We start from the raw sequence: 72,089 nt of genomic DNA on the forward strand, positions 1-72,089 counted from the left end.
CGTCGTCAGCATACATCTGTACATTGAGATCAGGGCATATGTCCGGCAGGTCATTGATGTACAGGGAGAACAGTAGTGGTCCAAGGATCGATCCTTGCGGCACACCGACTGGATTGTCAAGATAGGGGGATTTGACACCGTCAACCATAACACACTGAATTGGAAATGCTTGTAAAAAGAAAAATGTACTTTATAAATTGTTTCTAAAACACAGATCTAAGGAAACAGAAGTCAGATACAAAACTTATAAGAATAAATTAATACGTATAATTAGAACAAATAAAAAAGATTATTACCAAACGCTACTAGAACAACATAGGAGTAATATTCAAGGAACCTGGAGAGTAATAAACACTATAATTAAAAGGGGCTCTGAAAAAGCAGAATACCCTAACTGCTTCCTAAAAGACAAAACAATCATAGAACAAACAAAAGAATTTGTTAATGAATTCAATAAGTACTTTACTAGTGTTGGCCCAAATCTAGCAAACAAGATTGTGGAGCCGAGAGATAAAAATGGCTTGGATGAAACTCTAATAAAACTTAACACTCATTCAATATTTATTAATGGCGTAATTGAAGAGGACATCATTGATATTGTTAGTAAATTCAAGAATAAAAAATCCACTGACTGGATGGAATTCGACATGTCACTTGTAAAAAATATAATAGAATGCATTTCAGCTCCATTGACACACATCTGTAATCAATCCTTTCTAACCGGCATCTTCCCTACCAAAATGAAAACTGCAAAAGTCATTCCCATATTCAAAAGTGGAGACAGGCACCAATTCTCCAACTACAGACCGATCTCTCTACTCCCACAATTCTCAAAAATACTAGAAAAACTATTTATACAAAGGCTGGACAATTTCCTCAACAAACACAATATATTGACCGACCATCAGTATGGATTCAGATCCAATAGGTCCACCTCGATGGCTGTGTCCGAACTGGTCGAAGAAATTTCAACTGCAGTTGATAATAAAGAATTCATGGTTGGGGTCTTCATCGATCTCAAAAAAGCTTTTGACACCATTGACCACAGCCTTCTAATGAAAAAAATTGAGCGTTATGGCATCAGAGGAATAGCCTCGACATGGCTACATAGCTACCTGGAAGACCGATTTCAATATGTCCATATGAACAATGTTGATTCAAATCTATTAAAAGTGACTCACGGCGTTCCACAAGGATCTGTACTGGGCCCAATACTGTTTATTTTGTATATAAATGATATTTGTGATGTGTCAAATCTGTTAAAATTTGTTTTGTTTGCCGATGACACCAGTATATATTGTTCTGGGAAACATCTGGAACAGCTCTTGATTGCAGTGGGAAGAGAGTTAAACGTCCTTAAAAGCTGGTTCGATGTCAATAAATTATCTTTAAATCTGAGCAAAACAAAATTCATACTCTTTGGTAACCGCAAAATAAATTGTGAAGTCAAGTTAAAAATTAATGATGTTGAGATTGAACGTGTTTTTGAAAATAAATTCCTAGGTGTGACTATTGATGACAAACTCAATTGGAAAGCACACATTAATAATATTAAATCCAAACTGGCCAAAACTACCGCAATACTTTACAAGACAAAAGAACTTCTAAACCAAAAATCATCTTATTTATTGTACTGCTCGCTCATAGTTCCATACATCAGCTACTGTGTGGAAGTCTGGGGGAACACCTACAAAACAAATATCGATCCAATCATCAAGCTACAAAAGAGAGCCATCCGAATTGTCAACCATTCCAAATACTGCGACCCAACAAACCCACTCTTTATTAAATTAAATACCCTTAAATTTGTAGATTTAGTTGAACTCAGAACCTCCATTATACTTTACAAGGCACATAATAACCTTCTTCCCAACTGCATTCAGAAATTGTTTTCACCCCGAGTCAGCCGGTACGAACTAAGGGGAACCTGCATGTTCAAACAAATGAAAGTAAGAACAAACTTTAAAAGTAGATGCATCTCTGTCAAAGGTGTATAACTATGGAATAGTCTCTGTGATGAGTTAAAATTGTGTAATTCTATATGTAAATTCAAAAAAATGTTTAAACTAAGAGTACTTAACAAATACAAAACCCTAGTACAATCATGTACTTAAAAGCTATCATTATTATTATTATTATTTCCAAGATCTATTGAAAACTTTCCTTCTCGCTGTCAACTGATTCTTGCAACTATCTTATTTTTTTTGTTTTTGAATTTTGATGTAATAAAATGTAAAAAAGGGTAGGCATTTATAAGCTACGGCTTCAGCCTACACCTTTTCGGTCTCCTATATATAAACGCACATTATTACTGTAATGCATTCATGTGAAACTGAAAAATTGACCGAAATAAATTATTTACTTACTTACTTACTTACTTACTTACTTTTCTGTTTGTTAAGTAGGACCTGAACCATTGTATGGTGGCTGCCGAGAAATTGAAGTGAGACAGCTTAGCCAGGAGTACTTGATGGTTGACGGTGTCAAATGCCTTCCTGAGATCCAGGAACACAGCACCTACATATGGATTTTTGTCAAGCATGTACTTAACCTTTTCTATAAAAACACAGTTTGCTGACTCAGTGGAGTGATTAGCACGGAAACCAAATTGTAATGGGTGGAGTGGGGTGTGACCTTTGTCCAGGTGAGTGATCATGAGTTTCGACACCCATTTTTCAACAACCTTCGATAAGGTGGGTAAAATGCTGATTGGCCTGTAGTTGGCCACCGCTACCTTGCTACCAGATTTAAATATTGGTGTCACAATCGCCACCTTCCAGGATGCAGGCACCTCTTTTGACCTGATGGATTGGTTCACTAATATGGTGATGGGTTTTACTAAAGCGTCAGAGTGTGTTTTCATAAAGTCAGTGTCAAGGCCATGAGTGTCCTTGGCCTTGGAACGTTTCAGCGCCACAAGGATTTTTCTTACCTCAGCCTCTGTTATTTCCTCCAGCTCAAAGAGGGGCCCGTCGACCACCGTTGGGCTGGATGGAACACCAGAGGGGGCGAAGAGTTTGGTTATTTCAAATACACTATTTAAAAAATAATTATTAAACGTACAGGCCAGTGCAGAGGGGTCATTAATCAGAACATCGTTGACTTTTAGTTCTAGGGTGTTGTTTACCTGTTTGTTCTGTTTACCTAGTAGTTTGTTCATGATGTCCCATACTTTTTTACCGTTTCCTTTTGCACCTTCTATTATACTGATAAAAAAGTTGGCTTTGGCCTTCCTGAGGGTCCGAGTCACCTTATTACGGGCATGGGTGAATTTCTGCCTATCTGTCGGCAGCCCAGATTTCAGGCTTTGTTTGAGGAGAGAGTCCCTAGACCGCAGACCTCACAAGAGGAAGTCTTTAGTTTTCATTACTGGAGAATGTTCTTTCCAGGTCTTTGTTTTATTTTGTTCAATGTACATTACTGTTACTGTAGCAAAGGGGTTTCTCTGTGGATTAAGGAAGATAGGAGAATGATGCAAAGCAGATCACATGGAAAAGAATGGCGACACAAAAAAATGGGATTAAGTTAGCTTCATATAATGTAAATGGAGTGCTCAATCCAACTAAAAGAAGCAAGATATTAAGTAAGATGAAAAAGGATAGGGTGGGGGTAATTTTTTTGCAAGAGACTCACTTAACAGAGAAGGAATATGAAAAGCTTAAGAGAAATGGATATAATCAAATATTTTCAGCATCCTATAAATCAGGGCATAGAAGAGGAGTGGCTATAGTAATATCAGGGGGGATATCATTTGAGAAAATATCAGAGACTGGAGACAAAGAAGGCAGATATATATTGGTCAAGGGGAGATTAGAGGGAGAGCTGGTTACCCTTCTCAACATTTATGCACCACCGGGGTCAAATTGGATTTTCTACAGGCAGATGTTTGACTTGATGGCATCGGAGGTGGAGGGTGTCTTGATTGCTGGAGGGGATTTGAATCAAAGACTTAACTCACAGCTGGATTCTACAGCCGGAGGATTGCAAAACACTGCAATTAGTAAAAAAATTAAGGGTCTAATGTCTGATTTGGGTATTATTGATATGTGGAGGGAATTGAATCCCACAAGCAAAGACTATACATTTTTTTCCTTACCACACTCGACATACTCTAGGATTGATTATTTTCTGATGTACAATAAGGACAGATATAGAGTGGAGAAATGTGATATAGGGATAATGGATCTGTCAGACCACAGCCCATTGTATTTAACCATACATTTGACAAATGAAAAAAAAACAACGCTTTGGAGACTGAACTCAAATGTATTGAAGGGACACAGGAAGGAGGAGATTATAAAAGATATCCAGACATACATAGAGGAGAATGACAATGGGGAGGTGTCCCCACCTGTGCTGTGGGATGCGTGCAAGGCCGTTATGCGAGGGAAAATAATCGCCAAATCAGCATACTTAAAAAAAATATTACAACAAAAACTAACTACACTACAATCAGACTTGAAAAGATTAGAGAGAGAACATAAAGATAATATAGATGAAAACATAAACCGGGAAATCAAAAGGAAGAAAGCAGAGATAAATGACATTTATGCACAAGAGACCCAAAATAAATTAATGTTTATGAAACAAAGATATTATGAGGCTGGGAGTAAATCAATGAAACTATTGGCTTATAGATTGAAAAAAGAACAGGCGAGAAATAATATTTACAAGATAAGAGACTCACAAACCAAATCAACAAAGTATAAGACAGAAGATATACATAAGTGTTTTGAATCTTACTATAAGAAACTATATACTCAACCAAAAATTGATGATAAAGATCAGATCGATCAATTTCTAGGGAATCTGAATTTACCAAAAGTAACGGAGGAACAGAATAGGGGGTTAAAGGCGGTAATTACAGCAGAGGAAATAATTGCGGCGATTTCAAATCTCAAGGCCAACAAGTCCCCGGGCACGGATGGGTACACCTCGGAGTGGTACAAGGCACTTAGGGGTACTATAATTCCGATGCTAGAGAACACGTGTTGAAAGGGGGAGAAGTCCCATATTCCTGGAGGGAAGCCATCATCTCGGTGATCCCTAAGGAAGGAAAGGATAAAACAACATGTTCCAGCTACAGACCCATAAGTGTCCTTAATCAAGATTACAGACTATTCACAGCTATCCTAGCCAGACGTTTAGAATTTTTTTTACCGGACATAATCCATTTGGATCAGACAGGTTTCATAACACAGAGACAGACACAAGACAACATTAGACGTACATTACATGTAATGCAAAATATAATTGAGAAGCGGGTAGAATCAGTGGTGGTGGGGATGGATGCGGAGAAAGCGTTCGACTCTGTTAGGTGGGATTTTTTGTATAGCGTATTAGAACGATTTGGTTTTCATGAAGGGTTTATAAAAACTATACAGGCTCTATACAATAGACCAACAGCTAGGATCAAGGTAAATGGGAGCATCTCAAAGTCTATCATGCTAGAACGTGGTTGCCGTCAAGGGTGCGCGGCTAGTCCTCTCCTCTTCGCGATTTTCCTGGAACCGCTGAGCCAATGGATTAAACAAAATGAAAACATACAGGGTATAAACATGGAGGGGGGAGTACAGAAAATAGCACTGTTTGCAGATGATGTCTTGATATACCTGTCTCAGTCAAATAAATCCATCCCAGCACTTATGTCGACCTTGGCAGACTATGGTCTGTTATCAGGCTACAAGGTAAATGTACAAAAAACACAGGTTATCCCATTTAATTATAGGCCAGACCAAGCCATTAGAGAAAGATATGATGTTAATTGGGAGCTGAAATCAATGAGGTATCTGGGAATCAATTTGCCACAAGATCTAGGTCAACTAAAAGCTGTTAACTATGACCCCCTGCTTAGTAAAATTAAAAATGATATTAGGAGATGGAATCTTATTCCTTTTATGGGCATTAATGCCAGAGCAGAAGTGATTAAGATGAACATACTTCCGAGGCTACTTTATTTATTTCAGACATTACCTGTGGAAGTAACCGACAGGGAATTCATAGAATGGGACAAAATTATTTCACGATATATTTGGCAAGGGAAGAGACCGAGAATCAGGTATAGGACATTGCAGTTATCTAAGAAAAAGGGAGGGTTAGCTTTACCGTGTTTGAAGAGTTACTATCAAGCAGCGCAAATAAAAACATTGCTGAATCTGTGCAATCCCTCTTATAAAGCGAGGTGGAAAGAAATTGAGGTTAGGACAACAGATGGGGTTCCTATCCAGGCTATAATAGCCGATAAAAAATTGAGGAGACACCTCCGAGAGGAGGTCAATCCATGGTTCGATGTATCAATTAAAATTTGGAATACAATAATAACAAAAAATAATTTGACAATACATATTGGCAAATTATTGGCAAATTATTATGGCACCCACTCTATCCCCTCCAATATTCCGCCACTATTTAAAGCATGGCATAGCATGGCAATATTCTGCCACTATTTAAAGCATGGCACCCATGCTCTTAGTATTTTGCCACTATTCAAAGCATGGCACCCACTCTTCCCTAAAGCAAGGCACCCATAAGCTCTATATGTGAACATGTGCTTATTTGGCAAAACGACTCACTACTAAAGGCTTGCAGCCAATTAAATTAGGCATAGTTTGGTTGCTTAGAAATTGACATATGTCCGTTTGCAAGATGTGCGTCTATATTTCTCATTCTCTCCCCACCTCCTCCCTCCCCCTGCTCTCTTCTCCCCCACACCCCCCCCCCCTTCCCCTCTCCTGCTCTCTCCTCTTGCTCCTTCCCCACCTCCTATACCCTCCAACATCTCCCATTCCCTCCCCACCCCATCACTCTCTCACATTCCCCCTGCTCTTCCCCCTTCTCCTGCTCTCTCCTCTGCTCTCTCTTCATTTCTATATTTTCTATATTATCAATTGTTCAAATGTTATTGTAGAAAATCCCCTCATTTCCTATTCCTCCAATTGCCTCCTCACTGATTCCCTTCACTGCTCTCTGGATGGGCGGAGCCCGAGAGCTAATAAGGCCAGTCACATAACCTGTGGCAAATCCCTTCTGCTGCAAACCATAGTAGCACAAGCTGGCTGGCCTCCACTGGATTCCACACCTTCACCTTTGCTGTGTAAATGATTACGAACCAGCAGCATCAACAACATATGGTGTCAAAATAAATATTACTGGTGTTGGAATCCAAGCCTCTGCTGTCTTCTGTCCTCGCCGACAGGCCATTGTGTTGGGCCCTACCTGGAACCAGGCCTTAGACCTGAGCTGCACCCACCCTCACCACCATTCCATACAATTGATATTTTTCAGTTATCTTTATTCTGTATATTCTTGTTACTGTTGTGTTAGCTAGAATCAGCTAGACATACTTTCTGTGAAGCCCTCTGAGACATGCTTGTGAATTAGGGCTATATAAATAAACTTGACTTGACTTGACTTGACTTGACTTGACATAGTAGGTTGGTGAGATGGATTGCACATGATTCAGAATTCATACCAAATAGAACAGACAGGAGGTTCAAAACATGGGAGCGGGGACCCAAGATACACTGGGAGTTACTGAAGAATGGGAATATTAAAAGTTTTCAAGAAGTGACGGATCAATTTGGCTTGGCTATTCAGGACTTTTATAGGTATTTGCAATTGAGACATTACATAGAGCAAACAATGAGACAGTGGAATCTAGTTGGATCAGAATTGGGAATAATTAATATGTTTACCTTGGCACATGAATCAAACTTGGGAAGAAAATTAATTTCGAATTTATATATGAGAGTGGAAGATTTGAAGGGCAGTGACACAATATATATAAAAGAGAAATGGGAGAGAGAAGCAAATATTGAGATGACAGGGGAGGAATGGGAAGAGGTCTTTGAACAACAGTGGAAAACAACATGCTCCTCATCTTGGAGAGAACATGGATGGAAAAATATCACAAGATACTTTTTAACTCCTGCACAGAAAAAAATATCAAAACACAAGGTGCTGGAGAATGTGTGGAGCAGACAGAGCTGACCATTTCCATATATTCTGGGACTGCCCTATTCTAAAAGGTTACTGGCAAGAATTAAAGAAATGTATGGATGAAATAACCAAAGTGAATCTTCCACTCTCATTTGAGGTATTATACTTGGGGAAAGTAGACCAAGGGCTTGTGCGATTAGGAGACAAACATATATTTAGAATGATGTTAATTGCAAGTAAGAAAGCGATTACAAGGAAATGGCTGAAGGCCGAAGCACCTAGGGTGGATGATTGGATTGAAGTAATGCATGATATATATGTGATGGAGAAGCTGACTTATGCTATCAGACTGCAACAGGATAAGTTTAAAGGAATTTGGGAGAATTGGATCGAGTATATAGCGCCAATTAGAGCAGACTTTGTATAAGAGATTGTGCAGGGCAAGGAATCCCTTAGTTCAAGGTTTAATAGCTACAGATATGTACATGTTATGATTTTTTTTTTGATTTTTTTTGTTAATGAATGTAAAAAACAGAGCTGATATAGAGATTAGTAAGTCGATGTATGGAGAGGAGCATAAAGAAATGTGTGGTACTGAATACAAGTGTAAATAAGCATACATGGGAATTGAGAGAGAGGGGGGAGTGGGGCAGGGAACGCAGGGATATGATTGTATGTATGTATGTAATGTATGAATGATATAACACTATGTATGACACAAGAAAATAATAGTAATGATGTATCAGATGCTCTGTATTCCATGCTGAAGAACAATAAAAAAAGAATAAAAAAAAAAAAGATCAACAATCGTGATAATAATAAATAGATTGTAAATGAGTTTCATGGGCTCCACAGTCAGCACTCAAGAAGAAAACTAAGCTACTTTCGAGGGTGCCATGGCACGAGTCCGATACCTCACGAGTCCGACACCTCACGAGTCCGAAAAAAGAGGCTAACTTCCCCCAGACCCTAACCCAAAACCTAACCTCTCCCACCCCCACGCCTAAACCTAACCTCCCCCAGACCCTAACCCAAAACCTAACCTCTCCCACCCCCACGCCTAAACCTAACCTCCCCCAGACCCTAACCCAAAACCATGAGGTGTCGGACTCGTGAGGTATCGGACTCGTGAGGTATCGGACTAGGGGGCAGTCCCCCTTTCGAGACCTAGTCTCCAGCTACTGCATTGATAATCACTCTCTTTTCTTTTACTTCAGAATAAGATCATTATATCGGGTTCCCTGGGGGTCAGAGTTGAAAGAACATCCTATTCTAGACTGGGTAAGAATGGCTCCAAAAATTATAGTGTATATATGATAATTTTAATTCCCATAAGTATACACCCACTTGTGGTATGCAGGCATGGGATAGAGAACTAGGACAAGAGTTAAACTGGGATGCAATTTGGGATAATGTTACTGGTGCTTCGAAGAATCCAAACCATCAATATATACATCTGAAATTTTGTCATAGAGCGTATCTAACACCGAGAATTAGGCATAGGATGGTATTGGTAACTGACCCATTTTGTACGTTCTGCCACCCGGGAACTATTGGCTCTTTTATGCATGTTGTATGGGAGTGTCCAGGGGTGTTGGAGTTTTGGGGGAAGGTTATTAATACGCTGTCAGATCTGCTGGAGGTGCAACTCCTGGTGGACCCGGCAGTACATTTGTTGAATGATGACTCGCATATCTTCTTCACCGGAAAATCACGTAATATCTGGCTAGCAGGTCTAACGGCCGCCAAGAAGATTGTTGCTCAACGTTGGAATCCTCCGCATGATATCTCACATACTCATTGGCTTCGGAGCTTTTTGGACATTTCATACCTGGAACTATCTTCAGCAAGAATTAACAATGCAAAACCAAACACGATTTTAGTATGGACAGATTTAATTTCGAAGTTAAAAGGTCTTCTGATTAGGTGATTATTTTTATTTGATGTCTGCCTGTTTTTGTTTTTGTTTTTGTTTTTGTTTTAATTTATATGGTCAGTTGCAATATCCGGATTGGTGGTGGGGGGTGGGGAGGGCATTGGGGGGTAGAGGGATAAGTGGGTTTATAATAATTATTCATAATTGTATGGTAATCGTAGGATAATGTATGTAATGTATGTATGTATGGTTTGCCTACAAAATAAAAAATGAATGATAAAAAAAAAGAAGAAAACTAAGCTCAAAAATAAAATAAAAAAGGAAGGTCAACTTTGCTTTGTTTAAGGCCTGCACTATACCGTCACTGATGACATGTCTCAGACCCCCGCTGACTCTGTTCCTGTTTTATGTCACCAAGACAAAAGCATGTGGACAAAACTAGTGTCAAATAAGATCACACATGCTGTAAATGTCAGTCACTGTGCTGGATTAAATGGATAGATCACACTGACTAGGCAGACTGCATGTTTCATCCCCCTCTATCAGACAAAGCATGGTGTAACTGCCTCTGTTTAGTTGAATCAACTTAGCTGTCTGATTACTTGACTTGATGTCGGCATTATACACTATAGTAAGGATGCACCGATACCACTTTTTTTGCAGACCGAGTGTGAATATGAGTACTTAAATTTGGGTACTTGGCTTGCCAATATCGAGTACCGATAAGTACTTAACACATTGACTGCCAGCCCTTTTTTCAATGCTGTAGGTAGGTTCTGCCAGGTTTTTTTTTGAGGATTCTGGCTCATTTTACAAGAGCCGAGGATTATTTTCTGTTAAGACTTCGTGAACACCAATCATCTAAAAAGAACTAATAGAATGTGTGCTTTCTCTGTCTAAAAGAGTTAGTTTGTAGAGTTAGTAGTTATGTAGATATTAGCCGTTGAGTACAGCATGGTTTCAGAGATTTTCAGAGAGTTTTGAGATAAATGGATTTTTAGAACCACCTCACGTGCCTGTGATTATGGGGGCAAGTCTGTATACTGTATTGTGTGTGTGTGTGTGTGTGTGTGTGTGTGTGTGTGTGTGCGCGCTCTCGGGCAGTCTGGATTACTGTAAAACGGGCTCGTTCGTTTCTTGAGGTGTCGGCTGAGAGCTTTGAAGAAGCTTTTGCGATTCTGGTCTTATTTATGCTCAAAGGTACTCGAGTGTGTGTGTGTGCGCGCGCGCGCGTGTGTGTGTGTGTGTGTGTTTGTGTGTGTGTATGTGTGTGTGTGTGTGTGTGAAATCGAAAGCGTTTTCGCCCAGCTATTTCCTTGAAAATTAGAATGGCTTTCTCCCGCGGACCCGCGGCTGTGGCTTTCTCTCTGTCTGGAGAGCACTGTCGCCACCAGCTGGTCGGTAAAATAGATTATACACATTCTCTTCCTCCAATATTGGTATAGGAGACGTAAAAGGGGTTGATCGATGTCCCACCGTCAAAAAAAAAAATGTTTATGTAAGCCGAGATATCTCGTCCTTGGCACTCAACGGTTGGATTATGTAAGCCGAGATATCTCGTCCTTGGCACTCAACGTGTTAATTAGGGGGTGATGGATTTTTTTTATGCCGTTAAGTATTATGTTTAATTAAAAGAGAACATTTCCACATTGTGGGTTTTAGTCGTTGTCTTTAGTTTAGTTTATTTATATTTTACAATATTACATTTTATTTGTACAAGATTACATTTGAACACATCATTTTAAATGCACCATGGTGTCTGGAGTCAGGACCTTGAATGTACCACGGCTTGTGTAACGTTAGTGGGGAAACCTAGACAGTCGATGGGGGAAATAGGATATTTATGTTAACGTTACTGTAGACTAGAGGCTGTGGGCTCTATCGTTGCATCGGCCTAAAGACTGCGCCCAGCGCAGCGCAGATTAGTGGGCGTGGACCAGCCCACTCGATATTTTGGTGTCGGCGCTACAGGTGGCCTTAAGCATTACAGCCTTTTAAGCGTAAAATTATGCACAGTCTGCTCATTGGAGAAGTGCAGTATACGAATCACAAGCTGGCCTTTTAAGCTCCAATTCCAGGGAGCGATCCAGTCCGGTCAGAAAGCCAAGCGCTCTGATCTCCCCCCCTCCCTTTCATCCCCGTCTGTCTCATATAAACCAATCTGACTGCAGTTTAAATACGGCAAGCATGTAAATACACTACACCAGCGATCCTCAAAGTCCGGACTCCGGTCCGCATCCGGACCCAGACGCTGTCCTGTCCGGACCGAGCGCTATAACCTACAAATCATTGAGAATTGTTACATTTTCACGGAGCGTTTCTATTTTAACCGGCACATGCTTTTCTAGCCTTTACGGTACTGGTTTATCTGCCAGGAAGCTCACAGACCAATGCATGCGCTGTAAATCATCACATGTGATGCTCAGCCAATCAACAAGCAAATCGATTCTGCCCGTGGCTTCCCTGTGCTGCTGCGAGAGAGTGACACACGGACGGAGGAGAGGCGAGACTCGGAGAAATGGGAGAGATCAAAGTAATTTCACATGGCGTGCTCAAAAGAAACAGGTAGACCGCGAAAAAAGCTTTAGTTTTAAGCCAGAGCAGACAGACTCTTACATGTTCATTCATTGGTCTCACGAGCAGTTCAAAACCAGTATGTCTCATGTGAAGTGTGATGCGATCCTGACCTGTCTATGAAAGCGCCACACATGAGCAAACACACACACTCAAATCCAGACTGAGGGCACACACATTCACTGCCCAACGGCATCCTAAGTTTGCATTGCGATTGATAGAGAGGTTTGTTGGCTGAGACTGATAAAAAAGCGTTAACAAAAGGAAGAAAAGGGGAAACTTATTTTTCTAAAATTAAAGCACTTCATTTTAAGATGCACAATTTTCCAAAGCACTCTGTTGTATGTTATTTTTAAATGCAGCCATTATTTTACTTGAAATGAGAAAATAACATGTATTTATTATTATAATAGGCTAGTTATTTATAATTAATCCAGTTAAATATGAAAACGGTAAATAAACATTGTTGATGTTTATTTTGATTTAACAGTCAGTCGTTGACTACATACAGACATTGTACCATTAGGCTACTGCAATCATTGCAGTAGCCTAAGTTCAATGGCACTGAATCATAATGCAAGCTACGTTACAATGTTCCGGACCTTTGCTTGACGACATTTTCTTTGACTGGGCCTCTTTGAATTTTAATTGAGTGCCCCTGCGCTACACTATAGCAAGATCAAAGTGAAAAGAATGTTCTAAATGCATTGGCTAGAAAAATATAGCCTATCCCTATGTCATGATGAGATTAGATTGGTGAAAGTTTGTCCAGAATGATATCGTTTTGCTACCTTTTCTTCTCCCCTGCTGCACAGGTAGGATGATGCACATAAATATAGCCTTATGTAAAGTCATTGCATAAATGTGTTTTTATTGTAAAAGTAAATGTGAAGTAAGCCTAATCTTATTGGAGCGGAGCGGACATCACAGGACATCACAGTAGAACCGTATTACGGCTGTCACTCATCTAAATCCCGTTGTATCTGCAAGGGATATATATACCACCTGGGGTACATATATGTTTCACATAGGGTTGTATTTGGATTTCTATGTTTTATTTTGGCCAATATTGAAATGTTCGAGAATTGCATGTTGTGTGAACAGAAACATTATCTATCTACCACTTTAGGCAATTTAGGCTGATTTGGTTGATATTTATTCTCGAAATGTATTAGTCTCAATGCATGCTGGTAGATTTGAGGGAGTGAGAGAGAGAGGGGGAGAGAACAGCTTTTTTCCATTTGTGCTGCGCAGGGAGTGAGAGAGAGAGGGGGAGAGAACTACGGTATATGACAGGGGCTCAAAACTACGATATAACTACTTTTTTCCCATCGCGCGCAAGAGAGGGGGGGAGGGGGGAGAGTGTGAGATGGCAGAGGAGAGCTGTGCGTAAATACGCACAATATCCGCGGCGCACTGAATAAGGCCTGGTTTTGAAAAGCGCTAAGCGCTAAATTAACGGCAGGTGGGAAGATATCGTTAGGCCGGTATTTAAGGCCGAAACGCCCATTCTGGCCTATTCTGGCACTGCGCCACACCTCTTTGGCGTAAAGCACATTTCGGGGCCTAAAACCATGTTGCTATCTTCCCGAGGTAGGCGCAAGGCACGTTTTTTTGCGTTTAGCGCCAGTTTAGCACCTAAGGCCAGTGGGAAGATAGGGCCCATCAGGCCTATTAGTGTGGCTATTGTTCATTTAGTGATAAAAGTGCACAGAAATGGTAGAAGACATATAATATGACACAGAAGGATGAGTCCTCCCCCCCCCCCCCCCCCCCCACACACACAAAAATACAATTGAACCCAAGGGAGCTGGAAGGTGGGTGCTGAGGGTGCCCCTGGTGGCAAGAGATGGGATTTTCAAAATTGTTGGATTTGGATGTCTTGTGTTTATACCACCAACAAAATGCATTAAAAAACAGTTTGTGCTTCCCAGCTCTAATCTCTTGAAAAGTGTTTGATTTTCATCATAATCTGGTTTTCCAGAATAATAATAATAAATTCAGTGTTTATGCCTGTGTTGCTGTCTGTTCTAGTGTAAAACGACTAAAGGGAGAGCAGGTGCTTACATGAAAGTGAGTGAGAAAAGGAGAAGATACTGAATAATGACATCACAACAGTATAATCCTAATGTTAATTTAAAATTAAATATTCTTCTAAATATGGATAAAAGTCCAAAAAACGTCAAATTTTCTTCGCCACTGCTCCTTGCGGGCAGCACCGAGAGTCCCTTGCTTACAGCACCCCCTACCTAAAAGTACTTCCAGCGCCACCTCATTTACTTATTACTCCCGACTGTTTGTTTTTCAGATGTGATCCAGCTAAAGTGAACTAAACAAGTCAGATCCACTATAAATGTTTTTCAGGAGATGCTGTGATGTAGCCACAAGAAAGGTGCAATATTAATGATTTTCAGGAGATGGCGCTGTGAAGTAGCTAATCAAGAAAGATGCATTATAAATGATTTTTCAGGAGATGTGTGATGTTGCCAGCTAGGTTCTAAACAAGAAATATGGTTAAAATGTTTACAGTAGTTTTCCTTTCTTGCTGCACTACAATGTTACAATGCTGTGAGACGTAGCTAAACACAAAAGATGCAATATTAATAGTTTTTCATGAGATACTCCGTATTTAATAGTGTGCTAGGTTCTAAACAAGAAAGAATGTTTACAGTTGTTTTCCTTTCGTGATGCACTATAAATGTTTACAATGCTGTAGCTAAGAGATGACAGAATTGACCAAATTATATTTCAAATAGCTGACGTGTTGTAGAATACTTAGATTTGTTTCAAATGTGTTTACTTTTGGGGCTTTAACACAGCTTTTGTTGCATAGAAATTAAGCACTTTTAAATGCAAATTAAGCTACTTTTGCAATCTAGTGAAATAAAAGTTTCGAAAATGTGGTGGCGCAGTGTGTCAAGTGTACATATAATGGCTCGGGGAACGGTCCGGCCCCCGGCCCCTTGAACAATTTAGTTGAACAATTTAGCCCCGTCTTATACCTTATCTATTTCATTCATTGATTTCATTCACATCATAATATTTTATACCATTTACAGCATTTCAAATGAGCCATATCAAATCTGGCAAATGTATTTTCTAATATTAGATTAGATGAAATTGAGAAAAAGAAAATCCTGCACACTGCTCTTGCAAAGCATCCAGGTCCAGGTCCAGGTCCAGTGGGACCGAAACGTTGTTCCAATAAATGGTGATGCTTTGCAAGAGCAGTGTGCGGGATTTTCTTTTTCTCAATTTCATGTGATACTCTCCAACGCACCTGCACCAGAGACACTTGGATGTGCGAGTATCTTCTTTAATAATATTAGATTAGAAAATACATTTGCGGAGAGGGGGTGTGGCCTCAGCCAAGATGGCAGCTTAGCCTAAAAGACTCCGACAACCGCACGCTATTTTGATTAAAAACCCCACGAACGCACTGGGTAAGGTGAAAACGTTTTGTGACATAGATTATGTCAAACGACTCTATGAAGAAATCATACGAAATATTTACTAGAGCACGCGCGGCAAGCAGTATAACAGCTGAGACAACTCCGCCGACTGATACAAGAAGTAGCACAGACGCTAGCAAGATGGCTAATATAGCAGCGGTGCTAGCTGAGCTGAAATTAATCCGCGCGGACTTCGGAACGAAGTTGGACAACATCGATAACCGGCTGACGGACGTGGCAAACTCCATAACATCATTGGAGGGCAAAATGATCAACGTGGAACAAGATGTCTCCTCAAACACCAAAAGGATTGACGAAGCTGAAGCATATCCACAGCGGAGGACCAGCTGCGGAAGGCCGAAACAGAGTTAACGTCAGCCGCCAAGCGCATAGCCTACCTCGAGTCAAAGACAGACGACCTGGAGAACAGGGGACGGAGGAAGAACCTGAGGCTCTTTGGTTTACGCGAAGGAGCTGAAGGGACCCGACCACTCTTTGACTTTGTAAACGATATGTTGCCACAGTGGCTTGGCCTGACCCCGGATAAAACCTTCACTCTCGAGCGTGTCCATCGCACCCTGGGACCAGCAAAGCCTAACCAAAGCAAAGCGGTCCTCATCCGCTTTCTGAAGTTCCAGGAGAAATAATCAGTTTATCGGGGAACAAGACGGCGAGACATCACACACGACGGAGCCAAGATTTCGTTTGCCCAAGATCTTTCAGCAGAAACGGTCCGAGTCCGACGCGGATTCAACGCTGTTACGCAGCTATTTGTTGACATGGGAGCCTTCCAAGGCTTCCAATACAACCCGTGCAAGATCAGAGTGCTACATGGAGGGAGGATTCATCTCTTCTCAACACCACAAGATGCCGAAAAGTTTCATCATGACATCAAGTAGCGTTCAACGCGCAACACTACGGTAAATCCACTAACGATCACTGAATCCGATCATAACAAACCTTGAGACTAAGCCGGACGCACAATGATCGGCTGGACAGCTGTTCACTCAGGACTCGGCTATTATAGAGTCTCAAATAATTAATGCCTTGTGGATTAGGTTACTTGCACTATGTTTCAGGCTTGAATAAGCTCTAATAGATGGTAGCTGTACATACTTTTTGTTATATATTTTATTTTTATTTTATTTTTTATTTTTACCAGCAAGTTGAAGGTGCGCTACTATTCAGCTATTATTTCAATTAGAAGGGGGTTAACTTGAACACATGATGTGCGGTTGTTGGTCATTGATGGTTATCCTGTTCAGAGCTGAGTCCATGCAGCCTAGCTGCTCCTCAAAGGAGTGTGGATCAGCGTCTCTCTCATGTCCATACACAGAAGGGGGGAAGTATAGCACTTCATTTGGGGAAGTGTGGGGGTGGGGGGGGACAGTTTACGTCATTGTGGTTTCTGTGTGCGTGTGTATGTGTGTGTGTGTGTGTGTGTGTGTGTGTGTGTGTGTGTGTGTGTGTGTGTGTGGGCTTGCACCAAAAGAAAAAGAGAATGCTATTTCATGACTTTATACTATGCCGAGATAATCATTTACTGTGAGGACAAACATGGGAAGTAGTTTGGATATTAATATTGCAAGTTGGAATGTGCGAGGAATGAGAAAGCTGGCTAAATTGAAGCAGGTATTGAACAGGTTAAAACATCTCAAATCTAAAATAGTCTTTCTACAGGAATCGCATCTGACTCCTTCAGACATACATCAACTGAGTAAAAGATGGCCAGGCCAAGTATTTCATGCTTCATACAATACCTATGCAAGGGGTGTAGTTGTTCTCATTCACCGTTCAATTCCATTTCAAATGACAAAAATTACCCAGGATACGTATGGAAGGTATATCATTGTCCAGGGTAATATTTTGTCACAGAAACTGAATCTTGTAAATATCTATGGTCCAAATGAGGACAACCCATCATTTTTTTAAATATTATTTCTCACTGTGTCTGCCTTAGAGGGACTCAATGTCATCGGAGGGGATTTTAATTGTACCATTGACCCAGTACTGGATAGATCCACCCAAATTGATGTAACTCATGTACAAACTAGAAAAACACTGACTAATTATATGAGGGACCTGAGGTTGATTGAAGTCTGGAGAGCGCAGAACCCAAGTAAAAGGGAATACTCTTGTTATTCAAGTTCATATAAAACTCATTCACGCATTGATTATTTTCTAATCTCCATGGAATTAATGTCTAAAGTTAAAAAATGCTGGTACAACAGTATAGTAATTAGTGATCATGCAACAGTATCTATGGAAATACATCTGGGTGGACTGGAGCGGTGTTCCAGGTGGAGACTGCAAGTTTATCTGTTACAGGATCCAGGCTTTGTTAAATTTATGGAGTACTGCATTGACAAATATTTTCAACTAAATACGGACGAAACCACAGCCAGCATTAGATGGGAGGCATTTAAAGCCTATATAAGGGGAGAAATTATTAGCTACACAAGTTCCAAAACCAAACGGCAAAACCAAGAATTACAAACATTAGAAAACCAAATTAAAGAGGTAGAGACCGAAATTTATAAAGACAATGACCCCCAAAAATTACATCACCTATCCATAATGAGAGCTAAATATGATAAATTAACAACAGACAAAGTGGCTAAAAGTTTGATGTGGACTAAACAAACATACTATGACCAAGGAGAAAAAGCCGGTAAATTACTGGCCTGGAGGGTAAAGAAAATGCAGTCCGAAAGAGCAATTAATAGTATAAAGTCAACAGCTGGCAATTTGACTATGGATCCTGTGGAGATAAACAATAGTTTTAGAGACTTTTATAAATTGCTATACAAAGCAGAACATAACGGAAATAGAGAAGCTCAAACTACATTCCTAGACCAATTGCAATTTCGGACTGTATCAGATGATGAAAAAAGAACATTGGATAGTCCACTAACAGTAGAGGAGCTCTATGAAGCTATGGGAAACATGAACAGCAGAAAGGCACCCGGACCAGACGGGTTACCAATAGAGTTCTATAAAACCTTTTCAAGACGACTTGTGAGGCCGTTGCTTGACATGTTTGAAGAATCATTTACTAACGGAACACTTCCAGATTCATTAAGATTAGCTATAATAACTTTAATATTAAAACCAAACAAACCCCCAAAGGAATGCTCATCATACAGACCAATTAGTCTCATGGGATGTGACACAAAAATACTATGCAAAGCACTTTCTAGTAGGTTGGATAAACATATTCCTCAGCTGGTTATTGATGATCAACAAGGTTTTGTACGAAATAGACAGGGCTATCACAACATCAGAAGGGTGTTGAATATACTATATGAACGACATAATGAAAAGGACACAGCAATGCTATCAGTAGACGCATGACAAGCGTTTGATAGGATCGAATGGGATTATCTTTTTGAGTTACTTCCCAGATTTGGGCTAGGTGAGACCTTTCTCAAATGGATTCGACTACTATACACAAACCCAACCGCTGAAGTCCTAACCAACAATAACATCTCAAAACCTTTTAGTCTGTGGAGGTCTACTCGGCAGGGGTGTCCTTCAGGTATTACAATTGGTGGGAGAGAACATTGCATATCTTTATATGCAGACGATATTATATTCTTTCTAACCAATCTAAAAACTAGTATACCTGACCTGATCACTCTGATTGACAATTTTGGGGCGTTCTCCGGATATAAAATTAACAATTCCAAATCAGTATTGATGTTTCTCAATAAAGAAGAAAGACATAATCCCATAATCAGTACTCCATTTGCAACAACCATGGAGGGATTTCGGTACTTGGGTATTAAAATCACCCCTGAACTCAAGGAGATAATCTCAGCGAACTATGATCCCCTGGTAGACAGTGTAACTGAAACATTGAGTCGCTGGTCCAGTTTACCTATATCTATGGTAGGGCGAATAAATCTAATAAAAATGACCATTTTACCAAAAATTTTATATTATTTTCAAACACTCCCATTGCCACTACCAAATGTGTTTTATGACAGACTTGACAAATTGTTTAGACAATTTATCTGGAATGAAAAGAGGGCTAGACTCCGCCTTAGACTTCTTTATCTGCCTTATGAGAGAGGAGGACTCCAGCTTCCCAACCTTAGATGGTATTATATGGCAGCCCAATTGACTTCAGCATCATATTACTTCTGTACAACGACACCCCCAGCGTGGGTAAGCATTGAGCAAGAGTCCATTCCAGATCTACCATTAAAGTTGTATGTACTCCTCGGATGTTAAAACATTGAGGAAAAAAACAAAAAATCCTTTTCTTAAAAACAACATTTTGGTTTGGTATGCAGCACACAAACATATAGGTGACACACCAGTACTATCACAATATACTCCTATTTGGGGCAATGAACAATTTAAACCTGGTAGAAGGGATGGAGGATTTAAGTTATGGAGTATGGAGGGTATTCAGAAAATTGAAGATCTGTATGTAAAAGATGTTTTGCTTTCTTTTGATCAATTATGTCAGAAATACCAAATACCTAAAAAGCATTTGTTTAAATATTTACAGTTAAGAAGCTTCATGGCATCGAGATGTGAACAGATAACATGTATTCCACCCTTATCAACACTTGAAGCGATGACAATTGCAAATTTAGAAGGGAAAGGCCATGTTTCTAGGTATTACAACATGTTGGTTGAATATAGCACTGAATCATCACTAGATAAATTAAATGCTTGGAAAACAGACATACAAGAAGACATTGATGAGGAAGATTGGTGTGATGCTTGTTTAAAAGCACAAAAGCAAACAATAAACACAAGGTTTAAATTACTTCAATATAAATGGTTAATGAGGGTGTACATAACTCCGGTCAAACTTCACCACATGTCTGCTAACATTCCTGATGTCTGTACTAAGTGTTTGGAAGAAAAAGGTACTTTAATTCATTGTCTATGGGGATGTGCAAAGATTCAAAACTTCTGGAAGAGTGTCATAAATTGTTTGTCAAAGATCTTTGATACTAAGGTTCCTCTTAATGTCAAACTCTGTGTGCTTGGTATCTATCCGGGAGACTTTGTGCAAACAACAAAACAAGCTAAACTACTGGACTTTGGACTTCTTCAAGCCAGAAGAGCTATTGCACTTTGCTGGAAAAATATGGATGCGCCATCACTAAAAATGTGGAAACGGGAACTTTCTGAATGTATTGGCCTGGAAAGACTAACGTACATTGCTAAGGGCAAAGGAAACGATTTTGCTCAGCTCTGGGAGCCATACATGCATTTCATGAGAGATGGAGGCGGAGGTCTTGCCTGAAAGTTTGTTTGAAAAAAAAAAAAAAAAAAAAAGTGAGCAATATGGAGGAAGTGTTTGATTTGTTTTATCGGTATTTAGTTTGAATTGTTGCAGATTGATTGTGTGTGTGTGTGTGTGTATGTTGTAAAATGTCTCGTCTTTTAAGTTGTATTGTCAATGTATGTTGTGTATAAGGAAAAAAATGACAATAAACATATTGGAAAAAAGAAAAGAAAATACATTTGCCAAATTTGATGGGACTTTCCCTACAAACCACGACCACTTCTGGGGCCAAATGTATAAAACTCTGTGCATGTGTAGAAATCTGTGTAAGCCCAAAAAAGCTCTACACCCAAATTAACACATACATTGGGCCCCTGGTCATCTATTCAAATATACAGATAAACAGATACTTTTGTTGGTTGAACAGGTACACATGACATCTCAGTACACCTCAGTGGATATCATATAATGACAAAGTATGGCAGTAAGGCAACTAATAGACCAGTTAGAACAGTCTGGTAAATTCAGAAAATTGCATCACTTTACTGTAATGCAGCCTTTAAACCCAGGGAAATATTCATGTATAAGCATATTTGAGTAGGCTACGTAGATAAGCGGTATATAAGTCCTATCAATTATTATTATTATTATTATTATTATTATTATTATTATTATTATTATCAATACCAACTGTTCTGTAACACCCAACTGACAGAAGATCCTCTGACGCCCCACCCACATTCTTTTATTTTTTAATTAGGGCCACATTAATGCAGGCTAATAATTGTACATTAATGTAATAATAATTGTAATTGTTGTAATAATTATTACAAATAACAGCAACAAAGAATCTATAGCCGACCCGACTCTGGAGTAGAGAGAGAGAGACAGAGACAGAGAGACAGACAGCTGAAAGTAACCTAGGCTATGAGGCAAATAATAAAAAATTAGCTCAGTCTAAATGCCATCTGTGAATTGAATTTAAAATTCAACCAAAATGATCGTGCAGATTACTGACTAGTATATCAACCTGACAGCTGGCACACAGACAGACTGTCACTGTACTTCACAGCCTGCCAATAAAACTTTCCTGACAGATGAGCTGATCAAGCTATATGAGGGATCAGCCGAGCAGCATTTTGGTAAACAAACCACGTCACTGGGTGGCAACGGCAATGGAACCCTATGGAGCCTATAATATAGCCTACCATTTATGAAGTACTTACAAACCCGTTTAACTGGCAACGTGCACGTAACGCAGTCAGTGAGAACGAGCAGCAGGCTCTGTATAGTTTCAGTTTTGTCACTCTACCTTCAAGAGCTTCAAAAGTATATTTAGCGGTCGAATTTCACAATAATCTTTACACAGAATGGAAGCCAAGGCTTTATTTTACTATAATCTGATGAAACCCAAAAACAGCAGAAATCAATATTTTCTGATAAAATCGCGTTTCTAGGCCAACACCGCAGCGTGACATGCGACTGATTTGGTCAGAGCAGGTCACAAATAATGTGTTACCTACTCTCTTCTTCTTCTACGCATGGTAAACTGAACGGAAATGCGAACAGTGCCATGCTGCCATTGCTACCCATGTTGTGGCCAGAAAAAGTAAAAAGTATTAGGTCCATCGTGTTAAGCTCTACCATAGACTAGAGAATGAATTGGAAAAGTTAATAACGTTATGCTTAACTATACTCTGCTCCCACGCGGGAGGGCTTGTGTAAAGCCCCTCTTTGCCGTTTTACCCCCCGCACTCCCTCTGTCTGGGCATAGTGGCAAGGAGGCCCCAGGCATGTGCCTAGAATGCCTGTGTGTAGATCCGGCTCTGACTGTGCATGGAAAGTGAAAAATGCATGAAAGGTGACCACAGCTGGGAGGTGAGACCTGGAAGTTGATCACTCAGACTACTGCTGGTCTAACCTGGCAGCTCCCTCTCAGGGGCCATCAAAAGACTGACACGGAGTTGAGGAATATGCATTGCTCTTACATAGGGGAGCTTGTACCATGCAAACATAAAGGTGACTGGTGCTTGGGAAGAAAGGCAAACCAGCCATACCCCTACTGTCTTAGTTTAGCGGCTGTGACATGGATCATGTTTTCTAGTACATTCAAAATCCACAATTCAAATAATGATAAGTAGTAATTTTAAGTTTCCAATCAGATCAAGCTTATTTTATATTTGTAATTGTCTCTCTGAACTGAAATATAATCTTGATTTCACTTGATATGTGCCAAGATGACTTCTTTCAATAAATCATTGTAAATGAATGAAGAAAATTTTGCAACAAGAAATCTTCTCCCAGAGAATTTCACATTTCACATATTACATTTTCCTGAAGAAGAAAAAAGTGGACAAATTTGTTGAAGCCGATATCTGCCAGTGCAGTAAGATGATTTTACAGACACACACGGGTGCGCTTGCACGCATGCGCACGCACGCACGCACGCACGCACACTCACACACACACACACACACACACACACACACACACACACACACACACACACACACACACACACAATCCTAAAAATGAAGCTTGATAAGCCTCTGATCCCTTATCAAATAGGTTTTTCGTTTTTGCAGTGCAGAAGAACACAGTGAACAGATTAAACTTCTGGGAAAAAAATTGTGGGGTGTGTCTACTGCTCTGTAACACTATGTATTTCAAATTGCTGTTGTTGTTAGTGGTGGTGCTGTTATTCCTGGAAATGCAGACTTTGTATTACTCAATAGCACTGGGCAAACGCTCAAGGCTTCCTCGAATTATTTATCCCCTAATGTAGGCGTTCTTAACCTCCTACAGCCCGAAATCCTCATTTAACAGATTTAGTCCCATCGCTAGGACCAACTCAAATGAAAACATTACCACTCTTATTACACAGATACCTAGCAGAAACACTCTTATTACACAGATAGCAGAAACACTCTTATTACACAGATAGCAGAAACACTCTTATTACACAGATAGCAGAAACACTCTTATGACACAGATACCTAGCAGAAACACTCTTATGACACAGATACCTAGCAGAAACACTCTTATTACACAGATACCTAGCAGAAACACTCTTATGACACAGATACCTAGCAGAAACACTCTTATGACACAGATACCTAGCAGAAACACTCTTATGACACAGATACCTAGCAGAAACACTCTTATTAAACAGATACCTAGCAGAAACACTCTTATTACACAGATAACTAGCAGAAACACTCTTATGACACAGATACCTAGCAGAAACACTCTTATTACACATATACCTAGCAGAAACACTCTTATTACACAGATACCTAGCAGAAACACTCTTATTACACAGATACCTAGCAGAAACACTCTTATGACACAGATGAAACACTCTTATGACACAGATACCTAGCAGAAACACTCTTATTACACATATACCTAGCAGAAACACTCTTATTACACAGATACCTAGCAGAAACACTCTTATGACACAGATACCTAGCAGAAACACTCTTATTACACAGATACCTAGCAGAAACACTCTTATGACACAGATACCTAGCAGAAACACTCTTATTACACATATACCTAGCAGAAACACTCTTATGACACAGATACCTAGCAGAAACACTCTTATGACACAGATACCTAGCAGAAACACTCTTATGACACAGATACCTAGCAGAAACACTCTTATGACACAGATACCTAGCAGAAACACTCTTATTACACAGATACCTAGCACAAACACTCTTATTACACAGATACCTAGCAGAAACACTCTTATTACACAGATACCTAGCAGAAACACTCTTATTACACAGATACCTAGCAGAAACACTTATTACACAGATACCTAGCAGAAACACTCTTATTACACAGATACCTAGCAGAAACACTCTTATTACACAGATACCTAGCAGAAACACTCTTATTACACAGATACCTAGCACAAACACTCTTATTACACAGATACCTAGCAGAAACACTCTTATTACACAGATACCTAGCACAAACACTCTTATTACACAGATACCTAGCAGAAACACTTATTACACAGATACCTAGCAGAAACACTTATTACACAGATACCTAGCAGAAACACTCTTATTACACAGATACCTAGCAGAAACACTCTTATTACACAGATACCTAGCAGAAACACTCTTATGACACAGATACCTAGCAGAAACACTCTTATTACACAGATACCTAGCACAAACACTCTTATTACACAGATACCTAGCAGAAACACTCTTATTACACAGATACCTAGCAGAAACACTTATTACACAGATACCTAGCAGAAACACTCTTATTACACAGATACCTAGCAGAAACACTCTTATTACACAGATAACTAGCAGAAACACTCTTATTACACAGATAGCAGAAACACTCTTATGACACAGATACCTAGCAGAAACACTCTTATGACACAGATACCTAGCAGAAACACTCTTATTACACAGATACCTAGCAGAAACACTCTTATTACACAGATACCTAGCAGAAACACTCTTATTACACATATACCTAGCAGAAACACTCTTATGACACAGATACCTAGCAGAAACACTCTTATGACACAGATACCTAGCAGAAACACTCTTATGACACATATACCTAGCAGAAACACTGTTATTACACAGATACCTAGCAGAAACACTCTTATTACACATATACCTAGCAGAAACACTCTTATTATACAGATACCTAGCAGAAACACTCTTATTACACATATACCTAGCAGAAACACTCTTATGACACAGATACCTAGCAGAAACACTCTTATTACACAGATACCTAGCAGAAACACTCTTATGACACATATACCTAGCAGAAACACTCTTATGACACATATACCTAGCAGAAACACTCTTATTACACATATACCTAGCAGAAACACTCTTATTACACAGATACCTAGCAGAAACACTTATTACACAGATACCTAGCAGAAACACTCTTATTACACAGATACCTAGCAGAAACACTTATTACACAGATACCTAGCAGAAACACTCTTATTACACAGATACCTAGCAGAAACACTCTTATTACACAGATACCTAGCAGAAACACTTATTACACAGATACCTAGCAGAAACACTCTTATTACACAGATAGCAGAAACACTCTTATGACACAGATACCTAGCAGAAACACTCTTATGACACAGATACCTAGCAGAAACACTCTTATTACACAGATCCCTAGCAGAAACACTCTTATTACACAGATACCTAGCAGAAACACTCTTATTACACATATACCTAGCAGAAACACTCTTATGACACAGATACCTAGCAGAAACACTCTTATGACACAGATACCTAGCAGAAACACTCTTATGACACATATACCTAGCAGAAACACTGTTATTACACAGATACCTAGCAGAAACACTCTTATTACACATATACCTAGCAGAAACACTCTTATTATACAGATACCTAGCAGAAACACTCTTATTACACATATACCTAGCAGAAACACTCTTATGACACAGATACCTAGCAGAAACACTCTTATTACACAGATACCTAGCAGAAACACTCTTATGACACATATACCTAGCAGAAACACTCTTATGACACATATACCTAGCAGAAACACTCTTATGACACAGATACCTAGCAGAAACACTCTTATGACACATATACCTAGCAGAAACACTCTTATTACACAGATACCTAGCAGAAACACTCTTATTACACAGATACCTAGCAGAAACACTCTTATTACACATATACCCAGCAGAAACACTCTTATTACACAGATACCTAGCAGAAACACTCTTATGACACAGATACCTAGCAGAAACACTCTTATTACACAGATACCTAGCAGAAACACTCTTATTACACAGATAACTAGCAGAAACACTCTTATGACACAGATACCTAGCAGAAACACTCTTATTACACAGATACTTAGCAGAAACACTCTTATTACACAGATACCTAGCAGAAACACTCTTATTACACAGATACCTAGCAGAAACACTCTTATGACACAGATACCTAGCAGAAACACTCTTATTACACAGATACCTAGCAGAAACACTCTTATTACACATATACCTAGCAGAAACACTCTTATTACACAGATACCTAGCAGAAACACTCTTATGACACAGATACCTAGCAGAAACACTCTTATTACACAGATACCTAGCACAAACACTCTTATTACACAGATACCTAGCAGAAACACTCTTATTACACAGATACCTAGCAGAAACACTCTTATTACACATATACCTAGCACAAACACTCTTATTACACAGATACCTAGCAGAAACACTCTTATGACACAGATACCTACCAGAAACACTCTTATGACACAGATACCTAGCAGAAACACTCTTATGACACAGATACCTAGCAGAAACACTCTTATTACACAGATACCTAGCAGAAACACTCTTATTACACATATACCTAGCAGAAACACTCTTATTACACATATACCTAGCAGAAACACTCTTATGACACAGATACCTAGCAGAAACACTTATTACACAGATAACTAGCAGAAACACTCTTATGACACAGATACCTAGCAGAAACACTCTTATTACACAGATACCTAGCAGAAACACTCTTATTACACAGATACCTAGCAGAAACACTCTTATGACACAGATACCTAGCAGAAACACTCTTATGACACAGATACCTAGCAGAAACACTCTTATTACACAGATACCTAGCAGAAACACTCTTATTACACAGATACCTAGCAGAAACACTCTTATTACAAAGATACCTAGCAGAAACACTCTTATTACACATATACCTAGCAGAAACACTCTTATTACACAGATAGCAGAAACACTCTTATTACACAGATACCTAGCAGAAACATTCTTATTACACAGATACCTAGCAGAAACACTCTTATTACACAGATAGCAGAAACACTCTTATTACACAGATACCTAGCAGAAACACTCTTATGACACAGATACCTAGCAGAAACACTCTTATGACACAGATACCTAGCAGAAACACTCTTATTACACAGATACCTAGCAGAAACACTCTTATTACACAGATACCTAGCAGAAACACTCTTATGACACAGATAACTAGCAGAAACACTCTTATTACACAGATAGCAGAAACACTCTTATGACACAGATACCTAGCAGAAACACTCTTATTACACAGATACCTAGCAGAAACACTCTTATTACACAGATAACTAGCAGAAACACTCTTATTACACAGATAGCAGAAACACTCTTATTACACATATACCTAGCAGAAACACTCTTATTACACAGATACCTAGCAGAAACACTCTTATTACACATATACCTAGCAGAAACACTCTTATTACACAGATACCTAGCAGAAACACTCTTATTACACATATACCTAGCAGAAACACTCTTATTACACATATACCTAGCAGAAACACTCTTATTACACAGATACCTAGCAGAAACACTCTTATTACACATATACCTAGCAGAAACACTCTTATTACACAGATACCTAGCAGAAACACTCTTATGACACAGATAGCAGAAACACTCTTATTACACAGATAGCAGAAACACTCTTATTACACAGATACCTAGCAGAAACACTCTTATTACACAGATACCTAGCAGAAACAGGAGTACAAAGCATTTTGTGTGACGCACCACAAACACTGCTATTGTGATTTATGACATAATATTATTCAGCCTTTCAGATTTATGTTTGCTAAGTGCATCACTGTAATCCTTAGAAACAATTCTCTCCCATAGGCAGTTATTCACACTGGCTGTGTGTGTGTCTGTGTGTGTGCGTGAGTGCGTGTGTGCGTGTTTGTGTGTGTTCACTGTAATCCTTAGAAACAGTTCCCTCATAGGCAGCGATTCGCTGTGGGAAGCCTGGGACATTCTGGAGCAATTCATAACACTGTGACCTTGACCTATAATACAATACAGCACATCTGCTAGGTGATGTGTGTGTATGTGCATGTCTCTCAACAGTACATCTGTGTGTGTTTGTGTTTGTCTGGCTACAGCAGTTTGAGTAGAGCACACACTGTTCAATAAAGGAAGCCACTCATTCCAGAGACCCACTTCCAAATCTGCAAAAGTTCAGATCAGCTCTGGAAGTTTCTCTTGGCACTGAGGAGTTTGGGGCCTGATAATATTGATGAGGAGGAGTGATAGTGGTAGTTATTGATAATATTGCTGAGGAGTGGTAGTGGTACTGTTCTCTTCTTACAATAAATATTTGGTAGAAAGAAATTTGGAAGGCCTATTACCGTGAAATAAAGGGTGACAAATATGTGCAAATCTCTCTCCACACTCTGGCAAGGTGCTAACATGTGTCATGCTGTTCTGCCTCTAACAGCCCGTTCACACATATGCCGAAGCAACGCCTTAGCAACCTAAGCTCAACCTACGCTGAACCCACAAGTTTCATTTTGGCGTCCTTGTTAACAGGCGAAGCAGTTCACACCAGCCGCGCACATGCCTTGCTCAACGCACGCTCAACGCACACTCAAGCGATCGTTCAGGATTCAGTCCTATTTTCCTATTTTCCTGAAGCTGCCAGGCATGAAGTCAATGGGAGCTGTGGTGGATGGGTTCAAGGTGTGCCGAGCGAGGCACTGAGGAAAAGAGAAGGTTTTTTTTGTGACCGGTTAAGCATCAGCTCAGCTTGAGCCTGCAGTGCCTCAAGCTTCAGTTCTGCTTATGTTAAGTGCCAGGTGTGAACAAAGGCTGAGCGTGTCACTGAGTCTATAGAAAATACATTGTTGGTTACAAAAAGACAGAAGTACGTCTGACATGATGTCAAACAAAGGAGAAGTATAGAGAGCAGAACAGAGACTTCTATACTGCCTTTACAATTAAAACTGCTGTGAAGTCAAGAGCGACTGCCCAATTTGCATATTTACAAATATTGCTGTAACTCGGTCTCCATTCTCAATAAACTAGAATGACCGCAACGCGGACTTATGCCTCCGCCATTAGTTCATTCTTGAGTCCAAATCGCCATTTGAGGCAAATTGGAAGAAATTCCGTCAAGGCGCTCCTGAGATGTTGCGTTACAGAGCTTGGAAATTGGGTGTGTGAGGTCACAGTGACCTTGAACTTTGACCACCAAAATATAATCAGTTCATCCTTGAGTCCAAGTGGACGTTTGAGGCAAATTCGAAGAAATTCCATCAAGACATTCCTGAGATATCGCGTTAACAATCTTGAAAATGGCATTTGAGAGGTCACAGTGACCTTGACCTTTGACCTTTGATAACCAAAATGGAATCAGTTCATCCTTGCGTCCAAGTCGATGTTTGAGCCAAATCAGAAGAAATTCTGTCAAGCCGTTCTTGAGATATTGCGTTAATGAACTTGAGAATGGCGTTCGTGAGGTCACAGTGACTTTGAAGTTTGACCATCAAAATGTAATCAGTTCATCCTTGAGGCCAAGTTAATGTTTGAGGCAAATTTGACGAAATTCTGCCAAGGCATTCCTGAGATATGGCGTTAACAAGCTTGAAAATGGCGTTGGAGAGGTCACAGTGACCTTGACCTTTGACCACCAAAATCTAAATTGTTCATGCTTGAGTCCAAGTCGATGTTTGAGGCAAATTTGATGAAATTCCGTCAAGGCATTCCTGAGATATCGCGTTAACAAACTTGAAAATGGCGTTCGAGAGGTCACAGTGACCTTGACCTTTGACCACCAAAATCTAATCAGGTCATCCTTGACTCTAAGTCCATGTTTGAGGCAAATTTGATGAAATTCCATCAAGGTGTTCCTCAGATATCGCGTTAACAAACATCGGACGGACGGACGGACGGACGGACGGACATACGTACGGACGGACAATCCGGATCCATAATGCCTCCAGCCTGGCTATCGCCGGCGGAGGCATAAAAACTTTCAAAAAAGAGCCACTGCCGACAGTCACATGTCTCTTTCACAAACCTCTCAATGCATTGTCCTTAATGGGTTTCTAGTTCACCAAAAGCCATATACTATAGCCCATGGTTCCCCAAATAGCGGCCCGCTAGCCGCTATTTGATGTACGCATTGTGTGCATTTTGAAAATTTTGCGGCCGTGAAATACAGCTGTAATATTTTTCAATAATCTTGATGAAATCTGGCTAAAGTTAATCTATTGCATAAGAAATTAGTGTTCAACACTAAGCATTTTGAAATAAAAAAAAAGTACAATAGTGAAATTAATGGTTTTAGACTTATTTTGTTTCAAGAGTGCATTTTTTCTTGTGACCCTCAACACAGGCTTTTTGAGCCACAACATCGCACATAAAACAACTTTTATTGGTGGGATGTACCCCCTCCACCCCCCCAAACAAACAAACAAACAAAGGTTTTGGTCCGCGGCTTGGCATGCTTGACATAAATTTGGCCCGCGGGGAAAACTAATTGGGGACCCCTGGGCCTATGCACCATTCCACAACCTGCCATTCCACAACTGCAATGAAAAACACACTAGATGACTATATGGACCACCTTATGAATATGCAGAAAACAGAGTTCACTGCAGAAGGAGCAGTCTCTACTTTTTTCACTATTGAATCCGTCAGGCCAAGGGAGGGACCAATCATATTATCCAGAGTTACATCATCAAAGCATGAACTTTTGGCAGACTTCGGTCCCAAGACTTTGAGAACAATAGCCTCAAAATCTCAAAGAGGATCACAGTCTATTAAGCAGTCTATTTCTCTATCTTACAATATGGCTGAGGCTTGCACAACTTTTGTTTTCCATATTAGACGCACACATATTTTGTGCTGCCTTTTAGTGAATCTATACCATTGGATGTTCGATGTATTATTTTCAGTGCATGTGGTAATCTGCAGTCATAGGGCTCTATCTTGCCACCGGCCTTAAATTAACGCTTAGCGCTAGGCACAGCGCATATTAGTGGGCGTGGACCGGCGCACTGCCTATTCTCGTGTCAGCGCTACACACGGCCTTAAGCATTATAACGACGCCTTTTAAGCGTAGAATTATTCACACCCTGCTCATTAGATAAGTGCAGTAAACGAATCACAATGTCCCTTTCATGTTCCATTCCACGGAGCGATCCAATCTGCTCAGAAAAGCCCAACCAAAGCGCTCTGAGCTCCCCGCCTCCCTCTTTCATCCCCGTCTGTCTCCATATATATTATTCCACATTAGTATGCTTCTCAAACCAATCTCACTGCAGTTTAAATACAGCAAGCATGTAAATACGCTTCACTATAGCAAGATCAAAGTGAAAAGAATGTTCTAAACGCATCGGCTAGAAAAAATATAGCCTAGCCCTGGCTGGATGTCATGATGAGATTAGATTGGTGAAAGTTTGGGCAGAATGATATCGCTTTCTCTCGCTACCTTTTCTTATCCCCCACTGCACAGGTAGGATGATGCAACAGCCTCTGAATGACAGGGGCTCAAAACTACGGTATAACAAACTTTCTTTTTCATCGGTCACTGTGCCTGTTTGACGCGCGAGAGAGAGGGAGTGAGAGAGAGAGAGAGAGAGAGAGAGAGGGAGAGAGAGTGAGATGGTAGAGGAGAGCTGTGCGCAATTACGCACAGTCATATCTCCGGTGCACTGAATAAGGCCTGGTTTTGAAAAGCGCTAAACGCTAAATTAACGCCAGGGGGAAGATAGCGTTAGGCCGGGATTTAAGGCCGAAACACCCATTCTGGCCTATTCTGGCACTACGCCACGCCTCTTCAGCGTAAAGCGCATTTCGGATCGACCTAAAACCATGATATCTTCTCGAGGCAGGCGCAAGGCGCGTTCTTTTGCGTTTAACGCCAGTTTTAGCACCTAAGGGCAGTGGGAAGATAGGGGCCATAATATTTCGTTGTTGTATTTTCTGTCTATTGGAAGCCAAAAGAGCGCAGTAAAATGTATAGGTATTAAATACGTTACTTAGTAAATTTGCTTAAAGTCGAACTGAACCTGTTCGTCACGTGCATAATGAGTCCGTTTCAGACTGAAAACATAGTTTGTCTAAGATGACAGGTTGAGAGGCGGGTCATAGTATCATATCGATGATTTTATTTGACAATTCTGGGGACTGGATTGGGCTTTGGCCAATCCTGGCGTGTTCCGCCTCCAAATCGAGTGGGATTCAGTGTGTTGTGTGGCGCTCCCCTCGGGAAGAGCCTTTTGATGGGAGGAGTGGATGTCAGCGACCCGCAGGCAGCCAGCTGCCTTCGTGTTGCCGAGCGGAGAGTGCAGCATGTCGGCCTGGAATCTCCGAGGTGCAACCCCTGACAACCAAGCTCTCGGATGCGCGCGCCATTATCGCTGCTGTAACGATACGATATCCCTGGAATGCGCATTTTAACGAGCCAGTTACATTTCTTTGCATTCTTAGAGATTATAGTTTTGGTTTTTTGTTCATGTTTCTAACAATTGGCCAAGTTAGTAGTTAGCAGACAATTGTCCAAGTCCCTCTGATCCGAGTCCCAAGCGAGTCTCAAGTCAATTGGTCCCGAGTCTCAAGCAAGTCCCAAGTCTTTCCTTTTGTCGGCAAGTCAAGTCAAGTCAAGTCACAATGTTATTTCAAGTCAAGTCTCGAGTCGAGTCATAGGTTATGTCAAGTCAAGTCGAGTCAAAGATTGTCAATTCAAGTCCCTCACAAGTCGAGTCGAGTCACAGGTTATGTCAAGTCGAGTCACAGGTTAGAAAAAATGACAAGGCACGTCCTCCAGTAAAATATAAAAAGCCTATAAGGTTATTAATCACGTGTGCGCTGGGTGTGCCGAGACAGCTGACAGACAGCTCCAACTCAGCTCAAACTTATAGAGTTGTATTCAAAGCATAGAAACGTTCTCACAGCTCAATTTAACAGCGCCAACACAAACACACAGAAACAAGATGCATGGAATTTGATCACAAGTGCAATCAGTACTGAATGCGATGGCAGACTGCGCACTTTGGGCAGTTGACGAAGTCAGGAAGAAATGGAAAGATCTTCCGACGCATCAGCTTTTAAAAACCCACCGACGAGCGGAGGTCCTAGCCTGCGCCCAAAACGTCTATTTAGGCCTACAGCACATATCGATCGATATTTTGGGAGAAGATTCCGGCCGCATCACAGGACTGAACGGCACTGACAGCACAGAGCTGTCAGTCCCGACAGCGCAGATCAAGATGAGACAGCTGTCAGTGAGTACGCCTTGGGTGTAACTTTTACGCCTGCTCCATACCAGACGTAAAAGTTCACCCAGGCGCAGCGCATACAGGGCTAGACTACATGGTGCACTAGTCATACAATTAAGTTAGTCGTAACTTTGAGTTCTACATCGGACGTAGCGTTACACCTAGGCGTACGCCCAGCTGGTGCACTCGGCTGATCTTGTCACAAGTCCGAGTCGAGTTTCGAGTCATTTTCTTCTAAGTCTGAGTCGAGTTTCAAGTATTTACCTTCCAAGTCCGAGTCGAGTCGGAAGTCGTCAAATTTGCGACTCGAGTCGACTCGAGTCCGAGTCCCTATGACTCGAGTCCAATTGTCTGGTAGTTAGTTTATGGGATAGGAATTCTGCCAGATGAGAGGCACTAGGCGCCATTTTCGACTTCATTTGGAAGAGAAAATTTTCCAGAAATGAAGATTTGATTGACAGCTGCATGTTGTGATATGATTGGTTGAAATGGGGTAGAAATTTGATAGTACTGGGTGACGTCAGCAAACTGTAAATTACTGTTATCAATGAAATCTTGAAAAACGAACTTTTGATGTGAAAAAGTGTGAAAAACTAAAGAAATTAGATTGTTGTGATTTGTTTTGCATACATTATTAAATAGGTGCACTGCATACCCAGGTATTTGAACTAAAAGAAAAGAAAAGTCATTCTTGGGTTCAGCTCGACTTTAAGAATCATGGGAGAATCATGGTCTCAATTCTAAGCCTTGACACACCAAGCCAATTCGTCGGGCTCGGTCATAGAGCGAGCGTCGCTCTAGTATTTGCGTGTGTCCCGCACCGTTGGCTCTATTCTGCTTTGACGGTGGCTTGTCGGCAGCTTTTCTGTTCCGGTCGTTGGTGAGAGAAATCACTCTGATTGGCTGGTCAGGGGTAGAGAAATCAATCTGATTCAGGGGTAGATAAATCACTCTGATTGGCTGGTCAGGGGTAACGAAGCAGGAGAGAGGGTACACAAAACGCTGTGCTCATTTCCCAACTTATCTCATCTGATAATTCCAAAACACGGATATTTTCACGACATGCCTTTGGGAAAGTCCCTCGAGCCTCTCGCTGCATGATATCACCCGTTAGGGTTTCTCCTTATTTTTTTCTGCATCCGCCTCTTCCTTTCAGCAAAAGACCAGACAAGGGTTGACATACGCCATTGCCATTTGCAACTTTTTATCAGACATTGTCTCGATTAGAAGTGGCAATATTACTAAACTTATTTAAATGAGCGAAATGGTAGGCAAACTTTCTATTTAATGTTTCATGAATCGGGGCTCACGCAGGCGCAGAACGTATGTGCTACTTGCCCGTCGGCTGTTGTGTTTGCGGTGTGTTCAAATGCAACTTTTTGGCCCCGACAGAGGAGATGTGACAAGACGTATCGGTCGGCATCAAGTTGCCGCTAGTCCTTTAAAGTGTTTTCAGTGTGTCAGGGCCTTAAGCAAGAAAATTGAGATCCTAATTTTATCCAGAATTGTGCAGCTTTAGTGTGTGTGTGTGTGTGTGTGTGTGTGTGTGTGTGTGACTGAGAGAGAGAGCAAGAGTGTGTGTGTGTGTGTGTGGGTGTGTGTGTGTGTGTGTGTGTGTGTGTGTGTGTGTGGGTGTGTGTGGTCTGGAGCGGGTGGAAAGGACCGCTCCAGGAGCGAGGAGCGGTAATTATCACCGCTCACATGCTCTGATTCACACCATATGCCGAAGCCACGCTGAAGCTACGCTGCGTTATGGCAGTTTAATTTCGGCGTCCTTGTTAACAGGCGAGACCATTCACACCAGCCGCACGCTGAAGCCAGGCCCATATCTAGCTATGAGGTCACCGAGATCCGGACCTCGGTAAGAATTTCAGAGAAAAAAAGAAAAAAAAGCTCCATGGAAAGCATGGAAAACACGGGATCGCTTTTATTTTGAAACGAAAGGCACGTCAGGCAGGAAGTCATCTGACGCCGCGTCCGCGGTAACTTGATTTCACTTGACAAGCGCAGGAGGTAGGAGCAGCAGGAAGACATGGTGACTGCCTGGCGAGATAATTGAAAGTGAGCGAGCTGCGAGACAGTCAGCGAGTGAACGACAGACGAGGTGAGTGAGTGACACTGACAGATTTTTTAGCAACTACCAAGAAATTAAGTGTCTAGTCTGTCTCTTAAGTAACGTTACCTGTGACACGTTGGGAAGCTACTGGCTAATCATGCATGACAACCATGTCATTCTAACTCCAAAGTTAGGGTAAACTTTGGCGAGGGGAAAAAGCAGTCTACATCCTCCCAAAATGCCATACTCAGTGCCACCCTTGCTTGAGTCTGTGCCCCACCTGGGCCACCCCAGTCAAAATGGCCTGGACATGCCACTGGACATTTGAGGATGTCATCTTGGGCTTTTGGGGGGGTCATTTTTCACCATTTGGTGACATTTTATAGACCAACAGATGAATGGATTAGTGTAAAAATAATCGACAGATTGATCGATAATGAAAGTAATCGTTTGTTGCAGCCCTACTCATCAATGGCAATGTGTCCCACACAAACACACTATTTGTCCCACATTTTGGTTTGCTGAGATCTGGTCACCTTAACACAGGGGTAGGAGAGAATGTGAGATATTCAAGAAGAGGCTGCTCCCTGCTCCCTAGTGGTCATTTTGGTCAATGATACGTAATAAATACATGTTCTTGCCAGCCAACAGGTCCCTCTGTATGTTTTTTTATTATAGATGATGACTTTGTGTGTTGTGTACGGCTTGGGTTGTGTACCTGTGTTTTTTTTTTTTTTTTATAATTATTTTTATTGAGTGAGGGTCAGGACAGGTTAAATGAGAACCAAAACATGGTTTACCTTATATTTTTGAATATACCGTCAAAAATTATCTGCATCCAAGGCATAATAAGTTTTCCTCCCACATTTTTTTTTTTTAACAGACAGTCACCCTATCTCAACAGAACCCACTTACCACCCCCTCCCCACCCACCCACACTGCACACACACATTCACTCCTAAAAAAACAAAACAAAACAAAACTGTGTTTGTAGGTGTCATTTTGATATGAATTTTGCTAAAACAGTTTGTGTTTGTTAGTTACAATTATGTTGACAGGAGAGCTGAGCAGGTGGTGACATGAAAGAGAATATACTGAATAATGACATCACAACAGTATAAACCTAATGTTGATTTAGAATGAGATATTCCTCTAAATATGGCTAAAAAAGGGAGATTTTTTTATTTTTTTTATTTAACACGTTCACTGCCGTTGACGAGATATCTCGTCTTAAAAAAAAACCGGTTGACTGCCGTTGACGAGATATCTCGTCTTAAAAAAAAAACAAAAAATTTTGACGGTGGGACGTCGATCAACCCCTTTTACATCTCATATTAAAATATGGGAGGTATTGAATGTGTATAATCTATTTTACCGACCCACTAAGTGGCGACAGTGCTCTCCAGACGAGAGAAAGCCAAGCAAAAACAGCCGCGTGAGGAAGCCATTCTCATGAAAATGGATTGGCGAAAACGCTTTCGCTTTCGCGCAGGGAGCTGGCGGTGGGGGATTGCAAATTTGCATAATAGATTACGGGTGGAACACACTTTGAAACACGCAGCATAAATAAGACCAGAATCGCAAAAGCTTCATCAAAGCTCTCAACCGAAACCCCAAGAAACGAGCGAGCCCATCCAGACTCGCCCAAAGAGCGGCCGCCAGCAGACAGGCACAGCAGCAGCAGCAACTCGCTTGTGACACGCCCGCTGCAGAGCCAGGGAGGCAGGAGGAGAACACACACGGAGGGAGGAGTTTGAAGGAGAGGGGGGTTTCCTGCTGTTATGGAGGAAATTACTGTTCAAAACTATTGTTTAGATGTCTGACGTCTTACTGATGCCAAAAATGAATGGTTAAAGTGACTGTTCTATCGAATTTCACAAAAAGGCATTTTTCTCAGCTTAAATTTTCAGACGCTGAAACCATGCTGTATTCAAGTGCTAATGCCTACATAACTACTAACTCTACAAACTAACTCTTTTAGACAGAGAAAGCACACATTCTATTAGTTCTTTTGAGATATTTTGTGTTCACAAAATCTTAGCAGAAAATAATCCTCGGCTGTTGAAAGATGAGCCAGAATCCTCAAAAAAACCCGTTGGCAGAAGCTACCTACAGTAAAAAAAAAAACGGCTGGCAGTGAATGTGTTAAAATGATATATTACTCTAAATATGGCTAAAAAAGGGGGGGGGGAACTCAAATTTGTTTCCGCCTCCCCTTGCCATGTCTGGACCTCCCCAATTTCGAAACCCTGGATACGGGCCTGGCTGAAGCCACGCTGAAGCTACACCGCAGTGATAGTTTCAGCTTCTGTTCTATTTTTCAAGCGTGCAGCGTGCTGCACCCGAGCTGCCAGGCATGAAGTCAATGCAAGATGTGAGCGGGGGGAGGGCAGCACTGAGGAAAAGAGACCGGTGTGACCGGTTTAGCGTGGCACTCAGCTTCTGTTAAGCGCTGCTTCAGCGCTGCTTCTGCATAGCACCTGGTGTGAAGCGAGGCTTAGGATGCGTTCATACTTTTGTGTGTAGAAAAAGCACTGCCTGAGCATTTCTTGTGAGGATAAATTTAAAAAAATTATCATGATCAGTGGCGCCGACAGGAGGCACAAGCATCGCGTCATGTGAAATTTAAATATGGTTTGAGATTCAGTACCGTGTTTTCCCTGCATGAATATGTCATATATGTTTGATTTATATGGGACTCTCAGCAGTATATGCTCACACACACACACACACTCCCCAAATATTAATAATATGATTTTTTTTAGAGAAGCAAAGCAATTAGTATTTGTTTTCAATTCTTTGTTTCCTTAATGAGGTGACATTCCCAAAAGTTTCAGTTCAATAAGTCCTGTAGCCCAGACCGGGGTAAGCATCAGATCACAGGGTTTTGGGTTTCCCAAACCCTAGCTAAAGGTCAACCTCAGTGCAAAGTCAAAGTACTGTATCAAAGTGAACCTATTATATTATTCAGTAGTTGAGAATTGCTGTATGTATTATGTCCCACCTTCAAGTACAAGTTAGTCCATATCAGGCTCATCTGAACAGGTAGACAACATAGATCATTATCCTCCTTTAGACATGATCAATCGACTCAGGTCTGGACCACAAAGTTTTTATGTTTTGGGCTTATGCAAATCTTGGCTAAGCTTGAGTGAAAAACTTACAATAACTTGACTGTGGCTTGTAAATGTGTCACATTACGTTTTGATTTATTGACTTTCAAATCGCAAAAGATGCATTTTACTGGACTTGATTTGAAGTCAACCTACATCAAACCTACAAATTTCAACCAAGTCTCTGTCAGCACCCACCCTCCAGTCAGCAGCCAGCCTGGAGTATGCTGACTGTGGTGGAACGGCACAAGCAAAAATATCCATTATCCAGGACTAACCTCATTATCCCCTCAAGCTGATCAATCACTCAATTGAATACAGGCCTCTGATGTCATGTCACACCCTGACCTGCCTCAAACACGGGGTTAACTACCACAGTGCTGCTTTATACCTGATTGCTATAGGGATAAAGCTAGTAGTATTTGTGCTCATGTTAACATTATCTTAGTATTTGTATTTTTTGTGTTCGTGTTTGTGTATTATTTGTGTTCATTTTATGATCATATCTATGCAGGCATAAAAGAGCAATCCTTTCTCGAGGCATAATTATGAATGTTGTTTTTTGTTCTATATTTTTTGTATGTGTCTCTTGGACCCCCTCGAAAATGAGATGCTGCATCTCAAGGGGCTATCCTTAAATAAATTCAATTCAATTAGTAACAGTAACACTGTCAATAGGAGAAAATGATGATCACATCAGTCCTTCAAAAAATATACCGGTTTGTTTAGGGATGATAGCACAAGAGAGAGAGCAAGAGAGAGAGAAAGCGAATGAGAGAGAGAGAGGTGGGGGGGGGGGGGGGGGGGGGGTCAAAATATACATTTATTGATGGAGTTTTATCTTGGAGAATTTGTACTGGTGATATCATAGGGGAGCATATCAATGTTCCCTGGGCTCAATATTCCCAGGGTTCAATACCAGTGTTTCCTCTATATGCATTCAGCACACCATGGGCAGATTTTACCCCCAAACCCCCAGTGGTTAAAAAAAGCTCACCATTATAAATCTCCATGTGACTATGAAAGAGGAGTGTTGGCCTGTCAGATGTGACTGGGGAGGGCATTCCAGAGGGAGGGGGCGGCTGCAGCAAGGCCCTGTCAGAGCCCCCCCTGTCTTTAGCAAAGAGATCGCTGTGATAAAATAAATGATATGATCATATTCAGCCAGTGACATGGAGATTTACAATGCTGTACCTACGCTGTACCCACAAGTTTCATTTCGGCGTCCTTGTTAACAGGCGAAGCCGTTCACACCACCCGCACACGTGCCACGCTCACGCCACGCCGAAGCGATCACTCAGGCCTGACGCCAAATTTCCAAGCGTGACGCTGAAGCCGTGAAGCCGTGAGGCATGAAGTCAATGGGAGTTGTGGACGGGTTCAAGGCGCGAGAGTAGGCGCTGAGAGGAAAAGAGAAGGCGTCTTGTGTGAACAGTAAGGTGTACATTCAGCTTGTGCCTGCTTCAAGCTTCAGTTCTGCTTACGTTCGGCGTCCTGTGTGAACGAGGGCTTAGCGTGGGTGCAGACCAGCTCTCCCCTTCAGAGGCTTTGGTGCAACTATTTTAGACGCCAATACAATGAGCCTGCATTGGAATTGCACTGCCTATTCTCCACCTCTCCCCACTAGATCCAGTACACTGACAAAAAACAACAATGAATAGCCTCCAAATATTGTGGCCTTTGTAAATGTTACTGTTTCAGTATTCAAAGTAACACACACTGTGTAGACCCTTCTTCTAAGAGTCGACGATTTAGAACAGACGTATAATCCTAAACACATTGAGCTGAGACACCATCGTCCCTGGAGTCATGCATGACAATATGCCTTATGCTAACTGTTAAACCATAAAGCTCTCATTTCAATGGCTCCATGTTTCAGAAACAGTAAATATTTAGTTTGTATAATTGCACTGGAGAGAACAGATAATTTTTGTATGTTTGTACAATTTCTACAGTAAGTAATCGCAGAGTGCCTAAATTCTTTTTTGTGTACAGTTCACACATGCACAGAAGGGAAACAATATATTTGCCAATCCTTGCATTGTGAGTTCAACCAATCACTATGAGATCTGTTCATATTATAATTGGAGAGCCGTTGGCGCACAGTTGCACAATAGCGCACATTTGCTCATCTGTGATGTCAATTGAAGAGCTCGGACAGTTGCTCATGGCTTTTTGGCTGGTGTGAAAGCGAACCGAACCAGCTGGAAAACAAAAAATATATTTTTTGCGTCTGGTCCGAAACGAGGAACCGGACTAGGCAGGTGTGAAAACGCCCTTACGTGAGTGATGTCTTATCCTTATTTTTGGGGGGAAGATCTCTAGGTTGCGCAAGTGGATGGACAGGGCATCTCAAAAGCGGACTGGGGGATGGATGGCCACCCTATGTGCAGCATCCAAACTGCGTATGCGACACGTAGTTAATATAATTGCGTAGTTAATATAATTGCGTAGTTAATATAATTGGCGGCGAGCACGCATTGCGTAGCCTACGAGCTGCATCTGCGAGCCCGCAGAGTGGGCGATTTCCATAACTGCACTCATGCCGCATCATCTCCAGAGTCTCCAGCCTAGGAATGCAATGATTTCTAGTTGAAATAAATGTCTGGGCCCCACAGGTGGCATGATACTCCAACTCACAATACTCCAACACAGTATTTACTGCAGTGTGATTCTGTCATGAGTGTGCACAGTTAACCACAGACTAGGTGGCTAATGGAAATTCTTGAAGCGTTCAAGTGATAATGAGAAGGGACCACATGTAAAGATGTCTTTCAGTCAACCTCAAACTAATATCCACAAGGTTTATTGCAGGTTCTGTTTCCTTCAGATAAATAAGATGGCGCTATAAAGCTAGACCATAAACCATTGCCATAATTTCAAGCAGGGCTACTGTGTGTGTGTGTGTGTTTGTGTGTGTGTGTGTGTGTGTGTGTGTGTGTGTGTGTGTGTGTGTGTGTGTGTGTGTGTGTGTGTGTGTGTGCGTGCATGCGTGTGTGCGTACAGTATGTGTGCGTGTGCGTGTCTCCCCGGTGTCAGAAAATAGATTGTATTTCAGGTCCTGGGCGCCTCTCATTAGCTCAAATGAATAATGGCATGATTTGGTGGAAGTGTGTGATCACCACCATCAAACAGCCAGGCTGTGTCCAGGCTGTGCCCACGCTTTCAGTAGGTGGTGTACAGTTACAGGATTTCAGGGGCCTGCTCTGTGCAGGAGGTATACGTCACATACTCCCCAAAGGTCAAGAGTAACAGCACCTCTGGTGTGGGTTATAATGCTGCTAATTCTCATTTTTCCAATCACTTGGGGAGGGCCAAAGAAAAATATATTTTGGTCACAGGAGGGTTACAGCTTTTCAGAGGACTCGAAATCCCTCCAGTGACCCCCCTTCTAAATAACGAACGGTCCCTAAGGCTAACTTGAAGTCATTGGTTGTCAAAGTCAAAAAGTTTTTTTACAGTGCACGTGAACGCAATATGCAAGATACCCCGCTGAATAAGTATCCAAATGTTCATGTAATTCTTGCCAATATTCCACTTCTGTTATTTCATTTCAGTCTGGAATATGGAATAGGCTATCTTTCTATAATCTTTATGACTAAAAGGCTAAAAGTAATCTCATGTGTAAGAAATGACTGTTCTACAGTCATTTTCTGCGGGCCTGGGGCAAAATGCGGCCCCAGGGCCGGACTCAAAGAAAAACAAAACGACCCCCAAAAACTCAATAAAAGGCAGAATTATGTTAATAAATCTCATCTGATACAGCCATTGGATTTGTATCACTATAATATCAGGAGATTAACAAGAAATTACCAATCACAATGGGAGAGAGGGTTAAAAATAGGGAGACTCCCGTGAAAATGAGGAGTGTTGGCAGGTATAATCTCCAATGTGTGGCCCTTCGCTTACTTGATGTAAGTCATATGGCCCTCAGGGGAAAGAAATTGCCCACCCCTGGTATAGATGGTTTTAACTTGACAACAAAAACATTCTTCTAAATTGAACCCCAGCTCACTTCCTGTTGCAGTGTTTGACAGAAAAGAAAAAAAGACATACAGTAAGGTGGAGGAGTGACCATTCTGTGAAAACTGTCTATGAGGGTTTTACAGCAGAGCCATTCTGCTCTACAGCAGTTAAGGGTTAATGTTATTTTTATAAGCAGTGGCGCTGGAAGTACTTTTAGGTAGGGGGTGCTGTAAGGAAGGGACGAAAATTTTAAGTTTTTTGGACTTTTAGCCATATTTAGAGTAATATTTAATTTTAAATTAACATTAGGATTATACTGTTGTGATGTCATTATTCAGTGTCTTCTCCTCTTCTCTGCAGCATTACTCAATTTACCCTCAGGAATCAGGGACAGTGATAGCCTACCTGCTATTCCTCCCATATATCCAGGGCCGGATTAATAGTACCATGGGCCCCAGGGCTATTCATTTTCTAAGCTATTCATTTAGCCTTTTAGTCATAAAGATTATGACCCCTATCGTTGCATCAGCCTATAAACTGAGCTGAGCGCCCAGCGCAGTGCAGATCAGTGGGCGTGGACCAGCCCACTCGATATCTTGGTGTTGGCGCTACACGCAGCCTTTAAGCATTACAACCACGCCTTTTAAGCGTAAAATTATGCACTATCTGCTCATTGGGTAAGTGCAGTAAACGAATCACATGCTTCACTTTTCAGCTCCAATTCCACGGAGCGATCCAGTCCGGCTTCAGAAAAGCCGAGGGCTCTGATCTCCCCCCCTCCCTTTTATCCCCTCTTGTCTGTCTCCATATATAGGCTATTATTCCATATTATTCTCAAACCAATCTAACTGCAGTTTAAATACTGCAAGCATGTAAATATGCTACACTATAGCAAGAGCAAAGTGAAAACAATGTTCTAAACGCATCAGCTAGAAAAATATAGCCTATCCGTATGAGATTAATTAGATTGGTGAAAGTTTGTCCAGAATGATATCGTTTTGCTACCTTTTCTTCTCCCCTGCTGCACAGATAGGATGATGCACATAAATATAGCCTACATTAAGTAAAGTCATTGCATAAATGTGTTTTTATTGTAAAACTAAAATGTGAAGTAGAGCCAATTTATTGGAGCAGACATCACAGTAGGACATGACAGTAGAACCGCGTTACACTGTCACTCATCTAAATCACGTTAAATCTACAAGGGATATATATAGCCCCAATATCACATATATGTTTCACATAGGGTGGTGTTTTCATTTCGATGTTTTATTTGGTCCAATATTGAAATGTTCTACAATTGCAGGTTGTGTTACCATTACACATTATTTAGATCTACCTTTATATCTATTTCGGCTCATTTGGTTGCTATTTATTAGCAAAATGGATTAGCCCAATGCATGCTGGGAGATTTCACATGCCAGGCAGTGAACTTACAACTTATTTTTTCTATCAGACGTGTGTTGTGTCTGTCTGAGCGAGGGAGTCAGAGAGAGAGAGTCGTATTGTGCCTGTCAGACTGATGAGCAAGAGAGAGGGAGTGACACAGAGAAGGGTGACAGAGGAGAGGCAGAGGAGCGCTCCGCGCAACTGGCGCACTGAATAGGCCTGGTTTTCAAAAGCGCAAAGCGCTAAATTAACGCCAGGTCGGAAGATATCATTAGGCCGGTATTTAAGGCCGAAACGCCCATTCTCGCCCATTCTGGGACTGCGCCACGCCCATTTCACCGAAAGCGCATTTGGGGGCCTAAAGCCATGTTGATATCTTCCCGAGGCAGGCGCAAGGCACGTTTTTTTGCATGTAAGGCCAGTTTTTGCGCCGAAGGCCTGTGGGAGAATAGGGCCCATTATCTTCCAGACTGAAATGTTATAACAGAAGTGGAGTATTGGCCAGAATTACATGAACATTTGGACACTTATTCAGCGGGTATTTTGCATGTTGCGTTCAGGTGCACTGTAAAAAAAATAAAATCCATCTCTTGCCACCAGGGGGTGCTGCAGCACCCACCGCACCCAGCCTCCCGCGCCCTTGTTTATAAATTAAGAAAAAAAATTGGCAGTCAAATTAACCATTTAGATTACGCTTGTGTGCTCAGTTTATCAAAATAACGGCTATTTAGAAATCTGATTTTCGTTGTCGGAGATCTGAAGAACCAGTACGAGTCAGTCACTTTCAAATTATATGATTTGTGCAGCTCTGTGGTGATTAGCTAATGCCTCCGCATTGACAAGGTTTTTACTGAGATAGTACGAGGTCTCCTAATTCTCTAAAACACCCGCTCTCGGTAATGGAGACTAACTAAATACACACTAAATAAAGCCGTTTGTTAAAACGCACGGTTTTTCCAAGGCACTTTGGCAGACAGGTTTGCCTGGTGGTCAATGCAGGCTGTAGTACGCTATCCTTGGCTGCAGCCGACAGAGCCTATTATCGTTCGTGATTTCTTAAATTGATTAGGGGACAATGACGTGGCTGGATAGCTACCCTTTCTTGTTGTTAAACATACTGTAAATTATATTTACTCATTGTCAGCTGTACGCAATGTTATTGACTTTGAAAGTTGCTAGCATAGCTTTCTGGCTGCGGACCCTTCTGGCTTGCTGGCTGCGTCCCTTTGCTAAGGTTTATCCTATTTACTTGAGCAGTGAACAACGTTTCCATTGCACAAGAAGTTAGCGGGATGGTAATGATTGTGCCAGGTATTAGTCGGTTGCCCATGTAATGGACATCTCGTGGTGCATTAAGCCTTAGGCTACTTAATGTTTACATAGCAAAGAAAAATAAATAGAATCAATGTTTCACTTTGAACAGCTGAGAAAGTGGCGGACACTGTAACAGGGCTTAAAATTTGGCACGGGATTGCAAGAATCGCGTATATTTTTGTCAATTCCCGCAGATTTGTAATTTATAATGCGGGAGAAGTCGCGCAATTGTTTGTGCGCCGATGTCTATTATGTTAAGCCGACGGTGTGGAACCAATGTTGCTGAATATGGCTGCCTGGTCGGACAGATTTGACGACGGACTGTTTTGCTGAACGTAGCTTCACTCGGCAAGCAGCAAACCGCTTCTTGTGACCAAATATCCCTGCATTCAAAGAACTTCATACTCCCAGAGCTGGCGTAATCATATAAAAAACCCTCATGTTTGACCCGAAATGAAACGTCCAGGTTTTGCGTCGGTCGGTGACTCCATAAACAGCCGCTAACGTTATGGTGGCTAACGGGAGCTAATGTTAAATTGCAGGGTAAGTCAGTCCCTCTATAAACCATACTATCTGTGTCCTTTCACTTTTGATTGAAAAATGCTTCCACCTGATTAAAGAAAACATGTAATATTTGATGCAATACATACAAACATCATTCAACATCACATAATGACTTTTCTTTAATCAGGTGGAAACATTTTCAATAAAGTGGGACACAGATAATGGTTATAGTGTACAGTGTACAGCAGTGATACTGTGTGGCCCGCAATGGAATTGCAACAACATTTTTTTTCTTTTTTTTCTTTTTTACAGTGCACCTGAACGCAACATGCAAGATACCAGCTGAATAAGTGTCCAAATATTCATGTAGGCTATATATTATACAGTATTATATTATATTAAATATTATAAAATACATGCAGGTCTAAAGGCCACAACAGACTCGTCCGTCCGCCTCGAATTGGAGCCGTCTCGCCGTCTGCCGGCGCCAGCGAGCCCTACATGCTAGGACGTCAGTCAGCACGTTGGTTGCAGTAAACCTCCGACACACACAGAAGCTATTTAGAATCGACGCAGTAGGGAGAGGTTGGCACACAAAGGAAAATGATTCGGATTTGCTACTAACCTCTTTATCGTCGTCATAATTTGACTCCGTGTCCCGGTGTCCCGGCAACGGCCAATCACAACTCTCGTGCAGCTGACGTCACGCACGTATCGTCGTCGCTGAGTTACATTTTGAGGAGCCTTTTGGAAGAACATAAACAAGACGACACCCCTAGACACATGATTACCTCACTTCTGCAGACTGGACAGTTGCCATTACACAAATAATTCATAATAATAAATAATATTGTAAATCTCAAATACATTATTTCATGATTACATTAATTCATTCAATATCAAAATCAGTCACATTGACCCCAAAACACATTTTGAGCTTTATACACTGTGCAGTGGTAGTGCTCGCCTCACAGCAAGAAGGTCCTGGGTTCAATTCCTGCCTCAGGCTGCCTGGGTGCCATCTGCCCAGGTGGGCTATCTCGTGAAACGGGCCTTTCTGTTTGGACTTTGCATGTTCTACTCGTGCTCCCCATGGGGTTTCCTCCATCTAAGAACCCCCCATGAAAAACATAGGCCTACAGAAGATCATTCGCTGACCAGTGACAACTGAGATGAAGTTGGCCCCTGGACACTGTGAGGAAAAAAAGCTCCCCACCGCTCCGGGCCTGCCCCAACGAGGAAAGACGAGCCATGATGGGGGAAATGTGGAGATGTGGAGGTCACATTTCACAGCGTCACTTAATTGAATGTGTGTGTGTGTGTGTGTGTGTGTGTGTGTGTGTGTGTGTGTGTGTGTGTGTGTGCTTGTGCACGTGTGCGTGTGTGTGTGTGTGTGTGTGTGTGTAAGACATGGAAACAAAAGGAGGCATAACACTGATTAGCATTTGCATGTATGGACAAATCAGCTTTGATGGTCCATTTTGCATACTGAGAATCACCTACTTCCTAGAGTCCATCATCACAAGCTCCATCCATATCTGCAGAAATACCTACTTTTCACAAGACCAAAACCTTCAATTTTGCATAATGTGTATCACCTATACTTGATATTCTGTTGATGTCTTCCAAGAGGCCATAATCAAGGCTGGAAACAAAAGGGATAGAGGAGGCATAACACTGATTAATAGGGATGCACCGATATGAAAATTTTGGCCAATACCAATAACCAATATTAACATTGCTGTTATGACCAATAACCGATATTTGCCGATGTATGTCGATATGATCTGTATAAAAACACGTATCCATGATCATAACATTTTGTACATATAGAAAAACACATGTAAATGCAGTGAATTTGAAACAATTGTGTGGGAGACGAGTATCATATTTTGTTTGAATGCAAGAATGCAATTATTTTGAATTTCAGAGAGTTATATTTACCCAGATATTATTTAACTCGTCCATCTATGTTTAAACTGATCTTACTACTACAATCAGACAGACAAAAAGTCATGTGTAAATTAGGTGCTTTTTTGAAGAATGTCCTGCCTCTGTACAAATGGAGTTTTAACGTAGTTCAGACAGGATGATCTTGATCTTCACCGGTTCCACAGTCACTGCACTTCTCCTGCTTGCTCACCTGTTAACCTGTCAGCTTCCTGGTGATAATTGAATAATCAGTGGTTGCCTCCCAGTTTCCCATAAACCAATAGCATAGCAACACATCACCTCATTCACCTTTGCTCACCTGCACTTCTAGCCTATCACATTGTGGCACTCCCCTTCAGGCAGCCTATCACATGGTTGCTGTGTGCATAAATATGCTTTTCTGTGTCTCATTCAGTCTCTCTAAACCCTGCTGGCGGTGCACACCCACCACCTCCCCGTCTCCGCCAAGTTCCTGATCCAGAGGTTTTCACCAGCACCAGTATCCTGACTCCACAGGGGGGTATATATGGCTGTGCTGTTCGAGCTGACCCAGCTCGATCTCGATATCTCCCTGTGGTGTCAAGCTCCAAAGACTAACTAACTTTCTCATCATAATATTCTGTAAAGATCATTCATCATCATTGTAATAAAATCATTGTTATTCATCAAGTCTCCTGATTGAAATGACATATGCACTAGCCATGCCGTGTGCCATTGTTTATTGTTTTTTAATGCTTTGTTTGTGCTCCATACCATGTGATCATGGTCAATGAGTCACATTAAATAAATGAAATTAACAAAAAAATTATTTATTTCCAAAACATGTGGAAAAGCCCATAAATTGTAGATTCACCGCATTGTTTCTTCTTAATGTGAAAATTTTGGCTGATATCGATATTTGTTAAAAAATTACTAACGATACCGATATGATTGCCGATATATCGTGCATATTGATTAGCATTTGCATGTATGGACAAATCAGCTTGGATGGTCCATTTTGCATACTGGGAATCACCTACTTCCTACAGCTCGTCATCATTCACAAGCCCCATATCTGCAGAAATACCTACTTTTCACCAGACCAAAACTTTCCATTTTGCATAATGTGTATCACCTATTTTTTGTTGATATCTTACAAGAGTAAGTAAGTAAGGCTTTATTTATATAGCACCTTTTAACACATTCACTGCCAGCCGTTTTTTTTTTACTGTAGGTAGCTTCTGCCAGAGGGTTTTTTTGAGGATTCTGGCTCATCTTTCAAGACCCGAGGATTCTTTTCTGCTAAGATTTGGTGAACACAAAATATCTCAAAAGAACTAATAGAATGTGTGCTTTCTCTGTCTAAAAGAGTTAGTTTGTAGAGTTAGTAGTTATGTAGGCATTAGCACTTGAATACAGCATGGTTTCAGCGTCTGAAAATTTAAGCTGAGATAAATAGCTTTTTGTGAAATTCGATAGAACAGTCACTTTAACCATTCATTTTTGGCATCAGTAAGACGTCAGACATCTAAACAATAGTTTTGAACAGTAATTTCCTCCATAACAGCAGGAAACACCCCTCTCCTTCAAACTCCTCCCTCCGTGTGTGTTCTTCTTGGCTGCAGCGGGCGTGTCACAAGCTCGTTTCTGCTGCTGCTGTAACCTCGCGTCACCAGGCTCACTGCTTTGCTGCTGCTCCTGTCTGCTGGCGGCCGCTGGGCAAGTCTGGATGGGCTCGCTCGTTTCTTGGGGTTTCTGTTGAGAGCTTTGATGAAGCTTTTGCGATTCTGGTCTTATTTATGCTGCGTGTTTCAAAGTGTGTTCCACCCGTAATATATTATGCAAATTTGCAAAACCCCACCGCCAGCTCCCAAGCGCGAAAGCGTTTTCGCCAATCCATTTTCATGAGAATGGCTTCCTCACACTGCTTTTTGCTTGCCTTCCTCTAGTCTGGAGAGCACTGTCGCCACTTAGTGGGTCGGTGGAATGGGTTGTACACGTTCGGTGGCTCCAATATTTTTATAGGAGACGTGGGGGGCATTGATCCACGTCCCACCGTCAAAATTATTATTATTTTTTTTTGACGACTCAACTCGTCATTGGCAGTCAACCGTTGGATTTTTTTTGACGACTCAACTCGCCATTGGCAGTGAACGTGTTAAAACACAAGGTTACAAAGTGCTTCACATATGAACCAAGTAACATTATAAAAACAACATAATACAATACAGAGGTAAAAGCGACAATGAATAAAGAAACAAGCCAGAAAGAAATGGATAAAACAGGAGAGAAAAATCTATAAGAAGGCAAGCCTGTAGAGGTGGGTTTTTAGGGAACGTTTAAAACAGCTCAAAGAAACAGCAGACCTAACATAAAGGGGGAGTTGGTTCCAAAGGGTAGGGGCTAAAACGGTAAAAGCACGGTCACCTTTTGTCCTATAGTTGGAGGAGGGGATGGATAAAAGACCAGAGTTTGAGGAGCGGACTGGACGTGAAGAGGAGTAAGGGACAATGAGTTCTGAGATGTAACTAGGGGCAAGGTCATGTTGGGCCTTGTAGGCAAACAGAAGGATTTTAAACTGTATTCTAAATTTGACAGGAAGCCAGTGGAGAGAAGCAAGAATGGGGGTAATGTGGGATCTACGGCGGGTTCTGGTTAATAGTCTGGCTGCTGCATTCTGAATAAGTTGTAAGCGGTTTAGTGCAGATTGATTGAGACATGAGTAGAGTGAGTTGCAAAAATCTAACCTGGAGAAAATAAATGTGTGGATGAGGCGTTCGAGGTCTGAGGGGGATAGAATGTGTCTGATTTTTGTAATATTTCTTAATTGAAGGAAACCGGACTGAACAAGTGCGGTGATGTGCTGGTCGAAGCTTAAATGCTGGTCAAAAATGACTCCAAGATTATTGGCGGATGAGTTGATATTTGACTGTAATGGACCAATGAGATGATTGACTGCAGTAGCAAAGTTATCAGGACCAATGAGGATGACTTTGTCGGGATTAAGATGGAGGAAATTACTGGACATCCAATCTTTAATGGAGGCTACCGGGAGGCTTCCGGGACCTCCACTGGCTTCCCATCTCAGCTCGCATCAAATTCAAGACACTGGTACTGGCCTACAGGGCAGTACACCAGTCAGCTCCCCTGTACCTGCAATCTATGGTCAGGTTCCAAACCTCTCAGCGCTCCCTTCGCTCCTCCACCAGTGCAGGTCGCCTCGCCCCTCCTTCGCTACGGGCGCTCAAAGGTCGCTCATCCCGATCTCGACTCTTCTCGTCCCTGGCACCCCAATGGTGGAACGAGCTTCCACCTTCGGTCAGGACTGCTGAATCACTGCCGATCTTTCGGAAAAGACTAAAGACTCACCTTTTCAGGCTCCATCTGGGCCCTTCTTGATCTAACTTATTTCTCTCTCTTTCTATTAACACTTTCAGTGCCACGGCCCTTGGGCAAAAGGTTGCTTGCTGTGCCACATAGGCCGCAATGCATTTTAAAACAGTCATATAATTTCTTTAATAATTACTATGTAAACACTGAACACGCACAAATAACGATGAGACTCTCTTCTATCACCTGCAAAAAAAAGTTTATTGATCCCATTTTCCGTTCTTTAGTTATGAGCCGGAGAAGATAGCTTGATTGAACGAAAAACAGAGCTTTTTTTCTACGAGCTGAGATAATGAGCCTTTTGTGAAATTAAACATTTCAAGCACATCACTGACTCTGAAGCTAATTTTCTGATGTAGTCACACCTCAAAAATAATTTCCTTCAATAAAACAGTGAAGGCAAGGGAATTTTGTTTGGAAGAATAATATTTTTAGCTGAAACCAGCAGCGCTGGCGCCTGCATGCGCTGCTGGTTGCAGCTTCTTGCTGATCTTTTGCTGCTGGTGGGCATCGGATATTCTGGCTTGCGTTTGCCAACCCTGTCCTGCTGTCTGGGTCTGTGTTGTGTACTTGGCTCTGCGTGCCCACCTCCCCCCCTCCTCCTCCCCCCCCCCCCCCGTTGTGGGAGGAGTGTCTCTCTGCTCTGCTGTTTTCTCTGCCTGTGCTCAGCACTGAAAAAGTCCGCTAGATCCTGCTTTTTTACAGCCGCGTGTACCAGCTCCCATGCTTCGAGTTGAGAATAATAACAAATCCACGGCTGATCATGTGTTGCAGCGGACACGGAGGCTGTTGCAGCGGACACCGAGGTGCTCAATTGTGATAGCAGATTGGCTGCTGCAGGGGCACAGCTAAACGTTGCTTCAATGAAGCCGCTGCATACGGACGGATGCGATGCGATTTCCTTCCCCCCAATGACTTCTTCTGTGTGTTTCACTCCACGTTCTCTCATCTGGAGAGCGCTGTCGCCACCTAAGGGTTCTGTAAAATAGGTTAGACACATTCAATACCTCTGAATATTGTAAGAGGCGATGTAAGAGGCATAGATCGACACCCCCCCGTCAAAAAAAAAAATTCGAGTTATTGACGCCATTTGGCGTCGCTGGCACTCTACGGTAAATTTCTAATGACGCCATATGGCGTCGCTGGCACTGAATGTGTTAATAATAAAATAAAAATAAAAAATAAAAATCCTAAACTAAACTCGTACCACTGTTCCTTCAGAATTTGTAGTTGTCATTGTGCTCCATAGTTGATTGCTCTATTGCTGACAAAAAATGTGTTATTGTAAGTCGCTTTGGATAAAAGCGTCTGCCAAATGACCTAATGTAATGTAATGTAATGAGGCTAGGCAGTCATGGAAGGCAGAGAATTGATTGACATCATTAGGTTTGGCAGAGAAATAAATCTGTGTATCATCAGCATAACAGTGGTATGAGATGTTGGGAAAACAGCTGAGTAATAGTCCCAGAGGGAGCATATATAAACCAAACAGAATTGGTCCAAGGACTGACCCCTGAGGGACCCCACACCGCAGGGGGACAAAAGATGACACATGATTGTTAAAACCCACATTAAAAGATCGATTAGAGAGGTATAGGAGTGGAACCAATTCAGGGCTGTATCTGAAATGCCGACCCAATTTTGAAATCTGTCGAGAAGGATTGTATGGTCAATGGTGTCAAATGCAGCTGTTAGGTCAAGTAAAATCAAGATGGAATGTTCACCTTTATCGGCATGCATGAGTAAATCATTAGTGACCCGAAGTAGTGCGGTCTCTGTACTGTGCCTTTGACGGAAGCCAGATTGAAATTTATCGAAAATGTTGTGACCTTCGACCAAATGTAGAAGTTGATCAGCTACTACTTTCTCTAGGACTTTGGACAAAAAGGGTAACTTGGAGATTGGTCTGTAGTTCTCCAGCTTGGAGGGGTCGAGCGAGGATTTTTTGAGGAGTGGGTGAATAATGGCAGTTTTAAAGTAATCAGGAACAGAACCATCATTACGCGTAAATGTACGCGTAATGATGTACGCGGGGTGCGCAGCCAGAGCGCGTAAGCGCACGCATGAAGATAATAGAACAATTTTGTCACACGGGCACATGCACGCCGACTATGATGTGCGCAAACTACATCACGCGTACATCACAAGCTGCGTAGCACAGCTACTTCCAGCGTGTACACGTGTGACCAGTGTTGGAGAAATTTCGTTACGCGTTCACACACACGCGTTGGCAGTTTTGAGTGTTACGCAACCGGAAGTGTATCTGCATCGCGCACAACACTGCGCGTACATGAACGCGTCGCGTAGTTCTCTTCTGTTTTATTCTATCTCTTTCTATGTTACATTTTCATCCAGTAGATGGTGCCAGTGACCAAACCAACCAGTTGATCAAGCATGTCGCTTAGAGGAGCTGTCCTGCTTGTGAAAGAGAGCAGCGTCACAATCACATAGCCTGCTATAATGTTTATTAATGTTCCAGATGTATTTTATTTTATTGACAGTATTTCATTGTTGATATGAGCTGCTGCAAGTGTTAATGCTCTGCTGTTCCTTAACAGCAACATGTGAAGTTGTTATTTTTTATTTTGTAGCCTATTATAAAAGCCTGCTGCTCTCTGTTTTTGTTAACTTTATTCCTCATTCATAGGCTATATTTTTATTTTATTTATTTATTTATTTGTTTTATTGCCTAAACATTTCAGAGGCCATTTAAAAAACGTTATGCTACATGCTGAAAGATCGCCTGGTTTTTTATTTTGTGTTTTGTAGCTATAGCCTATTATATGGTAACACTTTACAATAACGTACACAAATACTATAGTAGTTACTAGTAAACTAACCATTAACTAATAGCCAGTTAATGAGTAGCTAATGAAAAATTTGGCATTAGTCAATCACTAGTTAATCATAGTTAATGAGTAGGTAGTCATTAGTTAATGATTAGTATCTATTTTCCTGAAGTATTATTGCCTGAACATTTCTGAGCCATGATTAAAATTATCTGTTTATGAATTGCGTGGTTTTGTGTGCAGTGTGATCAAAGAATAGACCTAGAATGAGTGTGTTTACTGTCATGCACACAATAAACTGATAATGAGAATTACTGAACTGAGAATAATCAGTTTATGAACGAAAAAAGGGCTCGCAACACAATTTATTGATAGCTCCCGTGGCGGACATTTATTGAGATGACAAACAGTTTCGGCCCAATTCGGGCCTTCGTCAGTGAAGGCCCGAATTGGGCCTTCGAATTGGGCCTTCAAAATCACAGGCAGCAGCGGTGCGGCCAGGGGATGCCTGTTGCAGCCAGCGACACGGCGCGTGGCCTGAGGGGAAACTGATGAGTTACAATCAGCAGCTCATATTAACAATGAAATACTGTCAATAAAATAAAATACATCTGGAACATTAATAAACATTATAGCAGGCTATGTGATTGATATAATAGGCTATAGCTGCAAAACACAAAATAAAAAACCAGGCGATCTTTCAGCATGTAGCATAACGTTTTTTAAATGGCCTCTGAAATGTTTAGGCAATAAAACAAATAAATAAATAAATAAAATAAAAATATAGCCTATGAATGAGGAATAAAGTTAACAAAAACAGAGAGCAGCAGGCTTTTAGAATAGGCTACAAAATAAAAAATAACAACTTCACATGTTGCTGTTAAGGAACAGCAGAGCATTAACACTTGCAGCAGCTCATATTAACAATGAAATACTGTCAATAAAATAAAATACATCTGGAACATTAATAAACATTATAGCAGGCTATGTGATTGTGACGCTGCTCCCTATCAGAAGCAGGACAGCTCCTCTAATCAACATGCTTGATCAACTGGTTGGTTTGGTCACTGGCACCATCTACTGGATGAAAATGTAACATAGAAAGAGATAGAATAAAACAGAAGAGAACTACGCGACGCGTTTATGTACGCGCAGTGTTGTGCGCGATGCAGATACACTTCCGGTTGCGTAACACTCAGAACTGCCAACGCGTGTGTGTGTGAACGCATAACGAAATTTCTCCAACACTGGTCACACGTGTACACGCTGTAAGTAGCTGTGCTACGCAGCTTGTCGTTACGCGTGATGTAGTTTGCGCACATCATAGTGCGCGTACGTGTGCACGCGTGACAAGATTGACTATGTTAAGTCACGCAGGCACACACACGTTGCTGCGCATGTGTCAGTGAATAGTGACGTCGATAGGACCCCATAGTGTGTGTGTGTTGGTGTGTGCATGTGTGTGTTGGTGTGTGCATGTGTGTGTGTGTGTGTGTGTGTGTGTGTGCATGTGTGTGTGTGTGTGTGTGTGTGTGTGTGTGTGTGTGTGTGTGTGTGTGTGTGTGTGTCTGTGTGTGTGTGTGTGTGTGTGTGTGAATGAGAGAGAGAGAGAGATTTTTATTAGTATTCAGGGAATCACTACCCCACAGTCAGAAAATGTGCTGAAGATATCATGTTGCTGTTTCCCTGAAATACTGTGTTTGAGCCACTCTGCTCCCAGGTTAGAGATTACTGCTAAAAATGGAGAGTTGATCAGTGAAAGCCAGAAAAGTCATTTCTCAACCCCACACTATAAAACATCTGCAGATTCCATGAAGTGGATGTGCTAAAGCCAACGTTCCTGACTGGCTACTGTATCATTGTGAAAGCATTTATTGTTCATGGCGATGGCTAAAGGTCAAGCTGTAATTGGGAAAACCCCAAAGTCAATTAAAACAAGTCAACTTCATACATATTTTAGCCTCAGACAGTCCTGTTTAGTGCAAGGGGCAATATCCGATCTGAAAAAATGAAGCCATTGCGGAAGTGCCTTAATATGCATTATTTCTACTGCTATGCTGACGACACCCAGCTCTTCCTATCCTTCCAACCCGACGACCCCACAATCTCAGCACGGATCTCAGCATGCCTCGCAGACATCTCTGCTTGGATGAAAGAACGCCACCTTCAGCTTAATCTTTCTAAGACCAAGCTCCTTGTCATCCCAGCCAGTCCCTCTATACAACATCAGATCAATATCAAACTCGAATCAACACAACTTGTGCCAGTAAAGTCCATATTGCTGGTGATCCGTTAGTTGTGTCGTTAACCTGGAATCAATAACATCAGCCAAATGCTTTTATACAATATAATGATTTAACGCTACTATTTAACATTAACGACTGGTGAATTTGAACATTATCTGTCAGTGCACGGTAGTTCACGCTTGACTGGAGAATATTATTTGCTTGGTTTGTGAGAATAAACGGAGCAAAGACAGCCTTGTGGTGGTGTTGTTGTTAGATAATGTGCTACTTCTGGGGTACATACTGTAACATTAAATCTGAATCATGTATCGCAGACGATCGCTCATTCTCCGTCATCTGGTCAGAGGCAGGGTTGGATAAAATGATAAGGTATTGATATAAATTCATATAAATATGTTGATGTCAGATGAAGGAGCTGACTGGAGCCCAGAGGACGTTAAGGTATAGGCACAGAGAAGAGGAAAATCACCCTGCTAGCAGCCTTCAAATCTGCTTTAGGTTTATATTGATTGAAATGTGATATCTGTAGCACATACATCATGCAGCATGTATTTCGATATTATTTCAAACTTTAAGAATGGTTCCTTGTTTACCTAAGGGCATCTGCTCAGACTAGGATAGAGAATCCCCCAAAAGGGGAATTCTTCAGGAGTCAAGACGTTGGTGGTGGACTGGGGAGGTGGGTGGGGCGAAACACAGCTTCAGAGGATGGGATATGATCAGCCCAGGTACAGCGGCCATAGAGGTGAAGGATCAGGGAAAGAGGATGATGACGCGCTAACCATGGCTATATGTACTGCCATGTCATAGCCTCGGCAGTGACGTCATTACCGACGTCATGTTGACATATTGACAGAGGCTGATTGGCTATTGAGGATGGGGTGATGAGTCAGGGGACACACGTCATAACGGACGTCACACTAGGATTAAACTTGACTTAAGCTGAGAGCTGATGCCTATTGTGATGTGAGGTAACATGACTGGTCCTCATCTTGAAACTAGGTCGAGACCAACATTTCAATCATGAGAGACCAGTGGGTAAAATTTAACAAGCAAGCTTTATTCACAAATGGCATGGCAACTAATTATATGGCATGAAATGGCATGGCAACTAATTCTATTGCATGGCAGAATGGCAACTAATTCTTTGGCGTAATGACTCCGTGGTAAGATGCCTCTCTTCTTGTGGTGAGAGAGGAGGGCATCTGCTCAGACTAGGATAGAGAATCCCCCAAAAGAAAGGGAACGATTCCTAGTCTCGGCTCCCAGACATTTGATTCCCCCCTATCAAAAGTACACCATGGTGTAAGCAGTGAAAAAGTTTTAACTTTTATTGTGTATTAAGTGCTGCTTGGTGGATTATCTACATATGCCGAATTTACCACAAGACCATACCAATAGGTGCAACATTTTAAAGTGATACGCCAACTTTTTGTGAGTTTCACCCATTTGCCATATAGCCCATACATAACAAAGATACACAATACCTTTACCGTCACTCTCCATACAGTATACAGTGAGCTACTGTCATCCAGTTGGTTAGTATTGCCAATGAATTGGTGGAAACGTTACAGCCGTTCAAAGTCACCAAAAACACACATTTCTAACAGTGCCAAAAAGCTCTGGGCTCTATCATCATCAGTAATTATGTCATCAGGAATGCAGGTAAAACACTCATAAATAGCTTAAATTTGGGAAAATGGATAACCGCTTCTCCTGTCTCTTCCAATGCTCAATGCCCATGTGAAGTTTCAGATCGATCGGCCGATGAATTGATTCGGACGAAAGGATAGAGTTTTCTTCATTCTATAGTAAGATTATTCGATCAAAGACATCTGTTCCAAATGACACACCGGCCATCAATAAATCATTGTATTTCACCTTGAAACTGAAACACTATAATGAGGCATGAGTAGCAAAAGCAATCAGTGAATGAAGAAGTGGTAGTCTACTCACATTACGCACAGTTGTAGTACTCACATTACGCACAGTGGTATACTACACACAGTGGTAGTCTACTACACACAGTTGTAGTACTCACATTACGCACAGTGGTAGTCTACTACACACAGTGGTAGTCTACACACAGTGGTAGTATGCAGATTACGCACAGTGGTAGGCTACTCACATTACGCACAGTGGTAGTCTACTCACATTACGCACAGTGGTATACTCACATTACGCACAATCCTCTCGCAAATAAAACCATTCCAAATGGTGCACACAGTAGCACACATCCAGCCGGGCCACTGGGTCTTAACTTAACACCTGAGCTTACAGTTTCATCAGCGTAAATTCACAAGAAGCATAATGAACTCACCAGTACTGTTCTGTTCTACTTGAAGATGAAATCCATTCTCCTTTCTTTTTGGAGGAAGCGGTCAATTATGCGGTCATAAAGTTCATTCCTGGCTTTCATTTACAATATAACAGTTCATTTTCAATGGCAATGGTAGCCAGTGCTGAGAGCCGACCCTGTCCTATTCATTGAATATGTCTTTCTTTTAGAGGTGGGCATGTCCTTAGAAATGTCCATAATCGATCATCGGGAAAATTAACGATCAATTATTGATTAATCGTTATCTTTTATGTTTATATTTTTAATCATTATTTTCTATGGTCTTCAGGACTTGGTCATGGCACCAGAGGTAGCGCCCCTCACCCAGGGCTTTCGGACAGCAGCTGAGGATGTGCTCCAGGGTACGTCTCTTCAGGCACAGAGGGCAAGCTGGTGACTCACACTTTACTCCAGGTAAACGTTGGATGGGCTTGGCAAAACATCATAGACAGCCTGGATTAAAAAAAAGTATTCGATGGGGCTCAGCTTTCCAGTGATAATCTCTAAGATTTCAGTTGTTCTCTTGGGTGACACATATGGTGATGAGTGGTAATTGCAGGTGAGATCCAAACAGTGTTGCAAATGTGACATTAGTCAGTTTGTTCAGCCATAGTAACCACCCATAATGTTAGCAGAGACCGGAAAAAAGTAGGTTGTTATCCTACTTCATGCAAGAGTTGTTGGGAACCTACCATTGAGCTATATTAAATATGGAGAGATGGTGGCTATCTCCGCCCAGTAGGGTCGAGTGAAGCCAAAATCCTGCCAGATCAGTGAACCAGATTCTGCGCAGTAGCTCCGTTGAGTTAGAACCTCTGTGAGTCCACTCCCCGCCCCTCTGAACTTTCTTATGTAGAGCTGCTGTTTCTAGATTTGCGCACAGTGCGTTGTGTATTTACGTATATACAGTCTAGCCCTGTAAATATGGCACTTTAAGTTGTAATATTCTTTGTCTCGCCAAAGGTAACCAGGAAGATTCCCACTATGAGATCAGTTTATCAAAATGATGCCTGTATGGAAATCTGATTTTCGTTGTCGGAGATTGAGCTCGTATCAGCCAGACAAGTCAGACCTATAGTGTGGGTGGTGCCATGGCACGAGTCCGATACCTCACGAGTCCGACACCTCACGAGTCCGAAAAAAGAGGCTAACTTCCCCCAGACCCTAACCCAAAACCTAACCTCTCCCACCCCCACGCCTAAACCTAACCTCCCCCAGACCCTAACCCAAAACCTAACCTCTCCCACCCCCACGCCTAAACCTAACCTCCCCCAGACCCTAACCCAAAACCATGAGGTGTCGGACTCGTGAGGTATCGGACTCGTGAGGTATCGGACTAGGGGGCAGTCCCCGTGTGGGTAGGGCAGCCAAACCTAGTAACGTTAGCCCAGTGCATTAGCCAGGCTGCCTGGTCTCTTCTCTGTATATCCTTACAGCTAAGAGAGGAGCTTGTGAAGAACGAACATCCCCACAGTCAAAGCACTTCCCTGAGATATCCATATAAAAACGTTTATTGCTTTCCTACCAAAAATAAAACCTCCAGTGTCTGTTTGTATAAGCTAATGCTAACCCGTTAGCGATTAGCTAATGGCGGTTGTGTACACTTGTGTAGGCCCCATCTTATACCTGGGAGTTGAACGTTATAAAACACATTTCCTGGCATACGCAGGCAGTTGGACAACCTGGTAAGTTCTGAAAATGTGTCTATTGTGTTATTCCAGCTATCATTATCGGTTGTTAGGTTATAGTAATATTAAGCCGACAGATAATGCAAAACAGCCGGCTAACACAAGCGGCTAATGCTAGCCTGCATCCGCTAAAACCATTGTGTATTAAAATAACCGATAACGTAGCTGGAGTAACTAATAAAACACATATTTTCTGAACTTACTACATTACTTCAGTCCCCAACCAACGTTACTTCCTCGCGCACCTTTCTCAAAACAATGTCCTTTTTATTGAGGTCCATCGATATGTCTCGTAGATAACAGATCAAGCAGTACTGTGTCTTGTCTATGTAAAACTGACGCTAGATCTATAATATGAAGAGCCTGTGCAGCCAATGACGGCTTGAGACTGGCTGCCACAGCTGTCAATCATCCCTTTTTAGATGTCAAATTATTAATTAACAACAAACTGATCCGAAAAATTACCACTTGCACAGGCATTAGCGTGATAAGGACTATCTAAAATGATACAAACCACCTTTGGAAAAAAATTATCTGACGTGTACTGTGATTATTTCGGTTGTGATTTCCCAATCCACTAACATGGGGAGGCGGGCCTTGTGACCTACTGTATACTGGCACCTGCCGCCAGAGCGGCGATCTAACATGCAGCGGCTTCACTGAACGCGCCCAGATCCTCTGTCCATTTATATATGTCAATGGAACCTACAGAGCAGTGGCGGCTGGTGTGGTTGGAAATAGAGGATGAAGGAGGAAAAAAGCCCACAGCATGGCACATCTGGCACATTTACATGATGGACTCACGTGCTCATGTTAATTAATGTGCATTGTCCCTTTTCTTAAATAAATAAACAAAATAAGCATCATATTATTTTACAGTAGTTACCTAGACACTATAGTTACCTAGACATAGACATTACTATAATAATAATAATAATAATAATAATAATAATAATAATAATAATAATAATAATAATAATAAGCTTTATTTGTATAGCACCTTTCATACATAGAATGCAGCTCAAAGTGCTGGACATGCAAGAAAAAATACATTTAAAACAGGAGCAATAAAACCATAGCAAAAGAGAATACATTAAAACTAATTTATAGACATGAAAATAAGTTAACACAATAAAAATGATAAAATAATTAAAATAGAATAAAAAGAAACTAAGAACTTGCATGGAGATAAAACACTAAATTAAATAAATTAAAATAAAATAAACGGTTAGTTGAAGGCCTTCCAATAAAGGTAGGTTTTTAGCTCCTTTTTAAAAATGTTCATGGAGCTTGCCTGTTTAATGTAGTCGGGCAAGGTGTTCCGTAGTTTTGGTGCGTAGTACATAAAAGCAGTTTCCCCGCTATGTTTGTGAAGTACTTTTGGAACAGCTAAAAGACCAGAATTGGAGGACCTAAGGGCTCTTTGTGGTTGGTAAGGTGTAAAGAAATCTGAAATGTATGAAGGTGCTGTGCCATTAAGTGCTTTGTAAGTAATTAAAAGGACCTTTTAATTACTTGTTTTTGTTCTATTTCTACAGCAGCCCATGGCAGCTGAGCCTATTGAGTTTTCTCTGTCTCCTAAACACTTGTTAAATGCATTCCCTGGTTGGTAAGATGTCCCATTTCTGCCATGTAACATTAGTCAAATTAATTAATTCAACGTCTATTTGATATCAACGTTAGATCGATCAAAATCCAACGTGATCAACAAAATACTTGATGATCAATTATCCATCATCGATTAATCTTGCCCATCTCTACTTTCTTTATATGTTTAGTAAGCGCTGAGAAGGTCCTCTCAGCAGACACAGTTGACATTGGAATTGTTACAGCCAAACAGGTGAGTGGATAAAGTTTACGCAGGCTGTTAGGTCTTTTTGCTGAAGGAAAGACAGGAGGTCAACGGGGCTTTTTCTTTGGAAGCCGAGCATGGCAACACAATGGCGAGGTCAGTTCTCAGCCGCATTAAGTCCAAAAGTGTTCCATGGTTGGAAGGCCTCATTTGGGAATGTTTCCCAATGCTGTAAAACCAAAACACAGGGGCGCGTGGACGTCGTTTACTCTTGCGGGAGTGTTGTTAACTCTTACAGCAGTTGGCGCTCAGTGTCACTTTCATTACTTGTAAACAGCTCAATGAACAGCACTCTTTTAGTACATTTAGGCACAACACTGCACTGCAGTCTCACTCACAAACCATTACCCACACAGTACACAAACACAGGGTCCAAATCTGTCCATTTTGCACTCAAGTGGTATATCAGTGGAGGGTCATTGTAGTCGTTCCTGTCGCCTACTGTCCCTGATAACCACCCTGGTAGCAAAACACACGCACACGCACACGCACACGCACACACACACACACACACACACACACACACACACACACACACACACACACACACACACACACACAGACACAGACACACAGACATCACCCTATCTAGTTCTCTAGGGGACAACAGATAGCAAGCAGTCACTTTTCCATTAGGCTTGTCACCTAGCCTGTTTACCTCCTTCATACTCAGACGGAGACACAAACATTTGCTGGACAGGCAGCAGCCAACAACTGTGATAAACTGAAGAACCAAAGTAAACACTACACCCATGTGGTATCCTCCTTATTACTTCATTTCAAGCCATACTGTGTCTTAATACATTTCCTTCAGCCTCTTAGATCTTAGACATTATATATATATATATATATATATATATATATATATATCATCAACTCTTTATTGACAGACACATAGGTCCAATAAGAAGACACACAAGCAAGAAAAAAACAAAACACTACATTTAAAACACAAAAAATAAAACAATCAGAACACTACAGTAAGGCACTATACCAGTGTTTCCAAATGTACGATTGGTATTTCACACTACTGAAACTGGGTTGAGTCAGCAGCATGATAATCAAATTATGAGATACATTCAAACGACAAATAAACTTAACACATTGACTGCCAGACGTTTTTTTTTGCTGTAGATAGCTTCTGCCAAGCCGTTTTTTGAGGATTATGGCTCATTTTATAAGAGCCGAGGATTCGTTTCAGCTTGGAGTTTGTGAACATACAATATCTCAAAAGTACTAATAGAATGTGTACTTTCTCTGTCTAAAAGAGTTAGTTTGTAGAGTTAGTAGTTATGTAAGCATTAGCAGTTGAATACAGCATGGTTTTAGCGTGAAAAAGAATATTCAGAGATAAACGGCTTTTTGTGAAATTGGATGGAACTGTCACTTTAACCATTCATTTTTGGCTCTCTCTCTCTCTCTCTCCCTCCCCCTCTCGCTCTCTCTCTCTCTCTCCCTCCCTCTCGCTCTCCCTCCCTCTCTCTCTCTCTCTCTCTCTCTCTCTCTCTCCCTCCCTCTCGAGTTGCTTCAACTCCGCCCTCCGTGGGCGGACAAGCTTGTCACCAGTCAGTGCTTTGCTGCTCTCCTGTGCCTGTCTGCACAGCCGCTGTTTGAGGAAGTCGGGATGGACTCACTCGTTTGGAGTTTTGGTTGAGAGAAGCTTTTGCGATTCTGGTCATATTTATGCTGCGTGTTTCAAAGTGTGTTCGTCCACCTGTAATCTATCACCCGATCATAGTAGATCGGCTGAATCTATTATGTAAATTTGCAATCCCGCATCGCCAGCAATCAGCGCGAAAAGGAGAATGGCTGGGCTGAGAATGGCTTGACAAGTTAAAAAAATGCTTTCCTTCCTCTAGCAAGGAGAGCACTGTTGCCACTTAGTGGGTCGGTGGAATGGGTTGTAAACGTTCGGTGGCTCCAATAATTATATAAGAGATGTAAAAGGCTTAGATGCACAACCCACCGTCAAAAAAAAAAAATCGATGCCAAAAACGTGTAAACACGTTGTTGGCAGGGAACAGCTGGATTCTGAAAACGTGTTCATACGTTGTTGGCAGTGAATGAGTTAAACGTCAGATTTCTCAGAAGAGCATGAAAAGTGCACACTCCTACTTCACAAAACAATTGACTGGCACTCAACCATCTGCGTTTTCTAAGTAGAACTCTCATACAATCATTATAAGCAACCTGCAGTTTTTTAATGCTTGTCTGCTTATATTTTACCCACAAGGGGGCAGTATACAGAGGAGTGCAGTAAGCTCTGAACAAGTTTATCTTATTATATATATTATATATATATATATATATATATATATATATATATATATATATATATATATATATATATATATATATATATATATATATATATAATAAAGAATAAAGAAAAAACATCGCATGGATGCATAACTGGGACGTATCCTCAGTGATGTACCCTGGGGTCATAGGATGTTTCGGGTCTCGCAACATCATACACCCTCGCCCAGGTGACCCAGCCGGGGCTGGCCAAGCCCCAACTTACGTCCCAGTAGCTACCCATGGTCAGCCCTCCAGGAAGGGTCGAAGGTGGTATATATATATATATATTCATTCATACACACACACACACACACACACACACACACACACACACACACACACACACACACACACACACACACACACAAATCCAACATGGACCTGACAGCAACTGATGGATTTGGAGTGGGACTGCGTTATTTACAATTGGGACAGGCTCCGATTCAAAAATGTTAGGAGCAATTTGTCAGGCTTTAGTCAGGCTTGGGATCATGAGGAACTTGATTCAGGTTTATCCCCAAAAAATCAGGTTCAAGTTGGGCTTGGGCCAGATTTCAAGCTGTACTCCATGGGGTGAGCACACCCTTAAATGCATTCATACTTAGATACACTGGAGACTAAAGTCGTGCTGAATGCATGTATTCTGCCATGAAACTGCAGTATGAAGGAATCTATTTGGGGTTTCGCTTTTTAATGTATATACTATGTACTCAAACTAGGTACCTACAGCATGAAGTTCAATTGTTTGTGTTATAAATAACGAGAGATTCATATTTTAAGTGTTTTATTGATATGGTCTGGTATGCACAGGTTCAAGTAATCATGACCTTTGAATGAAACGTAAGATTGTAATGTAAATAAAAAATTATTAATTTTCATTTGGTTTTCATTTGGTCCCTAATTTACTCTCACATAACTTGAGTATAAGCAGGGCAGCATGTGCAGTTAATATTTGGTCATTTCTTCATTTGATTGAAAATGTTATTCACAGTCATTTCAGCAATGCAGTAAGATCTGATTATTTCCTAATTTGATTCAAATCTATGTAGTCATCTGAATTTGCAGGCTTTGTTGGTTATTTAATTAATTGATTTGTGGTTTTTCACCAAATGGACTCATCAAGATTTTGATGAAAAGCCTGTGCCAGCTAAATAGCTTTTTATGTGTATTTTGTCGCTAAAATGGATATTTAGACTGGTCAAGCATTTAAGCAATTTACCAGGGGTCAAATCATAAGTTCTGGATTGGTGGACTTAAGAGCATAATGGCAAAATGAATATTACCAGCATTGCTATTATCACTATTACTGTTATCAAGTTAAATTACGCTTAATTATTTCTTGTACTGTTTGTCAGCACATTGTCCTAGAACTGAAATGTTCTTTCCAAGAAGAAACTTTCCCCAAAGGCCACCCACCCACAATTATGTCATTACGTTTTGTGACTTTTGAACTAAGTTGATATTAGTCAGGCAAAACGCTGAAACTGTATGTCTCAGCCCAGAGCAGACATCTACATCCTATACACCCATAATGACTACAGTCTGATTTTAGAACCCTCCTTTTACTTTCATGGCTGTAATTTTCTGTATGATTACTTCCCCTCCTCTAAGAATGAAAATGGGTTTCATACACACCGAAATGTCATCTCGCTCTGGGAGAATGGAGCTCCCTGAATCGAGAGCCATGGTGTGTGTGTGTGTGTGTGTGTGTGTGTGTGTGTCCTTGTGTATGCATGTGTGTTCATGTGTGTCTGTGTGTGACACTCGTGCCAACAGCTGGTTCTCAGATCGTTGCTCCATCTGTTTCAATGCAGCCTCCCTTATGCCTTCAGGCTCCCCAACACTCTCAAGGTCAAGTGTCTTTCAAGGTGAAGGTTGAGAGATTTCACGTTTCACTATGTACAATGGCAATTGGAGGTGTGTATTTGCTCTCTCTGACACAACACCCAATAACTGTCATTATAATACTTGTTGATTTATGGTCCGTCTATAATTGATCTATAATTGTTGATTCATGATCTATCCTAAAAATAGGACAGTCTCTCAGATTATCAGTACTAAACAGTGACACCCAGGTGCTGTTGCTTAGCTTAGCCTGTGCTGTACTATTCAAAACGAAAAGAAGAGATTTACGCACTAGTGATGCGTGGGTCACCCAGAACCCGCCGGGTCCCGCGGGCTGGCCCGCCCCGCAGGCGGGCTGGGTTGGCAAATTATGAAAATATCGCGGGTGCGGGCAGGGCAGGCTCAAACCTGACATAGCAACATTATTAAATAATTTAGTGAAACCCGCAGAGTAATTAACCTTAAGACGTGAACTCTCTCACACAAGTAGGCCTACACACAATCAGACAGACTCCTGCTGCACTCTCTATAGCCTACATGGAGTAAAGAAACGCTTCAATGAGGTAGCCTAGGCTATGTGCTCTCAAAACAAACATTTTGGAAGGATTATTCACTGTAATTATTATTTGAAGTGTCCATAAAATTAATGCCACCGCAGATTATCTGTTGTGGACTCGACTGTGATCTATTTGTCAACTTTACTGCAACGTGAGTAGGCTACGTGAGCAATTGAGAGCGCATGAGGTAATTAAAATAAATCAAACAGCGAGGCGACATGAAAGCAGCCATGCAACTCATCCAGAGCAGTACAACACGGACGCATGTGAGTGTCTGTGTGTGAGAGAGAGAGGGGGGGAGAGAGACAGAGTTATTAGCTACTTTGCACACCTTGGAAGCTCTGCTGTGCTCCTCCTGAGTTCGGAGACATATTACATTAAATTGGCCATCGCGGGCTGCTGGGTTGGGCTGGGTCCGGATTTTTTTTTTTGTGAGCAAGTTTTTATTGGTTTTTCTTTTTGTTCGCATGAGGATACATTACAGATCAAATAACACAAAGATTATGGGGTAATATACAATACATGAATCATTATACAACAGTAGGTGATCAACATAGTGTAAACATTCAGAGATGTGGTGACAAATACATAAGATAAGAAGCTCACATCAATCTCTGGACATCACCTAAAATGCATAAGACCTTAAATCAAAGAGAAACACAGTATAATCATATTGAAGTGTTGTTGTACCCCAACCAAACAAGTTGTTTTTTTAGTTTATTTGCTTTGAATTATCCGAAAAGCAATGGCCCTCCTATAAACCTAAATCATATCTTGACTTTTTCCCTCTTTAAACCTCCCCCCTCCCACCCTCCCAGTAGCCTGAATCGTCAGTTCTGACAAATCTTGTTTATTTTTATTTTTTTTGTTTTTTCTTCATTATTATTGGTTTATATTCATTATTATTTTTATCTTTCCCTCCTTTTTCCATTTTTTTTCCATTTTTTTTTATTATTTTTTATTAATACTGATACTAACATATCAATCTTTACCCTCGTTCGATTTTATGGAAAGGTACAAAAATAAAAAATAAAGTAAAGTTGGTGTAAATGACAACTAAAATAAATTGTACCTACAATCCACATTCATCTGATAATTTATGCAACAAATGTGGTTGGGTTCGGAATTTTCAGATATTTTAATGGGCTGGGCGGGGCGGGCTGGCTCCAATGACGGGTTGGGTTGGGGCGGGCCTTAAAAAACCCTGACCCGCGCATCACTATTACGCACATTTAAATCTATGCAGTACTTCACTTTATTCTGAGCTTACGGTCTCTGTCTCAAACCTGCTACTATTACCTGATACCTGCAATAGCAGGTAATAGGTACTAGTATGCGGGTAATAGATCCGCCAGCACCGTGTCAGTGTCACGTTTTGTCTTGCCTAGGTGTGAAGAGTACACATGTGTATGAAGGTGCAATACCAGCAGGGAGCAATATACTGTACATTGATTAAGCACTATGGGCCCTATTCTCCCACAGGCCTTCGGCGCTAAAACGGGCCTTAAACGCAAAAAAACGTGCTTTGCGCCTGCCTCGGGAAGATATCAACATGGCTTTAGGCTGGCAAATGCACTTTAGGCGGAATGGGCGTGGCGCACTCCCTGAATGGGCGAGAATGGGCGTTCCGGCCTTAAATACCGGCCTAATGATATCTTCCCACCTGGCGTAAATTTAGCGCTTTGCGCTTTTGAAAACCAGGACTATTCAGTGCGCCAGTTGCGCGGAGCCCTCCTCTGCCTCTCCTCTGTCACCCTTCTCTGTGTCACTCCCTCTCTCTCCTCAGTCTGACAGGCGCAATACGACTCTCTCTCTCTGACTCCCTCGCTCAGACAGACACAACACACGTCCCATCGGAAAAAGAAGTTGTAAGTTCACTGCCTGGCAGTGAAATGTCCCAGCATGCATTGGGCTACTCCATTTCGCTACTAAATAGCAACCAAATGAGCCGAAATAGATATAAAGGTAGATCTAAATAATGTGTAATGGTAACACAACCTGCAATTGTAGAACATTTCAATATTGGACCAAATAAAACATCGAAATGAAAACACCACCCTATATGAAACATATATGTCATATTGGGGCTATATATATCCCTTGTAGATTTAACGTGATTTAGATGAGTGACTGTAACGCGGTTCTACTGGCATGTCCTACTGTGATGTCTGCTCCAATAAACTGGCTCTACTTCACATTTTAGTTTTACAATAAAAACACATTTCTGCAATGACTTTACGTAGGCTATATTTATGTGCATCATCCTACCTGCAGCAGGGGAGAGAAAACGATATCTTTCTGGACAAACTTTCACCAATCTAATTAATCTCATCATATAGGGATAGGCTATATTTTTCTAGCTGATGCGTTTAGAACATTCTTTTCACTTTGATCTTGCTATAGTGTAGCGTATTTACATGCTTGCAGTATTTAAACTGCAGTTAGATTGGTTTGAGAAGCATAATAATATGGAATAATAGCCTATATATGGAGACAGACAGACGGGATGAAGGGAGGGGGGGGGGGCAGAGCACTTGGCTTGTCTGGTTTTACTGGATTCCTCGTGGAATTGGAGCTGAAAAGTGAAGCATGTGCTTCGTTTACTGCACTTACCCAATGACCAGACAGTGCATAATTTTACGCTTAAAAGGCGTGGTTGTAATGCTTTAGGCTGCGTGTAGCGCCAACACCAAGATATCGAGTGGGCTGGTCCACACCCACAGATCAGTGCTGCGCCGGGCGCTCAGCGCAGTTTAAAGGCTGATGCAACGATAGGGGCCTATATGTTTGAAATTGCAGAGCGCAGTAAGGCCGTTGTGGCCAGGGTGGTGGACGGCTGTATACCTTTGCCCTAACCCTCACCTTAAAGAGGAGCTGAAGTGACATCTCAGGGTCTGTGATGACATATCGGACTGGAATCAAACATTGCGCTGAGTGAAACGGGGTAGAGAGGAGGGACATATGTGTGGAGGAGTTTGATTGAACTGTTCTGGGGACTGGAGTTGACATTGGCCAAACCTGGCGCTTGAATATTGTGAATCCCTGATGATGATGTCACAGTGGGATGTATGACATCATCCGTGATGTCATACATCCCACTGTGACATCATCAGGGCTGTCATAAATCCCTGATCCCACTGTGACATCATCATGATGTCATTAATCCCTGATCCCACTGTGACATCATCATCCAACATCGTCCATTATTTGTTTGTTGAGGAGTGACACAAAAATAAAGATATATATATCTATCTATCGACAGTGGCTCTGTCTGTCCCACTGTGATTGTCCCACTGTGACATCGTCCGTGATGTCATAAATCCCACTGTGACATCATCAGTGACACCATCAGTGATGTCATCAATTCCACTGTGACATCATCAGTGATGTCATAAATCAAAATGTGACATCATCCGTGATGTCATAAATCTCACTGTGACGTCATCAGTGATGCCATACATCCCTGATCCCACTGGGACATCATCAGTCAGTGATGTCATAAATCCCACTGTGACATCATAAATCAGTGATGTCATAAATCCCACTGTGACATCATCAGTGATAATCCCTGATCCCACTGTGACATCATTAGTCAGTGATGTCATAAATCCCACTGTGACATCATCCGAGATATCATAAATCCCACTGTGACATCATCAGTGATGTCATAAATCCCTGATCCCAAAATCAAAGCGGCCGAGCCTACCTAATATATATATAATAACACCGTAATAACCAACCTTTCACACCTAATTAAACTTTTTCCAAATGGTGGCATCTCGACAGGTGCTCGGGCTTTGAGGTTGCAAGGCAAAATATGATGCTGACATGGGAGGTCTATTACACGCTTTGGCATGATTGCCTCTGTAGACTTCAGCGAGTTGAGACAAATGAAGTTCTAACGGAAGTTCAGTCAGGAAGACTATAATCTGCACTTTACACTTCCTCAGTTCACTCCTTATTTCTCCACCCCTTCAAATCTGCTCACACGCTCAAAATAGCTTGTCAACTTCCGGGCTTCAATTGAATAATCAGCTGTTTGCCGCCTGTACGGCAACCATTTTAGGGCATCATCCTACTGTACCTCAGTAGGAGGATATATATATATATATATATATATATATATATATATATATATATATATATTAGGGCTGTCAGCGTTAACGCGTTAACTCATTCACCGCCAGTTTAGGACTGCCAATATTTAGCACAGGCCAAAGATTTTCATAATTGTTGGTCATCTTTCAAGACCCACAGTAAATTATCTATTAGCACCAGAGTGATTTGCAATACCTCAAAATGAAGATGTACGTCTCTGGGTTCACCAGGAAAAAAAAAGTGAGCTTTTAGCATGTTCTGTACTCTACTTATAGCCATTTATATACACCCTGTTTTCCCCCAAAATGTCTCTCTGAGAAAAGAAATTGCAGAAAATGGCATTTATGTATTTATGCACACAATCTCATGCAGAACTCGCTCTCAATTCTTTTATTTTGAACTGTATTGACATCAGACATGTAAATATTATTCGTTAGGACACAAATTACCAAAAAAAATATATATATATATATATATATATACACATGAAGTGCTTTTTTTTTTACATTCAACAATACAGTT

The sequence above is a fragment of the Poromitra crassiceps genome (genome assembly GCF_964638095.1).
Source record: "Poromitra crassiceps genome assembly, chromosome: 1".
NCBI classification, from domain to species: domain Eukaryota; kingdom Metazoa; phylum Chordata; class Actinopteri; order Beryciformes; family Melamphaidae; genus Poromitra; species Poromitra crassiceps.